Source organism: Peromyscus californicus, unplaced genomic scaffold, assembly GCF_007827085.1.
Source record: "Peromyscus californicus insignis strain IS unplaced genomic scaffold, ASM782708v3 Scaffold_8__1_contigs__length_139910024, whole genome shotgun sequence".
Taxonomy (NCBI): domain Eukaryota; kingdom Metazoa; phylum Chordata; class Mammalia; order Rodentia; family Cricetidae; genus Peromyscus; species Peromyscus californicus.
The window spans coordinates 70943670-71015758 of record NW_026294606.1 but is presented as its reverse complement, the minus strand read 5'-3'; the positions used below and the strand labels follow the sequence as shown (position 1 = coordinate 71015758).

Genomic DNA, 72089 nt, shown 5'->3' with positions numbered 1-72089 from the left:
TTCAGGACAGGCACCAAAACTACACAGAGAAACCCTGTCTCAAAAAACCAAAAAATAAAACAATGTCATGTCATTTCTGGGCAGTGGTGGTGCATGCCTTGATCCCAGCACTCAGGAGGCAGAGGCAAATAGATGCCTGTGAGTTCGAGGCCAGCTTTGTTTAAGAAGCAAGTTCCAGGACAGCCAGAACTATTACACAGAGAAACCTAGTGTTGAAAAGCAAAACAAAACAAAAAGTCATGTCATACTTTAATATTTGATTTGAATTTGTGTAGAGAGACATTTTGCCTAGTGTTGTAGACCTTCACTCCTAGCTCTTTGGAAAGTTGAGGTAGGAGAATATCAAGTTCAAGTTCAGCCTGGTCAACTTAGCCAGACCTAGTATCAAAATAAGTTAAAAATCTAGGGGTATTCATTGGTGACAGAGTGCTTTGCAAATATTCCCTGGTGCCCTTCTCCACACACAAAGGAGCAGAGAGGGTAGCAGCAGTGAAGCCGTGGAAAGCTCTTCTTGGTTCTGTTTGTTATGCCCAGATCACAAAAGACCACCACAGAGACTGAATCCCATACGTAAAAACAAAGAGCCTTTATTTCAAGCTCAGAGCTTAGACTGTCTGACACAGCTGTGAGAGCAGAGAGCCCTGAGCAGAGATTGAGGTGAGGGGATTTCCAGGGTTCAGGACGCTGATAGGCTGACATTTGTCTAGGGAGATAGGGGATGTTTGGAATGTCAGATATTTCCCCTTAGATGCTGGCCCTCCCTGGGTGGGATCAGCTCATGGCTTCTCCTGGATCCCGGTGTTACCTGCCAGTAAGCCTGTCACAGAAGCTGTGTCTGGGTCTCTAAGCCTATCATGGCAGTTGTGTGGTCAAGCTGTTTTGCCCCGCCCCCATTCCTCCCTTCACAAGTACCAATGACAGGACTCAATCATGAGTCTTATCTGCCCAGGGGTTTAAGGGTATTGGGACCTAAGAACCACTAGTTAACAAATTTTCTAGGTCAGCGACATCTGTATCTATTGCCATTCTTAAGGCCCTGTAATTCTAATTTTTGAGTACTACCAGATTATAATCTCAAATAATAATTTTTAAGGCCATGTAATACCTCTTTGGTTCTGCACAAAGAAGGTCAAGTGCCTCATCCTATTGTGGAACCATTTTAGTTAATAAATTTATCAATTTATTAAGATCTGAACCTATTTTCCTGGTATATCAATGGGCATTATAGTTAGCCATTTTCCCCCCATGCCAGGAAGTTTCCATTTCAGCCTATTCTGGGCAGGGAACATGGGACAATGTATTCTCTTCTGGAACTGCTTTGAGCTGACATTGGGGTGCTGTTGTCAGGGCCCCCAAAAGGCTGAAAGGCTAGCCAAAGGCTGAAAGGCTAGTCAAAGGCTGGGCAATGGAGCATCTGTCAGAATCATGTGGCTATCTGACCCAGCTGTAGAAACAGGGAACAATCACACTGGCTGGGCTGGTCCGTATCAGCATTTAGCAAGTCCAGAACTCATAGTCATCCACAGTAGTGTAGTCAGCAACTGAAGATTGGAGATGTCTGCCAGCCAAGTGGAAACCTGCTGAGACAAATTTAAACTAGGAACAGAAGTTAAAATTTAGGAACTTATTTGGAACTTTTAGGCCCATAGTCTTAGTAATTGAGAAGGGCAGGAGTCCCAAGACCAGGAGAGGGAAAAATACCATTCTTAGGAGTAGAAAAGTAGGGAAAATTTAAGCTGTACTTACCAGGAGTCCTTCCAACCTCTGTGAAGTGGATCCACGTATTATGACTCTCTTAATCCTCTGAGGCCTATATGAATTATCTTACAATATGACATAAAAGTTTTAGATACATTAGTATTACCAAATCTGTACTGAGATCTGTATTGTAGACAAAGCAGGTGATGGGCCTTTGTAAAACACCAGAAGTGGACTCATACCTTTGAGTCCTAGCAAGAACTACAGATTTGGGTTAAAAGCTTGTGCATTTTTCTTCTGTCCAGAAAGCCAGGTATAAATTGGACAGAGATTTTTTTTTGCCTGATAAGTATTTTTAAGTTTATATTTAGATGACAACCAAAATAAATCTAAAATGTTGAACTTGTGACTGAACAGTAAGTAGTCATTGCTCTACCAGTTTATCAGGACTCTATTAAATGTTAAGCTCTGAATTTTTATATCATAGAAGGGGAAAGCAATCTAAAACATTTTTCATAATTTAAATCATTTATTTATATCTTTATAACTTACATTTATATTTTAAATCTTTTTTTTGTTTTGTTTTGTTTTGTTTGAGACAGGGTTTCTCTGTGTAGTTTTGGTGCCTGTCCTGGGTCTCACTCTGTAGATCAGGCTGGCCTTGAACTCACAGAGATCCACCTGGCTCTGCCTCCCGAGTACTGGGATTGAAGGAATGTGCTACCACTGCCCAGCTAAACACTTTTTTTTTTTTTTTTTTTTCGAGACAGGGTTTCTCTGTGTAGCTTTGCGCCTTTCCTGGAACTCACTTGGTAACCCAGGCTGGCCTCGAACTCACAGAGATCCGCCTGGCTCTGCCTCCCGAGTGCTGGGATTAAAGGCGTGCGCCACCACCGCCCGGCCACTTTTTTTTTTTTTAAGATTTTTTTTTTTTATTATGTATAGTGTTCTGTCTGCCTGTATGCCTGCACACCAGAAGAAGGCACCAGATCTCATTACAGATGGTTGTGAGCTACCATGTGGTTGCTGAGAATTGAACTCAGGACCTCTGGAAGTGCTCTTAACCACTGAGCCATCTCTTGGACCCTATATTTTAAATCATTTTTTTTGAGATTCTCAAAGTTTCTAAGCTTTCATAACCTCAGACCTTTATATATCTTAAAAAATTCTTAGACCCTCAAAACTTGCATAGACTTTTGTATCCTCAGGTCTTTTTTCTTTTCAGGCCCATATTTAAACCTTTAGGATTTATTTAAACTTTCGTATCTTAGAACATTTTCTTAAAAATGGGCTGGCAAGCTGGCTATAGCCTTGTGGAAGGATCTGGTTGTCTGATGCTGCCAAGCTGACGAAGTCATAGCTAGCCTAGACATCAGTACTATCAGAGATCTGAGAAGGATAAATTACACCTGAGTGCAGACCAAGCAGCTTCTAATTCTATAGGGACCGGTCCATACCCAGGTCTCCACAGTGTTGGAGACATAAGTATCAGAACAGCATCAATCTTCTTCAACCATTGGGCCCATAAGGGGAGAATTTTTCCTGTGAAAAAAGGACATGGGAAAGACTGATCTTACTTTATCTAGGCAAAAGGAGTGCAATCAGTTCTCCAGTGTCCTGCTGCTTGTCCACAGTCTGGGCATGGTCATGATGGTGGGTGTTACATCGGGGCATCTCGCCCTGTGGTCAGCATTGTCATAATCCAGCTGGAGACATCATGGTGCCCTGCCTTTTTTGGAGACCTTGGGTCACTGCTAGGATCTGGGGGTCTGTCTGATATAATAAGCTTTTAGATCAACATTTTAAATGCCATATTCTGCAGATCTCTGAAGTATGAAGGCTGTCCAGGTATATCTGAACAGGCAAACTTTGTTTCTAGTTACTTGTTTTAAGCTCAACCCTGAAGACATATACAAGGGACTGAATAAAGCTTTTCCCTGTAATTAATTACATCAGTACTTAGCATGACTTCAATGAAAGAACTTGGTTATTTGTAAGATGACTGACTATTCACTTGTGTTTTCTTTTCCTTTTTTTTTTTTTTTTTTCAAGACAAGGTTTCTCTGTGTAGTTTTGTTGCCTGTCTGGGATCTCGCTCTGTAGACCAGGCTGGCCTTGAATTCACAGAGATTAGCCTGGCTCTGCCTCCCGAGTGCTGGGATTAAAGTCATGTGCAACTGCCACCTGGCTACTTGTGTTTTCTAACAGTCTACAGTAAGTAAATAAGCCTTAAAAACAATGATTTTGAATTGAAGCTTTTCTAGTATCAAATACGGGTTCAGTAAAGAAACCAAAACAAAATATCAATATGTTAATAAAAGGGCTATAAGTTCCTTTTTATCAGAAATAAGGAGGGTGACTTCCCTTTTGGCAAGCAGGAACTTTCTCCAAGCCCCCGAGGGGATGGGAGCTTTATCTAAATGCCTGACCTTGGGAAAGGAACTTTGTAGTTTTATCTCTGTTAAGTATGAGCCTTAAAAAAATTTCTCAATTGAAGCTCCTTTTGGTATCAATATAAAACATTTATATGACTTAGTTTATCCAATTAGCTTAAGCTTAACAAATTTAGCAAAGACAAAGAGGCTAAACATATATTCTTAAGCCTGAATAGACCTTGAGTAAGGAAAAATATTCTCCAAGCCATTGGTTCTCAACTTTTCCAATGCTTTAACCTTTCAATACAGTTCACCATGTTGTAGTAGCCCCCCATTTCAAAATTTTTACTGCTGTAATTTCATAATTGCAGTTTTACCATTGTTCTGAATCTCCATGCAAACAGCTGATATACAGGTGGTCCTAGGCTACCCCTATAAATTGGTTTTTCAACCCTCAAAGGTTTGAGACTCATGGAGTCAGAAGCTGTTCCAAGCCCTTTGCCAGCCTGCTTAGGTCTTGCTGCATCACAAAAAATGAACATCTCAGTTTCTGGTGACTATCATCTGGGTGACTCTTAAATTACAAAGTTTAGCTTCCAGAGCAAGGCACATTCTTGTGTATAAAAGCATTGAGATGCTGCTTTAATGTTTATCAAATACCTTATTTAGTAAATATATGTAGCCATCTATTTAAATTCTCTAGAAGCTTGCTGTTGAACACTTGGCAAAGACATAAGTACTTAGGTATAAATCCCTTTTGTTAATCTGAATAGATCTTTATAACCTTAGTAAAAGATGGCTGCTGAAAGCCACATGGTTGCTGTTTAAAACATGTTCTTCTAGCCGGGTGGTGGTGGCGCACGCCTTTAATCCCAGCACTCGGGAGGCAGAGCCAGGCGGATCTTTGAGAGTTCGAGGCCAGCCTGGTCTACAGAGCGAGATCCAGGAAAGGCGCAAAACTACACAGAGAAACCCTGTCTCGAAAAACTAAAAAAACAAAACAAAACAACAAAAAATCCAACATGTTCTTCTAAATAATAATTATATGCACACATAAGCATACCTGGATCCAAGTTACATATATACACATAAAATTAAAGCTAGTTACATTCATACATATAGAGTTAAATCCAAGTTATATACATGTCCATGTCCATACATATGTATATATCTCTATTTTCAATAAACATTTTGCAATGAAGACTCATCAGCTATTTTTTAAAATGAAAACCAACTAGAATTAACTTAATATAGTCAAATTTCAAATTCAGTATTTGCAGGTATGAGAAACTATAACATAGTTCACATCCCTTCTGGCCTTCTACAACCTTCTATGTACCTTCAGTCTGTTCCTTTGGTCCCTCAGACATTTACTTCAGACAAATTCCTCTTTTCCTTTAATTCTCTTTATTATTCCAGTCTCCTGCTTCCACTCTTATTTTTTAAACACAGAAACTTTTACCAAAGTCTTTCTTGTGGTTTCTCTCAGTAGTCTATAATATATTGTATGGCTACAATATTTTAAACAAGAACAGAAACACATGCATATACCATAACAAGAATAACTCTAAATTTGCATCAACACTGGACCAATGTGAAGCATCTGAAACTAGCAGTAGGTTTTTTTTCCCTCTTTTTTTAACCAATAATAATTTGTAACCAACCCCTCTAAATGATGACAAATATTTATAATCGATTGGATCTGAATGATCAAAGCAGCCCTGGCTACACATTATAACACAGCTGCCATAGCTTAGCAACCATAGGCAGCAACATTCCATTCCACCCTTGGAGCCAATCCTTGGTTAGGTTTGGCGGGCAGCCCCAGGGCAGGTCTTGGAAGCCCCACCCATCAGCATGGGACAGCAGAGGGGACAGCAGAGCAGCGTGGGGACAAAAGATTGTTGTTAACCCCAGATTCTCAAGTGCATGAGAGCAGCAGACTGGGGAGGGGCAGGTAGAGTCCCTGTAGGCCACTCCTCCAGAGTCTCTGCCCTGGCTGCCACTCACCAGCATGCAGTACTACAACAGTGTTCTCTCCTGCCTGCCTCTGAGTGTGCTCTGGGTCAGAGAACAAGGAACAATGTGGGGTAGGAGGACTCTTAGTCTGTCCCAGTTCAAGCAAAGGGACCCTTTGTCTCTTCTGCTGGCCATCTAGCCCCAAAGGCTGTCCACATACAGTTTCTTTTCTGGAGTCATAACACATATATAAGCAAAAAAGACGCATGCTTGTGGCCACATTTCTTATATATTCATATAGTCAGGACATTCCATCAAAAGGGCAAACAATTTTCCCAGGGAAACAGTGTCAGCTGACCAACTCAAAATCCAAAAGTAAGAGTCTACAGTTTTTTTTAAGTCAGGAAAAGAAAAAAATTACAACACACAAGACAAAAAACAGCTCTCCTGGTGCCTGGAGACAAAACCAAAAGGAAGACACCGGCCTCATGCTGTCTGCATCTATACAAATCCAATTCAAATATGAATCAACCAAAGGGATCCAAACCCATCCAAAGGACCTTCTGCAGGTACTTACAAGTTTTGGGCTCACTTACAAAAGGATATCCAACAGGCCAAAAGGCCCACTTACAAAAGCATATCCCAAAAGCGCACTTACAAAAGGGTATCCAAACAAAAGTAAACAGAGAAAACAAGAAAGTAAACACAGACACAGAAAATATACCGGCTGGTTTCAGGCTCTATGGGTGGTGGTCCCGGTGGGCTTGAGGGATCCTGGATGAGCCCAAGCCCCCAAATGTTATGCTTAGATTGCAAGGACCCCCCAAAAGACCACCACGGAGACTGAATCCCATGTGTAAAAACAAAGAGCCTTTATTTCAAGCTCAGAGCTTGGACTCTGTCCGATGCAGCTGTGAGAGCAGATAGCCCCTAGCCCAGGCAGGGTGGGGATTTTATTATAGCAGGGGTTAGGGTGAGGGGATTTCTAGGGTTCAGGACCCTGATTGGCTGACATTTGTCTAGGGATATAGGGAATGTTTAGAATGTCAGGTATTTCCTCTTAGATGTACGCCTTCCCTGGGTGGGGGTCAGCTCATGGCTTCTCCTGGATCCCGGTGTTGCCTGCCAGTAAGCCTGTCACATAAGCTGTGTCTGGGCTTCTAAGCCTATCATGGCAGTTGTGTGGTTAAGCTGTTTTGGCCCTTGACCCCCACTGTTAAGTTGGCGTCATGGATGAGGTGGAGAACTTTGAATGGGTGCTACGATAAGGAATTTGAGTAGTCACAAAAGCATATAACAAGAAGAGATGGACTGGAGGGTTAACTGAGTAGCACAGAACATGTGTCTGCGTTCTCTCCCCAGCAAACAAGCAAACAAAAAAAATTACAGTTGGAGTATCAGAACTTAGATGTCCTTCAGGTTACATCACTGCACTAATGCTTGATCGTCTCAAAGAACTTTGTTTCATCTATTAGGACTTTCTCTTGAACTCTTGGGTCTGATGGAGAGCAGAAAGTACCCTCCAATATGGCAGGCAAGTACTGACAATAGGAGACTGGATACATGTGGCTCAGTTTACAATCGTTGAAGATATTACTAGTCCTCAAGTCTCACCCAGAGACCCTGGGCTTCAGCTCTGTCACAGGCTGGTCTAAAATAGTGACCTGCTATACAGTAAGGGTGAACAGGAGTGAGGTCCAAGACAAGGTCAGTCTCATTGCAAAGACAAAGTCAACAGCTCCCACTGGATCTTCTTGCCATGTGTTTTTGGAAGAGTAGAGAATTGACCTCAGGAATCTGTGCTTTATCTTGTCATCTTTCTTGCACTGAAAAGCACCTTCGGGTCAGTAAAGCACATTTCTGGATGTATCTATGAAGATGTCTCCAAAGAAGATTGACTAAGGAGAGGAGACACTGGGATGTGGGGCACCATCATATAGGCTGAGGACTACACCTCATCGTAGACTCGGAGACATGGAGCTGGCCAAGGTGACGTGGGGACGTCTGACGCTCTGAGCCTAACTACACTGTTCTTCTCCTTAAGTGGCTTATGTCGGGCATCATTGTCACACACAGGAATCACAGAACTGGACTGGAACCAATTGAAGTTATTCTTTTAACTTGAATAGTCATGTATGGAGTTTGGGCTCAGTCGGGGCTCTGTCTTTGCTCGAAGGGTTTTTCCACTTTGATTCTGTGTATTTGAGCTAATTTCTTGACTTTGAACTTCAAAGTCTACCTCAGCCATGGCATCAATAAAATGGAAATTGTGTAGTAGTTTCTGTGAGAATTAAATAAGACCCCTGACACCTATAGGCTCTTGATAAATATGTCTATTAATAGGTTTTCTGCCCTCCCCTCCCCCATAACAGGTTTCTCTGATGACATAGTAAGTTAGATCAAGGCGAATCAAAAAAGTGTAACAACGGGTTTACTGGGAGCAACTGCTGGGTGGGTTCTCGGGTGCCAGAGAAGTTGCACCTCTGAACTAGGGTGAGGAGATTTTATAGGTTGTATGTGAGGTGTGATGACGTGTCCACCACAAGCTGGATTTGTGCCCAAGTACAATCAAAAACTAAGTGTTTAGATGGGGACTTGGACAGCTGGAAACTCAGGGAGGGAAGCTCCAGCAGCCACCAAGAATTCGGAACTGGGCTTTTTGGTGCTTTTCCTTTGTTCAGAGACTCTCTGAGCAGCAGGGTTTAGAGAGAGAGACAGGAATGGGACTTTCTGGATCATGCAGGGACAAACTGCAGGCGCCAACCAAACACTTACTATTTGGATAAATATCTTAGACAAGGTAAGTGGCAGTATTGCCTCAAGTTTTTTTTTTTTTTTTTTTTTTAAATGCTAGCCGGGCGGTGGTGTCTCATGCCTTTAATCCCAGCACTTGGGAGGCAGAGGCAGGTGGATCTCTGTGTTCGAGGCCAGCCTGGTCTACAGAGCGAGTTTCAGGACAGGCTCCAAAGCTGCGCAGAGAAACCCTGTCTCAAACAACAACAACAGCGACAAATGGCATGGCCTAGGCAGAATCAGGAGAATCACTCCAAGTCTGAGGCTGTTCCGGTGTATGCAGTGAGTGCTAAGTCTGACAACACTGCATATTGAGATGCTGTTTCAAATAACAATGACAGCAACAATGTCTGGTGTGTTCTCAAAAAGTCATTCTCGACTTTTAACCTAATTAGGTTACCCTCTTACAAAGAGAGTAATAAGGAGCTATTGGTGTATTTATTTTTAAGGCAGGGTCTCACTGTGTAGTTCTTCATGGTCTGGAACAAACTGTAAAGACTAGGTTTGCCTTGAACTCACAGAGATCTGCCTGCCTCTGTCTCCAAGTGCTGAGATTAAAGCCATACGCCATCACACCCAGCAGGAGCTTTCTCTTGTATGGCATCCATTGTGATTAATACTGCAGGTGTTATTTCTGTGACTAGCCAACACAGCTGTTACCAACTCAGTGTTAAGGGAGGGAGGCTTTGTGAGGGCCTGAAGGACATTATGCTGAGTGGAATAAATTCATTACAGAGATCAAAGACCCTATGATCTCCACATATATGTGGATGAAAAACCAAATCCACTTCATTTGGGTAGGAGAGATGGCTCATGGTTAAGAGCCCTTCTGCCCTTTGTAGAGGACTGGGGTTCAGTTCCCAGCACTCATATGGTGGCTCACAACATCCACAACACTACTCCCAGGGGATCTCATGCCTTCTGATCTGAGTGCACCAGGTATATACACATGGTACATAGAGGTAGGTAAAACCAACACATAAAATAAAAATAAATAAACCTAAAACCAAATCCAATTCATGGAAGCAGAGTAGACTGGGAGTTCCCAGAGGCCAGGAAAGCAGAAGGGACAAGGTGGCTGAAGGGTACGAAACATCAGTGGGGGAAAAACTAGGAGTGAAGTTTAAGAAAGTGTAATGGGCTGAAAAACCAAAACTAAAACCAAAACCAACAGAAAAAGCAAGTGTGATGGCTGATCTTGGTTGTCAGCTCGGCACACCTGGGGATGGACCCTTGACTGAGGAATGGTCTCCATCAGACTGGCCTGTCGGCATGTCTGTGGGGCACGTTTTTTGATTGCTCACCACCACAGGCCATACCATCCCTTAGGCAGGGGGCTGAACCATGTAAGAAGGGTAACTGACTATGAGCCTGGGAACAAGCCAGGAAGCAGCATTTCTCTGTGGTTCCTGATTCAAATTGCTGCTTCTAGTTCCTGCCCTGGCTTCCCTGGACGACGGGTTGTAACCTGTAAGGCAAAAAAGCTTTTTCCTCTTCAAGCTGCTTTTGGTCATAGATTTTTATCACCTCAGCAAACAACAGCAAGCAAACTAGACCAGTAATAAATTACAAACGGGACTGAGGACAGTAGATTGCTTGCTTAGCATGCAGGAAGCTGGCCAGTGCTGCCTAAACTGGGCATGATGAGTTGGGCTATCTAAGGATAGATGATACTATGTCTCAAATCATCATCGGCAACGACTTAACTCTATAGTTTACCTTGCAGCCATCTTTTCACTATGGTGCTTTCTTGTTTTACACTTTGTTTCTCAACTAGTATTGACAATGTTCCTTAACTTTTAGCTCCTGTGAACTAGTCTTTGTTTTCCTCTGAAATTCCAATTCTGCTGTTGTTGTTTGACACTAAAAATGTTTCTCTTAAAGGCCTTGGAGGAAGCTGGAGAGATAGCTCAGCAGTTAGGAGCACTGGCTGCTCTTCTAGAGGTCCTGAGTTCAATTCCCTGCAACCACATGGTGGCTCACAACCATCAATAATGGGGTCTCTTCTATCTGATACCCTCTTCTGTTATGCAGGAATACATGCAAATACAACACTTATATACATTACGTAAAGAAATAAATAAATAAATCTTCAGATGGACAGGGAGATATCTTAGTGGTAAGAGTACACCCTGCTGTGGCGCATGCCTTTAATCCCAGCACTTGGGAGCAGAGGCAGGCAGATCTCTGTGAGTTTGAGGCCAGCCTGGGCTATAGAGTGAGTTCCAGGAAACAAAAAGAGTACACCCTGCTCTATCCTGAGGGCAGTTGGGCAGCTCACAAAGTTCACAAAGTCCTGTAACTCCAACTCCAGGGATCCAAAGTCTCCTGGCTTCCTTAGGCACTAGAATGCACATGTGCGCATACACTCATGCAGATACACAGAGAGATACATGTGAAAATACCCTCGAGCCACAATCACGTGGCAACTTATAGGTTAATAGAAATGGGACAAATATATAAGGCCATCCAGTTTATAAATAATATAAGCCTCTGTGTGTTTACTTAGGGCCAAGAGGCTGCAAGACATGGGTAGGAGAGAGTCATCCAGACCACTGGTGGCCGGGCAGGATCAGAGAAACCTTCTGACTACAGACACATACACGAAGCCTAGGATATACCTGTACTTCCCTCCCCCAAGGCTCAGGAAACGTGGAGGAGGGACAGCAGAGAGTGTAACAGCCAGAGGGTGATGAAGAACGTTGTGAAATGCTGTTTTGAGATATGACAGGTCTCCTGCACTGGTGAATTCACAACAGCAGTATTTAACTGCACAAGAGCAAGGTAGTCAATAACTCCAGCATGTATGGGGGATCACCAGGCCCCACTCCTAGCTGAGGAGAGATTGCAGCTGCTGGTGGCTGGGGGAGGGAGAGTCATTTTCTTTGGGGATGTGGCCACTGCTAGGTTGCCCATGCGAAGGAGCAGCACTACAGAATTAATTGGATGCAATGGGATATATTAAAAAAGAGATAAAGGAAAGAAGAAGACAGGAAGTTGGCAGGGAGATGTGTTTGAGGGGAGCTGGGAGGTACAATTATAACACATTGATACATGTATGACATTCTCAAATAATAAAATATTTTAAAAGCCTAGGATAACTTGTTTTTTTTTTTTACTCGTAGGTTTCTTGAGGTATTTAAATGTGTCTATGTATCACAAGCATTAATTATTTACTGAAAGAAGGAATGAAAAGGGGAAAGAAAGAAAGAAATTAAAGATTAATTGTTTTCTTTTTTTGTAAAAATTATATTAGTGGGCCAGTGAGATGGCTGACAGAGTAAAGGCACTGGCTGAGCAAACTGAATTTTTGAATTCAATTCCTGGAACCCACCTAAAGGTAGCAGGAGAGAACTGGTTCCACAAAATTGTTCTCTGACCTCCACACACAGGCTATGAGTATGCGTGTGCATACACACACACAACTAATAAATTAAAAATAAAAAGCAATTACATAGGAAAAATGCCAATACTAAAAGTAAGTGATCAATTTCATGGTCATACGTTCTAAGTTCACGTCAGCTAAGAAAGAAAACACCACTCACCACTTCTGTATTACTTTAGGATTGTTATTTCTGTTAGTTTTATAGCCAAGTGTTAAAAATACGAAAATGTTTGCAACAGAGGCAAAACTTGCCATTTGAAAACATTGTATTAAACAGCCTGTTGGTTGCACATTGTCAGACCGGTTTTTGTTTGCTGTGAGACAGAACTGAGTCTCTGGCCTCAAGTTTTATTGTGTAATGAGCTCACCAAGTACACAGAACTGCAGATGTCCACGGTCCTCTGTATGATTTGTGTACTGGCTGTAACTCTGGGAGTCACTGTAACTGTCATTTGGTGAAAAATAGGAAAAAGGGGGCTTTGGGAGCTTAGGTTTCTAGCTGATGGAAGGGAAAAAAAACCCTCAAATGCTAGATTATTTAGAGACTGTCTAAATTGAAGTGGCTTTCTTTGACATATTTGTAAGTTTCAGTATTCCTAGAGATTTGTCTTTGGGGACCCAAAATATGCTTCAGTAACTGGAATGGTCTGCCAGAAAGATTACCGGATTGGGAGACTGGAGATCAACAAATGTTTCTAATAGATACTTACTGTGTGTCTCGAGCTATGTTGGATATCGGTGTCCCAAACAGTCAGGACTGGAGGGGATGGTGGCCGGACCAACTCTGTCCTCAAGGAATTGACAGCCTGGCTGGGGAGCCGAGGGCAATAATTGGGAAAGGATAAAAGACTCTATGATTAAGGGCTAAGCCATGTGTTAGGGACTGTAAGTATAACAGGAAATCAGAGGTAAGAAATCGCAGCAGGCTTTTATAGATTAGGTGAGCGCTCAGCTAGAGCTCAAAGACTTAGAGGGGAGAGAATATACATGCTATCTTGGTCCTCTGGGCTTCGCTTAAAAAGAAAAGAAAAAAGGTCTTTGTCTACCATCAATTTACATAAAATCCTTTTTCTTAACTCTCATATTTAACCAGTGAAGGGTCTGATTTTTTAAAAATCCAAGCTTGCTTTATTGGTAATACCCTAGTCGAGGCGTTCTAACTTCATGCATGGCTTTTGATTTAAGATCATACAGCATGTGCAAAGCCGATAATACAAAGTCCTGAGCTTTTTGTCTGACGCTGTATGGTGATAGCCACAGTCAGAACCCTAACATGGTCTCTACTGATTACTTACAGATCATTATACATTATGATGTAGGGCCAGAGAGATAGCTTAGCAGTTAAGAACACTAGCTGTTCTTTTTCCAGAGGACCCAGGTTCGGTTCCCAGCACCCATATGGTGGCTCATGACCACCTGAACCTCCAGTTCCAGGGTACCCAATGCCGCCTTCTGGCCTCTGATGACAGAGACATACATACAAACAAAACACCCGTAAACAAAAAATAAAATTAAAAAAAGTAGATTATCATTTATTCAGATGTTTATTGTGGAAGTTTTTGCTTGTTTGTTTGTTAAGACAGGGTTTCTCTGTGTAGTCCTAGTTGTCCTGCAATTCACTCTGTAAACGAGGCTGGCCTCAAACTCAGAGCTCCACCTGCCACCTGAGTTCTCTGATTAAAGGCATTCACCACCACACCCAGCTGTGGATGTTGTTTTTTAATATAATATTTTCACCACATCTTTGAGAATTCTATACAATGTATTTTCATCACATTGGCTTCCTGCTTCTCCCCCTAACTCCTTTCAGATCCACCTCTTGCCTCCCCACTCCCTCATAACTTTGGGTCTTCTTCTTTTTTTTTTAAAATAACCTGCCAAGTTTAATTTGGGGTGCGTACATTCTCAGGACTTAGGAGAGTGGGAGCCATCCATTGGAATGTGATTGCCCTATCAGGGGCCACATCCCTTAAAAAAAAACAAACCAACTCTCCCTCCCCACCAAGCTGTCAGCTATCCACAGTGCCCCTGTAAGGGGTGGATCCTGTGAGGGGTGGAGCCTGTGAGGAGTGGAGCCTGTGAGGGGTGGAGCCTGTTAGGGGTGGATCCTGTGAGGGGTGGAGCCTTATGAATCTATCTCTTCCATGCTAGGACTCTAACTGGCTCGATCTTCTGCAGGACTTGTGCAGCTCTTGAGTTCATGAGAGCAGTGGTCCTGTCACATACAGAAGATGCTGTTTTGATCCTGCCTTGGGGCGGGGTCTTGCCATGTTACCCAGGCTGGCACTGAATCCGGGGTCCTCCTGTTCTCATGAGTGGGATGTTAGAGCTTTTTCTTGCAATGTCTCATCTTTTGACATTGATAATTGATTGTTTGTGTAGTTAGCCATCCATTCACCAACTTCTTCGTCTTCAAAAACTAGCAGGGCTTATATACACTAATAATAAGAAAGACTAAAAAGTTGTTGACATCCTGACGGAACTGATGCAGGTTGGAGGACATGGGGATGTATCAAGGTCAACATTTAGGTGGAGACCAGAAATGACTGAACGGTTTTCACATGAAGTGTTTGTGTCTCTTTCACCTGAATACATTATTAATAATGAGTAATACTTTCCACCTAGTACTGTAAGACAGAAGCTGCATCAATCTGTCCTTAGTTAATATTGATTGATCATATGAATTAGGAACCAGTGAGGTTGCCGAAACTAATGTGGGCCACCAATTTGATGTTGTTGTTGTTTGTTTGTTGTTGTTGTTTTTTTTTTTCCTGAGATAGGGTTTCTCTGTGTAGCTTTGGAGCCTGTCCTGGAACTTGCTCTGCAGACCAGGCTGACCTTGAACTCACAGAGATCCCCTGCCTCTGTCTCCCAAGTGCTGGGATTAAAAGCGTGTGCCACCACTGCCTGGCTCACCAATTTGAAACAACACGTAATACCTGGTGTGCTGGACATGGTAGTATACACATGTAATCTGAACACTCTGGAGGCAGAGGCAGATGGAAGAGCAGCCAGTGCCCTAAACCACTGAGTCAGCTCTCTAGCCTCAGGAAGGTATTTCTTTAACTGTTAGAACCTAGAGTCTTGGTGCCGATATTCTGTGGATCATAGCTTCCATTGAAGTGCCGACTGGGGGCTTATGTTAAAAACCACTGTATAGTACTCAGAGGTAACCCAGGGAGTCTTTTAAAAAGTATTTATTTATTTTTGTGTGTGTTTGTGAATTCATGTATACATATATACCATATCTTGTATATGGAGGACAGAAGAGAACCCTAGGGACTCAGTTACTTCTTGTTACCTTGTGATATCCAGGACCCAGGATCCAACTTAAGTTCTCAGGCACTTGAACAAGTAGCCTCTACCAATGGCCTCTACTGAATGAGATACCTTCTTGGCCCAGAGTCGTACAATTTATAGACCAGAAAATTCTCACTTTTGAGAGATAACTAGCTTACTTTTTAAAGTTTTTTTTATTTTTTAAAATTTATTTTATGTGCATTGTTGTAAAGGTGTCAGATCCCCTGGAACTGGAGTAGTTAAAGACAGTTGTGAGCTGTCATGTGGGTGCTGGGGATTGAACCTGGGCCCTCTGGAAGAGACAAGTGCTGGAATTTGTGCTACCCTTCCCAAATTACTACTGGAGACCAGTTAAAATTGTCCCAATCACGGAAGTCTAGAAAATATCCTCGAAACCAGAAATAGGAAGACATTTGGAGCCACACTCTAATTAAAGCCAAGAGGTGACATGGTGTCGAACTGCCTTCTAAATTGTTGTTCTTGCGGCCCTAGATCAGTGCTGCCATCGTCTTCGCTCAGAGAAGCTTCTCTCTGCAGTAGGTGTTGGGTAACGCAGCTCTCGAAGGAGGTTAGAGTGCAGAGAACAAAGGACTGCTAAGTGCTGAGCTCTAACTAGGATGGCTCCATCATGCCCCCCAAGGCTCAGTGCACAAATAACAGAGACACAAAGAATGCAAGAGCCAGAGGGTAGGGAGGAGGGCCATGAACTACTGTCTTCTGGACGGGACATGGCGGTTACAGTAAGAACGCACAGCATCTGTGATTACTCGACATGATGGGGTTGGTCAACATTCTACCGTGGATATGGAGGGCTTCTCAGGTCCTAGCCGCCTCTGAGGAGCTGTGGGCAATTAATAATTGCTGGGGGAGGAGGAGTCATTTCCTTCTCTAGTAAGTCTCCCACACTCTAGTATAAACACCTCCCCCCTCCCATGTTTATGCAAACAATCCTCATTAGTGGGTCATAAAAAACATACAAACAAACCCAACAAAAAAAAAAAGACACGAAGAAAGGAGGGGGACTTGTTGGGAAGGGAAAAGAGGTTCAGTAGGAGAGGGAAGGGGAGGAGAGGGAGTAAAAATAACCAGAATGTATTCTATCCATGTATGAAACCGGCAAAGAAAAATAAATATAAAGACAAAACAAAAACAAACCCCCAAGAGGTGAGTTGTATAGCAAAGAACTGAATTTGTCCAAAAGAGTTCTGACTTTTTTTTTGTTCTTTTGGTTTTTTGAGACAGGGTTTCTCTGTGTAGCCCTAGCTGTCCTGGAACTCACCCTGTAGACCAGGCTGGTCTCAAACTCACAGAGATCCACCTGCCTCTGCCTCCCAAATGCTGGGATTAAAGGCGTGTGTCACCACCACCTGGCAAGATCTGACTTTTGACTTAGGACCTTGGAATATTCTGAAGGTAGGAACACTTGCTTGTCTGAAATCTTTGGACCACATTAAAATGGGATTTAACTTGAGGGCTTTGGATTATGTGGGATCAGTTTGAGCTCCTGAAGGATTGATGACCCAAGATGAGTCATTTGGGCAGCCAGTCACCCCAATAAAACCATGTACACTGAAGCCTGAGCCGTGTGGATGATGCCATGGGTGCCGATAACTGTAAACTCCGATTTGAGACTCTTCTGGCTTCTGCCCATGGGTGTCTTTCCTTGGTGGATGTAATCTGTGTGCTGAGCTATAGTAAACTCTAGCTGTGAGCAGCTTCCAGTTTTGTGAGCCCTTTTAACAAAAATTTAAAACCAAGGTAGTCTTAGGACCCTTGAATTTGCAGGGTCAGTACTGAGGGTGATTTTTGTAGTATCTGACTTTGTGTCCTGTCTATGTTCTGTATGCTGAGAGGACACAGAAGGGCAGCAATTTCGTATCCCCAGGTCTTCTCTTGCTTCTTGTGATTGGTTCCTTGGTGTTGAGGTCCTGAGACCCCCTCCATTTCCCCTGAAGGATGCACTTATTGGTGTGAAGCTTGTCTGTTGGTTGTTGTCCAGGGAGTTGAGGAGTTGATTCCAGACTTCCAAACAATTCCTTTCCTTTTATTCTCTTTCCCTGTGCTCTGTGACCCCACGTCGACTCCACTTCCTTAAGTATCTGATGTATCAATTCCTGGCTTTTGGCTGTCTGCTGCTCAGAACCCAGTCAGTTCTTGACTTTCCTCACTGTCAGATTAGGATTTAGTTTCTCAGGATGTTAAATCATTTATCACTCAACTGCCTGCTGTCCAAACCTTGGCACCTTGTTTCGTCTCGATTCTCCCCGTCCTTCTGGGTTTGTTTAGTCTTTTAAACCCTTGGAGTGGACTGGGTTGCTTCTGTTTGGCTCAGGAAAGTCTGGGTTTAGCATTTCACTTGATGTCGTCTGAGATTTTTAGCTCTGGAGCCAGAATCGCTCTCACGCTGGCAGACATGTGCAAAAGAGCTCTTTACACACAGGGTAGAGCCAGACCTGGAGGGAAGAGACTAGCTCAGTGTCATGCAGCCAGACGGGGACAGGGCTAGGGCTGAGGCTCAGATCTGGTGAGTCTAAGGCCACCAGCTCTTGCTTACCGTCCCCCAGCTTCCCAGAGATGAGAAGGAAAAATTCATCACAAAGTGTAGCCAAAGATTTTCAAAATAGCCTCCAGATGTTTGGGGATTCTGTTATATGCTGGTCTAGAGTGTCATTCTGAAACAGACTTGCAATACTAATGCCTATATATTTTGCCAATTTATACTAGTAAAATATTCTTTTTATTAGACTGACACTCCCTATCACGAGCTGGTGGGCGAGATGGCCCAGTCGGTAAAGGTGTCTGCGGTCAAGACTGATGATCTGAGCTCAATCCTTGGACCCACTTGAGAGAAGGAGAGAACTGACTCCTGCAGACTCTCCTCTGACCTTCTGGCCCCCACCCTCACAAGTAAAACACCCTATCACCCTGTGGTTGTTTTTCATGACTTTAGGTGGCACCAAACTCGCTCAGCCATATTTATTCAGAAGTCAGTTCTGTTCATTTATTTACTTTCATGGCTTAGGATCTCAGGTGGGAACAAGGGCAGAGAGCTGGATGGCAGGGCTGTTTGTGTATGTAGGCCAGAAGACAACCTCAGAGGTTGTTCCTCAGGCTATCCACCCTTTTCTTTGAGGCCGGGTCGCTCATTGGTTAAGTGTGGCTAGGCTGGCTAGCCAGCAAGGCCCATCTCTCCATGCTGGGCTTGCAAGTGTGGACCAATCTGCTCATTCTATGTGGGTTCTGAGGACTGAACTTTGGTCCTCCAGCTTACAAGGTGCCTGCTTTACCATCTGAGCCATTTCCCCAGCCCAACAGTTGTGGTCTTAACTGACTTAACTAACTCCTAGAAAGTAAAATAAACCCCGGGCTGTGGAATGGATTTCTCATGGTTTGGTTAACAGTGTGGTGGAAGTTTTGAAGTTCTCCCTTGCTGATCATGTGGGTTCCTGCCGCTCAGTCTCTTCTAATGAATGGGAAGAATGAGCAGAAACTGCTGAAGGACGGATGGGAAGGAGTGGGGGTGAAAACAGAGGTAAAAAGCATCCCTCCTCAGGCACTTTCTCCCCCCAACCTCCCCTCAGTCGCTGCTCTGTCTCTCTCCTTGAGAAACATTATGCAGAGCTGGGGCTCGGTGGCACATACATGTAATTACAGTATTCAAGAGGCCATCTTGGTCTCAAACACCAAACCCAACCCAAACCAAACCAACCCAAACCCAAACCCAAACCAAAACAAACATACAAACAAAATCCAAAACAAAGCCAGGGAAAGTGTTATTGTTAGATTTCTCAAGTGCATCTGCCTTTCCGCTTCCTCCCCAGCCCGTTGCGGAATATTTAATCAGGCAAAGATGTGTTTGTTACATTTGTTCATCCCGTATGTGTTAACCATGTAAAGATGTGTTGCATTTGGATTAAATAGAGTTAACCTGGCCTCAGAGAGGCAGGGTTAGCAACTGGTTGACAGGAAGTGGAGGGAGGAGCCTAGCATGGATTTTTTTTTTTTTAAGTTGACACTGTGTGGAAGCGGGTGATTTCTGGGACACCATAAAGGGAGAAAGTCAGCCAGTTGCTTCTCTAACTTGCAGGTTTTCACTCTAGCCTTTGAAAATCTTGAGTTTTATTAGAGCTATTGAGATTCAGTTAGAACTATCTTTAGCAGCAGCAACAGAGCCATTGCGGGGTGGGGGTGGGCGTGGGGGAACAGAATTCCCCTAGTTGTTTAAAGCTCAGCCGCTGTAAGGAGGTGAAACATCACTCTCTCTTCCCTCCCCCCATCCTTCCCAGGCTCCTTTTTCTCCCCTTCCTCCCCCTAATCCTCCCAGGCTCCTCCCCAATCTTTGTGCTAAGGATTGAACGCAGGGCCTCATGTACTTCTGAAGCACAGTCTCTAAACTGAGCTGTACCTCAAACTCATGGTGTGTCATTTACATTGCTTAGAAAGTAAGCAATTTTAGTTAGCTATTGAGCTGCAATGAGAACCGTGGGCACTGTGGTAGGAACAGAACTGTCTGCCTTGTCCTATTCTAAACATTCAATGACATTAAATTATGGACCTTGTTTGGCTGCTTTGAGCAGACCAACTATGAATGACTAATTTTGAGCAAAATTAATATGCAGTGTTACTGTGATTGCATAGATACTGTCCTCATTTTTATAGGTACATAAAGATGTGATATTCTTGGGAAAAAATGTTTAAACATTACTGAGCTGAAAAGAAAGAAAATGAGTGGATAAAACAAGTATGGCAAAATGGCCACATGAGTCTGGACAATAGTTTATTACATTTCTCTATTTTCAGTTTTTCATGATGAAAAGTTATTTGTTAGCCTCCCGAGTGTTGAGATTACAAATGTGAGCAACCAAGGCTGCCCCCCCCAATAAAGCTATTTTATTTATTTAAAAAAAATTGTGTGAGGGGTTGGGGATTCAGCTCAGTGGTAGAGCGCTTGCCTAGCAAGCGCAAGGCCCTTTGTTCGGTCCTCAGCTCTGGAAAAAAAAAAATTGTGTGAATGAGTGTTTTGCTTATCTGTATACATGTGCTGCAGGAATTCTGTTCCCTCAGGCACTGGCTCTGCTGCTGCCACTAAAGGTAGCTTTAACTAAATCTCATCATTCTATTTATAAATAAGACTCAAGATTCAAAGGCTGGGGTGGAAACCTGCTAGCTCAGAGAGGCTGAGTAGCAACTAGCTGACCTTCTCTGCTTACTGACATCTCCCAAAGAGAGCATCCTTTCACTCCGCCAAACAAAAAAAGTCATGCCACTCCAAATCCCTCCCTCCTCCTGGTGCACCCCTCTGTCTCTCCCAGATGCCCCCAGTTGCTCTATGGTTACTTTCTGTCAACTAGTTGCTAACTCAGCCTCCTGACCCAAGGTTAATTTTATTTAATTAAGAAAATGCAAACTCGGGTTCACAATATGGTCCAATATCCCCCAACAATTCTAAGCCCCCAGACGTTGGTTCCAGGAACTGATTCAGGTCCTCTGGAAGAACAGCAAGAGCTCTTAACTTCTGGGCCATCTCTCCAGCACCCAAATGACCACTATCATACTGTTTAGATATTTATGTTTATCTAATAGTTAATAAAATATAATTATACATATACTTATATATAAATATAAAATAAATATAATTATAAATTCCATAATCTATAATATAGAAATTATGTGTATGAGTATTTTGCCTGCATGTATGTATGTGTGTGCTCTACATACGTGCTTGGTGCCATTGGAGGTTCGAAGAGGGTGTCAGATCCCCTGGAATTATGGATGTTTGTGAGCCATCCTGTATGTATTGGGAGCTGAACCTGGGTCCTCTGCAGGAGTAACAAGTGCTCTTAACCACTGAACCATCTCTTCAGACCCCCAAATTATTTTCTGAATATACAAAACCATTCTTTTTTAACCAAAGAGTTCTTTCTTTTCTTTTCTTTTCTTTTCTTTTCTTTTCTTTTTTTTTTTTTAACATTTTTACAGACACAAACTCATGGAAGTCATAGTTATAAGACCTTTACAAGATCAACAGAGTCAGAAGTTCCAGCATGGAGTGAGGTAGCCCTTTCCTAGCGAAGGACCTGGTGGCTGCTGAGGGACAGAAAGATGTTTTGGGGGATGGTGGCCATTGGTAGGTGGCCCTGGCCTCAGTGGATGCCTCCACAAACACGGGCACATAGACAGCACTAGAGGGTTTAGTTGGCTATTAAAAAGGATGAGGAGGGAGGGAGATGGGAGACGTGTTGGGGGTGGGCAGGGAAAGCTGGAGGGAATGGGGTGGGATTACACCCTCTGTCATGCACCAGAAAACCAGGGAGGTTCAGCTTTGCCCTGGTAATTCTGTGTCTGTGTCCCACCATAGGCACTGGGCCCCAAAAAGCCCCACTTAAAGTATTCTTAGGAATACTTACATGAGATGGTATAGCTACAGTCCAGTAGCCTACTACAACACTATTTTAAGTTGATTTATTTTATTTTTATATTTACTTATTTATTTTGAGACAGGATCTCCCTTTGTAGCCCTGGCTGGCCTGGAACATATAGACCAGGCTGGCTTTGAACTCACAGAGATCTGTCTGCTTTCTGCTTTCAGCTGATTGTTTATTTTTGAGGTAGGATCTTAATGCAGTTAAAGAGGATAACCTTGAACTTCTGACCCTCCTTCCTTTACCTCTGAAGAGCTGGGATAACAAGCATGTGCCACCACACCTCATTTACAGGAAGCTGGGAAGTCAGCCTAGTACTTGCTTCATGCTAGGCAAGAACTCTACCAACCGAGCTACATCCCAGCCTGTTACTTTATCTTTTCTTTTTTAACCCAAGGCAACAGAATGGTCATGGAGATTAACTGCTTTGGAGTAATATAACAGTGGACAGAATCCTCTAATCAGAAAGCGAACCCTATCTGGGACAGTGAAAGCAACCTATGGGTGGGTTCCCCCGCCCCATTTCTGTCTCTGTACTTACAAGGTCTCAAAGTTAGCAAAACCAACAAATCCCACTCACATCTTCCAAGAAGAAACTTCAGGGATTTTTAAATATATCTGAACCATAGGTACAGTGGCCTACCAATCTCTCAGGTATGCACCCTGTGCTTGTGATGTGATTCTAGTTCTGAGACTGTGTGTGTGTGTGTGTGTGTGTGTGTGTGTGTGTGTGTGTGTGTGTGTGAGAGAGAGAGAGAGAGAGAGAGAGAGAGAGAGAGAGAGAGAGAGAGAGAGGACAATTGCAGGACAGGAATTGGTTCTCTTCCACCATGTAGGTCCCACCAGGGATCAAATTTAGGTCCTGGGGCTTTGAAGTGCTTTTATCCACTGAGTCACCTTGCCAGCTTCTTTTTTTTTTTTTTTCTTTTTTTTGGTACTTTTAAAAACGAGGTCTCACAAAGCTTGAGTTGACCTTGAACTTGCTATGCCCAGGATGGCCTTAAACTCCTAATCCTCCTGCCTCAACCTCCTAACTGGTAGGATTTCAGGCCTGCAGACCCTCCCCCTCTTTTTTAATTTTCAGGAGTAGGACAAGGAGGAAGCCAATCATGTTGATAGGAGATAAGTGATGTCCCCACAGATAGCTAATGTCATAGGTGTCACCAGCCAGCATTCGAGTTGTGATTATTGCAGACGGAAAGAGAAGAACGAGAATAAAAACAAGGAATGAAGAAGATGGAGGAAGATTATAGATCAGCCCGTGCTGCTTCTGGCAAAGGCAGTGGTGGAGCCCGGCTTTGGACAGAGCTCTGTGCAGCGCAGAACTGTGGGTAGTAATTGACAGGTATACAGACTTTGGCTAAACTATGCCCATCACCCACATTATCCTGTAATCTCTGGGGTCACCTCTGCCATTACGTGTGATATGATCAGTTTCACAACAGGGGCTACTATACTAGTTAGAGAGGGCTGCGGGATGGTTACAGAAATGCCTGATGAGAGAGAGGGAAGGGCAAAAAGAACATATTTGAGGCACAGAAAGTCTGAATTACTTTGCTGTTAGTCTTCTAAGTGTGCCTGGCCATGTAGAGGGAGCCTTGCCAGTGAATGATTAACCCATGTCCTCTCCGAGACCTATGTAATAGCAAATAGAGGGAACAGGTGGCAGTGACTGCATTTACCATGATACTGTAGATTTCTTTTGCAGAGACATAACTTATGTCCTGTATGGCTACTAATGTGATACCAATAAAAATCAGCATCTACTGAGCTGATACAGAATTTAAGGAGAGAGTGAATCCTCTAAGGAGCAGGTGATGCACAGATTGAAGCAGCAGAGACTCGTTAGATTTTTACTATTCCTTTTAGTTGAAAAAGGATCTGGGGGCCAGGAAGGTTAAGTAACTGGGTCAAGGTCACACACCTGGCATTCAAAGATGCTGTAGCCTGATCTCTGTGTCCAGGCTCCTGACCTATCACTCTATGAACCACGGATATTTCCAGGAACAATATTAACCCCATTTAAGTATAAACACCTGCTGCAAGCTGCAAAAATGTACAAAGTAGGATTTCAGCTGATTATGGCAAAGCTAATACCTGGAAGAAGCCAAGGACCTTCCAGAGGTCAAGCTGAGGCTCAAGGAGCCTTGGCTTTTTTTTATCAGCCGTTTCCTGCTATGAGTTTCTTGTGTCCTACTGTAGCTTTTCCACCATTTATTGGGTACCATTTCCCCTCTAATAAAAGAATATTTAGATAACCTGTGTGCTGACAGCTATGCATAGTGAGAACCCCAGTTCAAGCCTCCCTGTAATTATCGTTATTGGCAGCATCCGGCCAGGACCATCCCCAGACGGAGTAAAGTACCTTATCAGAGATACCTCTGTACTCTCTAAGAACAGACTTAAGCATCCAGACTACCTGTTTGAGAAGGCCTGGCGGATGTGCCAATTAAGCTTAACTTCCTCCTTTCCCAAATCTTACCTCTAGTTCCAGATCTCCCTTTAACTCTCACCAGAGGCATCTAGCTCTACACAGGTTGCCTAGCGACCAAGCACACCTTCCCCCACCCTGCAGCAAAACGGCAGATAGCTTGGACAGATAGGAGCCACAGGAAAAAAAGAAGGCAGTTTTATTTTCTCCCATTGACCTAGCAACTTATAGATTCTTAACATTTTCTATCAATCACGTTTAAGGTTGAGTACATAAGATCCTTCTTCTTAGATATTACCTGAATTTAGCCTCTAGTTAATTTCCCCATTGGTCACTTCCCTTTTGTGTTGGAAATGATAATTAACAATTACTGCCTCTCTATGTGATTCTTATCACCCCTCCGTTTGACCCTGGAAGCCTGGCTTTGCACTGCCAAGGGATTACTGCTTGTAAGTGTATATATACTGGGACTCCCAGGGCATGAGGGGATGGAGAAGAGAAAAGAGAATGGAAGAACTAGATGGGTAAGAACTTGAGAGGAACAAACTGAGATGGGGAAGAACTAGACTGAAGGGCTAGAAGAGAGGACTAGAGGAATGAGATGGAAGATGAGGAAGAGCCAGATGGGGAAGAATAAGATGAGAGAGAAGGAGATGGGAGAGGAGATGATATGGGAAAGAACTAGATGGATGAGAACCTAGTAGGGCCAGAACTAAGATGAAGGAATTAAGATAGAACCTAGAGGGGACAGCAGATAAATGTAGAGAGAAATCAGGCAAGAAAGGAGCTAAAAATGAGAGCAGAATAGAAGCTTGTAGAGAGAGAACTGACACAGAATAATAAAGTGTATGGACTAAGGAGTTTCGTGTACATAGATTCATTTCTTTTCTTCAAAGATTAATTATCAGCTGGTTGTAGATTCTTCCCGGATCCTAGGAGGGGAGTATTGAGGGGCTAGATTCCCCTAGTCCCCAATAAACACCAAAAGATACTCCGATGGCTGAGTAAGCATGAGACCTGAGTTCTGGTCCCCAGCACCCAGACAAAAACCACAGTGGCACATGTTCTTAATGCTGGGGAACCAGAGACGGGACGTTCATGGAGCTCATTGGTCAGCCAGTCTAGCAGAAGTGCTGAGCTCCAGGCTCCCAGAGAGACACAGTCTAAAAATATAAGGAGGAAAGCAACAGGAGGAAGACACCTGCTCTCAGTTTACACACACACACACACACACACACACACACACACACACACACACACACCCCTTCCCACATGCCAGCCTCTCCCATAAAGGTTGTCTTTGGAGCTGAGCTTGAGCGCTCCTCCCTTATAAACCTCCACTGTAGTAAATCCTCTTTAAATAAAATCTGATCTTCCCATGAAAAACAAACAAAACAAAACAGCACACTGAACCTGCACTTTGCTCCTGTCAGGATGCTCCTACCCTAGTTCCCCAGGCAGATCCTCCCTCCTCCCACAGCTGGAACAGATGGCCCCCTTCGTACTCCCATGCTGATACTCAAAAACTACCAGGTTTCAGAACAATTCTTCTTTTTCCTCCTCCTCCTTTTCCCTCCCCAACCTCTTTCTTTTGAGACAGGGTCTCTTTATGTAGTCCTAGCTGTCCTGGACCTCACTATGTAGACCAGTGCTGTGGGATGTCCTGTATGCTGTAAATATATGTTGCTATGATTGATTGATAAATAAAACGCTGATTGGCCAGTAGCCAGGAAGGAAGGATAGTGTAGGCGGGACAAGGAGGAGGAGAATGCTGGGTGGTGGAAGGTTGAGGCAGGGAGAGGCTGCCAGCCTTCACGAGGAGAAGCAGATGTAAGATAGTGGTAAGCCATGAGGCAAGGTATAGATTTATAGAAATGGGTTAATTTAAGATATAAGAACAGATAGCAAGCAGCCTGCCACGGCCATACAGTTTATAAGTAATGTAAGTCTCTGTGTGTTTACTTGGGGGATGCGAGTGGGAGAGATTTGTCCTGACTGTGGGCCAGGCAGGATCAGGAAATCTTCAGCTACAGATGAGGCTGGCTTTGAACTCATAGAGATCCTCTTACCTCTGTCTCCTGAGCACAGGCATTAAAGGCATGTGCCACTATGGTTAGGTTGATTTATTCTTCATTGTGCTGTTGAGGTGCTAATCCTGAAAAGGTATCCCCCCTCTTTAAAGACAGACTCTTTCTTTTGAGACACACACACACACACACACACACACACACACACACACACACACGCACACGCACACGCACACGCACACGCACACACACACAAACACACACACACACACACACACACACACACACACACACACACACGCACACACACACGCACACACTCACACACTCACATATCCCAGGCTGCCCTTGAACTTGAGGTCTCCTTGCTTCAGCCTCCCAAGTGCTGGGATTACTCGGTTTCGGAACATTTTGGATTTCTGAACTTCTGGATTAGGGATATTCAACTAGTAAAACCTGCATGAATAATTGCAAACGTTGAAAACTTCTGAAATCTGAAGTGCTTGCGGTCCCAAGCGTTTGGAAGATGTGATCAGCCATTGACAGCATCTACAGCTGACGGTGTGAAGATGGAGTGTTCCAAACGCTCCTGCTCGGTGGAGCCAGTCATCACTCTCATTATATTCCACTTTGAAAGCGTTGGTTCTTGTGAGGTTTTCTTGTGTGTGGTCTCCTGTGTTCTTTCCTTGAATGTGTCGAAAGCAAAGTGTTCGGGGACTTGGTTATCACAACGCAGACCAGTGAGATACAACACAAGCCACTCGGCTGCTGCAATAATACATGGCTCCAGGCTAAGTTTTCAAGAAATTAAAAAAGAATTTTTTTTTAAATGTTTGACCTACATGTAAATCTGTACACTGGTTCAGAGGCTGGAAGAGGGTATGGTGTTCTCTGGAACTAGAGTCACAGACAGTTTCCACCATGTGGGTGGTGGAAATCTAGGTTACTGGCTTATAGAGCCACAGCAGATTAAAAAGATCAAGTAGAAGAGAGCATAAGAAGGGGCTGGAGAGACGGCTCAGTGGATAAGAGCACATATTGTCTTTCCAGAGGACCTGAGTTCAATTCCCAGCCTCCACATCAGGTGCCCCATAACTGCCTGTGACTGCTCTGGGGGATCCAAAACTCCGGCCTCTGTGGACACCTACACTTACATGCACATGCACCATACACTTAAAAAGACAAAATATTGGCCCGTGGGCAGTGGTGGCACACTTCTTTAATCCCAGCCCTCTGGAGGCAGAGGCAGGTGAATCTCTGTGAGTTCCAGGACAGCCAGGGGTGTTACACAGAGAAACCCTGTCTCAGAAACAAAGAATAAAAACAAAAAAGCTGGGGAATGAACCTGGACTTGCACATGGTAAACAATTGCTCTATCTCAGAACCATACCTTTGTCCCTCAGATAATATTTCTATTCAAACCCACATTGTCACAAGAACCCTAACTTCAGCCGGGCACGCTCTCACATTCTTTTAATCCTAACAATGTAGGAAACAAAGGCCAAAGGCGGGCAGATCTCTGAGAGTTCCACACCAGCCTAGTCTGTCTGTCTAGTAAGACCCTGTCTCTCAAAAAAAATAAAACAACAAAGACAAACAAATAAGTAAATGTAACTAAAACCCCAGCTTTATTTACAGTTTTGGGGAACAAAATAGAGTGGCTCTGTTTTTGTTTTGTTTTTGAGCATCACACACGGGGGAGTGGTGGTGGCCCACGTCTTTAATCCCAGCACTCAGGAGGCAGAGGCAGGTGGATCTCTGTGAGTTTGAGGGCAGCCTGGTCTACAGAGTGAGACCCAGGACAGTCAGGACTGTTACAGAACCTCTGTCTTGAAAAAACTGAAACCAAAAACACACTAAAAACAAAAAAATAAAACTCCAGGGCTTTGCCCATGCTTAGCAGGCATTCTACCACAGAATCACACCAACTCCAAGAACTGTCCTTTCAATCCCGACTTTCTTGTTCCTTCATCAGGCTGTGAGCTGAGGGGACCCCAGCCTATCAATTCCTAAGGCACTATGGGGCTGATACATTGCTACTGCATCTGGGAGCTTGCTAAGGTACTATTCTTCATGTTCCTGCCTATTGGTTGTAGAGATGAGTGAGTTCTCACACTAGCATAACTGTAGGAAGTAGGGCTACCTTAACCTTTTATGGCCTTATTCCAAGCATAAAAAAAAAATATAAATCACCAAACAAAATGATGTTAACATCAATCTCATTTACTAACGTATGTGTAAAATTTCCATCAAAATATGTACCAGGAAATAACTGTCATATCGAGTAGGTAGGTAAACCCAAAGAGATTTTTCATTATTGAAAAGGTTATAAGAGGTTTCGAAGAACATTTTGAAAATACAGAGGCCTGTTCAATAGAAAACAAAAACCCCCTCTCATCTTCAAAGATAGACACGCTCATTTTTAAAAATCATTTTAGACTTTTTAAGTACATACATTCAGTTTGAGGAGGGTCCTAAAAAGATGGAGTGTGGGCCGATCTGTAGCTCAGCAATACAGTGCTTGCCTAGTAATCTTGAGGCCTGGATTCTGTTTTCCAGGACTGGGGAGGGGGTGGGGGAGGAACTCATACTTTTCCGTTTCCTCAACATGCATTTTATTCCAATTATTGTGTTAAAAGTCAACAAGGGAGAAACTGTCCATTTCCTTTTAGACAATTACATAATTTTTATGGTGTTTGCCTCATCATGCTTTGAGGAAGAGGATAAAATATGATCCTAGGACCAGCAAATTTAGCTGTCTGAATTCCATCCTTCTATGATGTAGAATGACTAAGAAAACACACCACCATGCATTTGAGCAGGAGAATCCACAGTTCAGACCTGTTGATGACCATGAGGTCAGTTAAACAGCCTGCCAGCTGACCAGGATTTCCTTCTCCCAACTCCCAACTAAAGACCATGCGGATATTTGTTAGTGTTCTGAAAGAGGTGAGCAGGATGCCCGGAGAATGATAATGGCTCAGTCTGACTCACACATGCTTTAAGGCATTCACAATTTATTGGACTCTGAAATGAAGACTGTGAGCATGCTGCTTTCACAAACAGATGACTTTCATTAGACATCACCATGAATCTTGTCCTGATTATTTACTGGGATGTGCTAGATTGCAGTGTTTCCTTAATCTATTGATGAACTATCACCTCAGAATGTGTCACTGAAGTAAAATAATTGCCCTGTGTTAATAAAAACCACCAGCTAGACCAGCGCAGCCCCTCCCTCCTGAAATCAGGATGATGAAGAATTTGGGAAGAAGGAAATAGCTATTGAGAAATAAGGTAACAGGCTCGGAGATAGTATAGTGGCGTAGTGCCTCCCTAGCACCTAGGAGGCCCTGGGCTCAAATTCCTGGCTGGCCTGAAACTCACTATGTAGACCAGGTTGGCCTTGAACTCACAAACACTAGCCTACCCTTTCTTCCCCAGTGCTGGGATTAAAGGCATGCACCACCATCTTCAGCTCTGGGTTACAACATTTTTAAGAAATTTATCATCCGGTAAAATTTAATGTGAGATTTAGATTTTTTTGTTTGTTTGCTTTTTTGTTTTTTCTATACAGGGTTTCTCCGGGTAGCTCTGACTGTCCTGGAACTAGCTCTGTAGACTTGGCTGACCTCCAACTCACAGAGATCTGCCTACCTCTGTCTCCTGAGTGCTAGGATTAAAAGGGCGTGCACCACCACACCTGGCTGTGAGATTTAGATTTTAAAACTTTATCTGCAACATATAGAGGACACATCTTAAGTGTAAAGTGAAAGAAACTAAGACGATTCACAATAGTTTTTTTTTGTGGGGGGAGGGGTTTGAGACAGGGTTTCTCTATGTAGCTTTGCGCCTTTCCTGGGACTCGCTTTGGAGATCAGGCTGGCCTTGAACTCACAAAGATCCGCCTGCCTCTGCCTCCCAAGTGCTGGGATTAAAGGCGTGCACCACCACCGCCTGGCTGTTTTTTTGTTTTTTGTTTTTTGATTTTTTGAGACAGGGTTTCTCTGTGTGGTTTTGGTGCCTGTCCTGGATCTTGCTCTGTAGACCATGCTGGCCTCGAACTCACAGAGATCCCCCTGCCTCTGCCTCCTGAGTACTGGGATTAAAGGCGTGTGCCACCACCGCCTGGACACAATAGTTTTACATGAAGGAAAGAGGTTGCAATCCGGTCTGGATTCAGGACCCTAGGTTCCTTTTTTGGGTTCGGAGTCCCTTTTACATGCACATCAACAAGTGAGAGATGGGCCATGTGAACACCACCTGTAATCCAGGCACTCTGGAACAGAGAATGGGTATGGAAGCAAGTTCAATGTCAGTTTGATCTACATAGGGATGGCTAGGCTAGACAGAACTCAATTACAAGACTGTGTCTCAACACACGCACACACACACACACACACACACACACACACACACACACACACACACACACTCCAGTTGGATTTTGGCTGTAATGATCTTCTCTGATTCCTGCATTCTCTCTATATGGAGTGGAAAAGGCTTAGTAAAACTCCCTTTAATGAATAATCAAGAAATCTGAATAGAGAGAAGCTCAGATATTGTCTAAACCAGCGAGTCAGTGGAACAGCAGGGTTTCACACGGCTCAGAAGCCCAAGCCCCAGAGCTTGACTATCAAGTTCAAGTCCTTGCTAGTTACTGGGGGCCTTGTCCATGCTAGGCAAACACTCCATCACCTGAGCCACGTCTTTACCCTTGTAACTTCACTATAACACAATGCAACAGGTGTCTCCACTCTCAGGATGGGGGGTGTGGACACCTCCTGTCTTATTTTTGGGGAAATGTTAATGACTAGAGGAAGGCAGCCAGTACTGACTCATCATGGGGTAGTGTAGTTGGATTTTTCTTTGGGCCGCCAGCTCACAAATAATGACATGGAGACTTATTACTAATTAGGAAAGCTTGGCCTTAGCTTTGGCTTGTCTCACTAGCTCTTATAACTTAAATTAACCTATTCCCTATTAATCTACATTTTACCGTGTGGCTTTTTACCTTCTGTTCATTCTGTTTGTCCGACTCCCTCCGTGTCTCTTTGGCATCTTGCTGGCGTAATCCATGAGCCTGGGTTGTGCCTCCTCTTCCTCTCTCTCCTTGGAAATCCTGCCTATCTCTCCTGCCTAGCTATTGGCCATTCAGCTCTTTATTAGACCAGTCACAGTGACACATCTTCACACAGTGTAAACAAAAACAGCAGGGTGGCTGTCACTGTGACACAAACAGGCCATGAGACTTCTCTGCAGCTCCTGTTTCCTCACACTTAACGCTCAAACACGGCACAAAGTCGTCACAAGGATCAACAGGATGAAAAGTGTAAACGTCTCAGAAGAATGGCTTTGCAAAATACTGAAACCTTCAAGAAAACAGATTCTAGGGGCGAATAGCTGAGATTTACACATATCTTCCCCTTTCTTGGGACATCTCATTCCAAGACTCTCTGGTGGCAGTGGTGCACATCCTTTTTTTTTTCCGCCCCCCCGGAGCTGAGGACCGAACCCAGGATCTTGCGCTTGCCTCTACCACTGAGCTAAATCCCCAACCTAGTGGTGCACATCTTTAATCCAGAACTCTGGAGGCAGAGGCAGGTGGATCTCTGAATTTGAGGCCAGCCTAGTCTACAGAGGGAGTTCCAGGACAGCCAAGACTATATAGAGAAACCCTGTCTTGGGAAAAAAAAAAAGGCTGTCTATAATAGTGGTTCTCAACCTGTGGGTTGCAACCCCTTTGGGGGTTGCATATCAGATATCCTGCATTTACATTATGATTCACAACAGTAGCAAAATTACAGTTATAAAGTAGCAATGAAATAATTTTATGGTTGGGGGTCATCACAACATGAGGAACTGAATTAAAGGGTTGCAGCATTAAGAAGGTTGAGAAACACTTGTGTATAAGTTTTAAAGCAGCACCTTGCATTTTTTCATTTTTCCACTGGGAAAGTCAATCAAAATAAAAAGTTTTCAGTAATTTTCTTTAGAAAAGTAGAATTAACTTTCTATTAACAAGAAATGACACATGATATTCTTTCCCCAGGATTTGGCTGCTTCTTCTTCTTCTTCTTCTTCTTCTTCTTCTTCTTCTTCTTCTTCTTCTTCTTCTTCTTCTTCTTCCTCTTCTTTTGTTTGTTTTTCCAGACAGGGTTTCTCTGTGTAGCCCTGCCTGTCCTGGAACTCACTCTGTAGACCAGGTTGGCCTCGAACTCACAGAGATCCACTTGCTTCTGCCTTCCAACTGCTGATATTAAAGACGTGAGCCACCACTGCCCAGCTCAAGGGTTTGGCTTCTTTCTGGGATGCGAGGTATTGTTTTTTAAAGTAGTTTAGGATAATTAAAACGTAAGAGACCATTGCCAATCATTAGAAACTCGTATGTTTTCTGAGAAGTTATTTTCTTCCTGGCTCAGACATGACAAAGGCTACTATCAGCCTTAACCAGAGACTCCTCTTTGCAATGAACCAAGGTGAATGCAGAGACCCATGGCCACAAAAGATTCTGAGACTAAGTGACAGTTGAGGGCTTGGTCCTAAATGAAACATTTATATCACTTTGTCTAAGACTCAGGGGACACTGCAGAAGAGGAGGAGGAAGGGATGTAAGGGCTGGAAGATGGGGGGAAGGACTGTGGAGTGTCATCTTCTAATATATGACACAGCCGTGGCAGTCATGATCTCATAGCAACTGTGATCGCTGTCACTGCCCCCCCCCCAAGACTGGTTTGGCCAGTAGTTAGCCATGGGTGGAGGAGGGCCTCATGGGGCCCTGATCTTTACTGTTGATCTATTGACAAGGAACAGATTCTGGGGGGAAGGAGGCATAGTCTCCAAATACATAACCACTGTGAACTCACCAGGCTCCAATGGAGAGTTCTGAACCCAAGATGACGCCACCAGGTTAAACTCACTGGGACACAAAACAGAACAAAAAGTGACAAATCCGGGGGAGAACTCTGCCAGGATGAAGGGGATGCTGGCAGGGGCAGGAGAGCATCAAGAGCGGGTGGGCAGTGAGGAACTAGAATCTATTCTAGACATCTATGAGCTTGTCAAAGAACAAACTTTATTAACGATGAATAAAAAAAATTACGAATTATGTCAATAAACTTCAAACTATGCTCTTTAGGAAGTTATTTTCTGAAAATAACTTTTTCACACGTGAAGAGTGACTATCTAAACCCATTCCAGGTTGGTAAACACAATTTTGAAGCATATTACAGAATTGGTCCTTATTAAACATCACAGCAGCGTGGCAAGCGTTAGAACTGATGGTGCACATCTGTTTGCAGTTTATGATGCTTCTGGCTCTTCAATAAGATGCTGGCCTTTTCCTTCTCCTGACTCTATTTTCTTTCTGTTTCTTATTCTTGTAATAGATTGTTTCAGTCTGTCTCACTTCTGAGCCCAAAGTTTTGAGACTGGGTTCCCACTTGGGATCCTTCACTTACCCATGCTTTACATACGCATGTTTCTGTTAGCATGTACATGGACACACGTGCACAGAGAGCTAATTATACAAGGCCTCAGCTCAAACCTTCAATCACATGTGTGCATGTAAATAACCAAAGTGTCGCCAGGAAATCGTGAGAGCGCTTTCCTATGCTGCTGCTGAAGCTGGTTTCTCTCCTTTATGCTCCTCTGCAATAGATTTTGTCTACCTTTCTTGAAGCACGCAGACTGTGTTTCCTAATATATGTAGTCACGGAGCAGGTTAAGATTTTGGAGGCTCGGGATTGGGGATTTAGCTCAGTGGTAGAGCGCTTGCCTAGCAAGCACAAGGCCCTGGGTTCGATCCTCAGCTCAAAAAAAAAAAAAAAAAAAAAAGATTTTGGAGACTCAATTAGCCAGGTTTCCATTGCTGTGACAAAATCCCCAAGAAGCTTCAACTCACAGGGGGAAAAGCTTATTTGGCTTACAGTTGCAAGGCTTTTAGTCAGTGGCTATCTGTCTGTCTTCAGCTGTCTCTGGCCTATTGAGGCAAGACGTCAAGGTGGAAGGGCATAGCAGAAGAAACTTTCCTCGTGTTGGGCAGAAAGCAAAAAGAGAAGAGCTAGAGAGGACGAGACTAGGAACAAAACAGGTCTCCACTGACCTACTTTCTCTAACTAGGTCTCATGGTAAAGCCTCCTAAACCTGCAAAAGACCCCGTTAGGCTGTGCATCTATCAGTGAGGTCTTCAAGACCCAATCACCTGTGAGAAGCCCCACCTCTGAACACTGTTGCATCAGGGGTCAACCTTCAACACGTGTGGGTTTTTTTTGGGGGGGGGGGCATTTTCTATCCAAGCCATAACGATGTCCTTACAGGCAATGATACCCACATATATAAAAACAGGGCATATCACCCTAAAGTGTGGCACTTCAACAAACTGAGTATTTCTTTTGGTTTGTATATAATTTTTTGTACATGTACCTGTGTGCCTGTGTACTGTGGAGGTCAAAATAGGATATCAGCTCTCCCATTGCTGGCGTCAGAGGCTTTTGTGAGCCATCGGATATGGATGCTAGGAATCCGAGTTGGCTCCTCTGGAAGAGCAGTATGCACTCCTGACCGCTGAGTCACCTTTCCAGCTCCAGACTAGATATTTTAAGCTGAGGGAATTTGAGAGAATGGAAAGTCTTTCTGACCACACCCCTGCTCTTCTCACTTGAACTAGCTCACAGGACGCATGTGTGAGAGGTGCCTTCCCTGTGTCTGCAGGGAGAGCAGTCCCACCTCTCAAGACACAGCGACATGGAGAAGACCCTGTAGGCACAGGCTTTTCTGAGTTCCCGATTTATTACTGTTGAAGTATACACTTCGGCTCTATCATGTTTCTCCACTTTTCATCAAACCTGCTATAAAAATTCTTCAGGATCAGAGATGTAGTTCAGGAGTGGGGCACTTGGCTGGATGTGCAAGACCCAGGGTCAACCCCCTAACAGAAAGAAACAAAACCACTTGGTTTATAGTTTCTTTGGATCTTTTTCTCCTAAGCCACACATGTAAAATTATGTAATAAATAAATCTGTGTGGTTTTCTCTTGTAATCTGTCTTTTGTTATGGAGGTGTCAGCCGTGGGCCTAGGATGGGAGAGAAAAAGATAATTTTCCGCTCTGGTACAATAAAATCAAGATTCTCTAATGTTTGCAATGAACCTCCTTTGAAATTCTCTCTCTCTCTCTCTCTCTCTCTCTCTCTCTCTCTCTCTCTCTCTCTCTCTCTCACTTCTCTTCCCCCTTTCCTCCTTTCTTTGACATAGCAACCTATTCCCTGATGTGAGGTTGTTTTGAGGTGGATCCTTTGGAAGGTAATTAGGTCAAGAGAGTGGGACCCCCACAGATGGGACTGGTGTTTTAGTAAAGAGGGTCTAGTGAGAGTCCTTGCTTCTCCATCATGTGAAGAGATAATTATTTGTAACCCAAAAGTAGGCCCTTGATCTGCCTGTGTCTCCTAGCCTCTAGAACTATGGGAAATGTATTTTTGTTTTTAATTATGTTTTTGTTCTGATAATCTGAATGAACTACGACAGTGACCGTATCTCCCAGGCTAAAGATTTCTTTCTCTTTCTTTCCTTCTTTCCTTTCTTCCTTCTTTCCTTCCTTCCTTCCTTCCTTCCTTCCTTCTTTCCTTCCTTCCTTCATTTCTCTTTCTTTCTTTCTTTCTTTCTCTCTCTCTCTCTCTCTCTCTCTCTTCCTTCCTTCCTTCCTTTCCCCCTCCCTCCCTCGCTCTCTCTCCCTTCCTTCCTTCCTTCCTTCCTTTCCCCCTCCCTCCCTCGCTCTCTCTCCCTTCCTTCCTTCCTTCCTTCCTTCCTTCCTTCCTTCTCTCTCTCTCCCTCCCTCCCTCCTTCGCTCTCTCTCTCTCTCTCCCTCCCTCCCTCCTTCCCCCTCTCTCTTTCTTTCTTCCTCCTCCTCCTCCTTTCTAACTTAAGCAGTCTTCAATGAAAGTCATGCATAAGATGCCTCCACTCCTGCATCTTCTCAACCGTTTCTCCCTAGTGTTTGCCCTTCTCTTTTCCTACTTGTCGAGACTTGGCTTCCCTTCCAGGATTTTTTGTGGTCTTTGTCCAGCTTTAGCCTGGTGATAACCATCTTGCTGGGATGAATGCTCACATGGACAGTTGTGCCATTAGCCTTTTCTTGCTGCAGTCATTCGATGTAGATGACATATTTCTTCTTGTTCATCTGGACCACTTTATCAATCTGCTGGTTTTGTAGTATCCTTGTCAATCTGAACATCATCGTCCTTTAGAATGAGCATAGACTGAATATTACACTTCTGTCTCAGCTCTTTGGAAAGAAGGGAAGACATGATGTGCCTCCAAATGTGAGGTACACTGAAATGCCCTTCGCATCAGTCAGAAGTCACAAGGGGATTGAACTTCATTTTGGTAGCTGCTAATCCAGCAATGGCCACAAAAGGAGAGGTCTAGATGCAACTTCGACTGTACAGGTTTTTTTTTTCTTTCTTTCTTAAAAGTCTATCTGTTCCTATTAAGATGGCCCATGTGGTAGTTTGAGTGTATTTGGCCTCCATAATCTCACAGGGATTGGCACTATTAGGAGGTGTGGCTTTGTCGGAGTGGGTATGACCTTGTTGGAGGAAGTGTGTCACTGTGGGGTGGCCTTTGAGGTTTCCTATGCTCAGGATACCGCCCAGCATCTCAGTCCATTTCCTGTTGCCTGCAAGATGTAGGACTCTTAGCTACTCCTCCAGCACCACATCTGCTTGCATGCTACCATGCTCCCTGCCATGATGATAAAGGGCTAAACCTCTGAAACTGTGGGTGGCCATCTCAATTAAATGTTTTCCTTTGTAAGAGTTGCTGTGGTCATGGTGTCTCTTCACAGTAATAGAAACCTTAACTAAGACAGCATATATCCCACTAATTCTGCCCCTTAGCCATATTTATTTATGAACTTCCATGTATAACATGTACATAACTGATCTATTTTTCCCTTTGTTAATCTTTTGTTACTTTAGTTTATAGGCCCCCTAAAACAGAGGTATGAGGGTAGAAGAAAAGGTTTTACTTCCTGACATGTTCATTCATGTACTCGATTGTTTTATCTGTCACTCAGAGAACAGTCCCCAAAGGTGGGAGGTGCCCCGAAAGTGAGGAGGAAACATCCACTAAGACATTGCCCTTTTCTTTAAGGAATTCAAAGGTGCAGGAAATATTCCCCACGGTCTGGAGGTTCAATTCTGCTGAAATAAATTGACAATAGACTACCAGGAGAAAAAGGCATCTGAGTTTATTTAATGTGCACATGGGCATGGGAGTCATGCAAAATATAGTTTAAAGAAAGGCCATATGGTTGAGGTTTAAACATTCTCTTCAGAGAGGAGAGGGAAATGGGGAGCTAAAGACAATTTTGGAGGCATAGAAAATGATCTTTTGGGCTGGTGAATGGCTGAAAGAACAGACAAGGGCATGGGACAAACCCTCCCTGGAGTGTAGGGGTGGTGTTTAGCATCAGTCTTCTCCGGGGGGTTCATGCTTACTGATTAATGAGATTTCAAAATAATTGCATTTCTTTTGGGTAGGGAACTCCCCTTAGTTAAACAGAAAAGCAAAACAAGCTTTCCTGTCGCTCTAGGAAAGAAAGAGCAAGAATGCTGGAGAAACAGGCATGTTATAGTTTGAATTTGGATGTTCCCACAGGCTCACATTTTGAGTGCTTGGTACCTGGCTTGTGATTTTATTTTAAAGGCCATGGAGCCTTCAGGAAGTGGGCTTGGCTGCAGGAAGTGGGCCATTAGGGGCAGACCTTTGAAGATTGTACCACGTGACTCCTGTGCCTGCTCTCCTTGCTTCCTGGGCTGCCATCATGTGACCAGCTAGCATCTCATGCTCGCCATGCTCACCACCACAGACAGGAGCATTCTGCCCTGCCTTCTCCACTGTGATCTGCTGGAACCCTGAGCAAAGTAAATGTTTCTTACTTTAATTGTTTCTGTCACAGTGACATGAAAGTAGCCAGCACAAGGGGGAGAGAAGGTCAGAGAGAGAGAGCTGGCTGCTACCTCAGAGAGTCCAGTACTGAGGGTGTACAGTCAATGCCAAGGTGTGGTCAGAGTGAGAAAGGATACACAGTGAGAGGAAGCAAATGACCTGGCCTCGGGGGAAATGTCCCATCTTTCCTTTTATCTCTGAAGAACACTCTGAAAAGCTGGTTCCAGGAAACCCTGGATGTTCTGATAGGCACTGTAGGAGTATGGACATCCTTTAGCAAACAGTGCTGGCATGAGCTGGGCTGCTGTGAAGAGAGAATCAATTCAGATCTTTCCGGCCACTTGATTCTCCACCTGTTTCAAGTTTTTAGAACAGGAAGCTGTTTAGATGTGAAGAATGGTTTTCTTGTGTTTATCTCCTCTTTAACTAACAGGCATTTCCCCTTTAAATGTTATACAGGTGACTGAAGCATCCCCAGGCTGAGAGTATGTAGGAGCATGTTCACTGCACGTTGATGTAGAGTTTTGCTTTTGGATTCTCCAGCTCTTGAGCTTATATATCCAGGATCTTCCAAATCAGAAATGGACTTGTAATGGGGTAACCGCCTAGCCCCCCAGACTCAGAGCAGGAGGCATAGGGATTCCACTGGGTTTTCTTTAGTGCTCTATGATTGGCGTGAATGTAGAATGGGATAATACTGTTTCTTTTATCTCTGGTCAGGAAATGATTTTTTTCTTCTAAATCTTTTTCGATGTTGATGAGACTTGTCACACCTGGGAGGGTCCTAATAAATCCTTCATGATGACTAGGTGGAAGAAGTCTCTTGTGACTGTCCTGATTTGCTTCTCTGCTACTGTGATAAAGCAGTGACCAAAAGCAACTTCGGGCGGAAAGGGTTTATTACATCTTACAGGTTACAGTTGATCATCAGTCATCGAGGAAGCCAAGGCAGGAAGTCAAGCGGGAACTGGGAGGTAGGGACTGAAGCAGAAACCATGGGGGAAGCATTGCTTACTGGCTTGCTTCCTGCTTCTACTTAGATAGCTTCCTTATATAACCCAGGACTTCCTGTCTAGGGATGGTACCACCCACGGTGGCCTAGGCCCTTCTTCATTAGTCAACAATCAAGAAAATGCCCTAGGACATGCCCATAGGCCAATCTGATGGAGACAGTTCTTTAATTGAGATTCCTTCTTTCCAGGTGGGCCAAATTCACAGCTAAGATTAGTCACCAAAATGACATTTACTTGGTTTGTATTTCTGAAGGGGAGGGTTTAGAAACTGAAGTTGAGTAAAAAAAAGGAAGGCTTTAGGACATGGAGAAGTCAGATGAAGTGTTTGTAGACTGCAGATCCCTCAGCAGGAGATGAAATGCTCAGGCCTGTGTCAGGGTATTTGGAAATACTAATGGTGCTTGACTACTCAGTCAGCATAGGTCCTTTGGCCCAGTTGGAATTACACTCTTCCTTCTAGGTGCTGGGGATCTTGTAGAGCTCTGTTGTGATTAGGCTATGATTTGTTCCCCAAAGATTTGTGTGTTGGAAGTTTGGTTAACCTGTTTTTCCATCCAGAAGTCTGAGGATAGAAGTGGTTAATAACCTAGTGATTTACACTGTCTGTAGGGCCAGGCCATATCAAGTTCCCACAAGCAGGAATGGAGGAGCGAATAGTCTAGGTAACCTTTGCTTTATCCGTACAGTCAGGGGCTCCCCCAAGCTCTCACAACCAGGGCAGGGGGCGGCTAAGAGTTTGAATGTCTTCTCCTTCTCCTTCCTCCTCCTCCTCCTCCTCCTCCTCCTCCTCCTCCTCCTCCTCCTCCTTCTCCTCCTCCTCCTCCTCCTCCTCCTTCTCCTCCTCCTCCTCCTCCCCCTCCTCGTCCTTTTTTTTCAAGACAGGGTTTCTTTGTGTAGCTTTGGCTGGACTAGAATTCACTCTGTAGACCAGTCTGGCCTCAGACTCACAGAGATCCACCTACCTACCTCTGTATCCCAAGAGCTGGGATTAAAGGCCTATGCCACCACCACCACCCAGCATTTAAATGACTTCTATGCTGTCTATATAACCAAGACCACACCAGATCCTCCCCTAGGTCCTTAAGATAATTCATGTAGCCTATCTTTAGAACCCATCTTCATGGAAGAAGTGACTTGTACTTTGAGTTTCAATGTAATTATACCACCTTGTGCACATGGGATAGTATTACACTAGGAAACTTTATTCCAAATTGTACTATGCTTAAATATGCTTACAATAAACTGCTTGGGGTCAGACTCTAAAAGTTTGAACCAGCACTGGCCAACTAAGTTGTGCTGAACTGAATTTTCTTCTTGACTCTCACAGATCATCTCTCTGCCAGTCATAGCATTTGTAGGGATCCTCACAGGTTTCTAATGCAGTACTGAAAGTGGTAGAATCTTTAAGAAATGGGAAAGGCTGATAACATGGGGGCACTTACTCTGGGAAGAAATTAAAGATTGTATTGTGGGTCTGGGCTAGCTCGCTCATGAATGGATGGGATATATCAAGAGCGAATTGTGAAGTCAGTATATGGGGATGTGTACCACAGTCCCAACGACTAGGGAGGCTGAGGCAGGAGAGTCACTTGAGCCCAGGAATTGGAGGTCAGCCTGTGCAGTATTGGGGAGCTTGACTGTTTAGCACTAAATCAAACCAAACCAAACCAAGACCAGAAAAAGGGAGCTTTGATGAAGACAGGCTACCCCACATGTCTGACCTCTTCTTTGTTTGCCTCTGAATATGGTCTTCTTGGTTGTCTTATTCACGTGACATGAAGTAGCATGAGGTCCTTGCTACATGTGGCTTCCAAGTTTGGGAGTGGGGGTGTTTAGCCTTCACAGCCTCCTTTACTTATAAGGTACCAGTCTTGGGCACTGTTTTGTTTTGTTTTTTTTTTGTTTTTTTTTAGCTTTTTGGGATTAAAACCTGGGAAGGCCAGGCATGATTGCACTAATATGCAGTCCTAACTGTTTAGGAGACTGATGCAGAAGGCTCCTTTGAGTCTGGGGAACAAGATGAGACCCTGTCTCAAACATCGACTGAGGGAGATACTTTCTGATTAGAGCTAAATAAACATATTCTCCCCCTGCAGGAAATAAAATCTCATAACAGCCAAACAAAAAGAGTCAAGGAAAGATGGCCTTGCTTAGGACATTTCTTTTAGGTATCCCTCCCCCACCCCCTTCCCTCTGTTGGGTTTGGGTAAATGATAGATCTTTCTCACATCTAGCCATCAAGTGCTTATTTGCTTGGTTGCAATTTCATCATCAGAAATAGTCTTGGCCATGTACACATTGCTCTTCCTTAATAGAAAGCTGATGAACTTCAGAATTTATTTGAAATGTGTTCAATAAACCACTCTTCATTTTTTTTTCTTTTTCTTCTTTCTTGCCAAAATAGAGTAAGTCAACAGCCTTTATTTGTTTCCCATCCCCCCCCACCCCATCTTTCATCTCATTCTTCAGAGCAGGCTGAATGGAAATATTGATAAACATGAAAACACATTTGACTTCCTTAATAATCAAAGACCCGCACATTAGAATGAGATACTACTGCTTCCTTCAACCCTGTGATAGAAATGAAGGATATTAATCATGCCCATTATTGGTGAGGAAGTGTGACAGAGCTCAGAGGAAGCATGGCCTTCCTTCTGTACAGCTACTCTCGGCTCTGTTCTGAGACCTGGCTCTGTTCTGCCCCTGTGGTCTATAAATCACCCTGTAAGCTTCAGCCAATCCCTGCTCTTGTTTTACTTCCATTGAAAAGAAATTTATGTATTACTGCAAGCGAAGAGTATTGGATCTTCTAAGGAATACCTCCGCCTTCTTTGCAACCTGTTTTCTCCTCATGGCATTTATTATTTTACCAATTGATTCCATGCACTCTCTTCCCTTCACTATAGTAATAATAAAAAAATGTTTCCCTAATCCCCTCCCACGCCCAGATCCTGCATAGAGCCATTTTTAGTTGAAGCTTTTTCTGTGAACTTTTTGGGGCATTTTTCCCCCTCCTCTTTTCCGCTAAGTGTGATTTCACAGACCTCAAACTTTCCCCCTCCTCTCTCTTTGAACTTCAAACAAAATGAGATTTATTAATTTTTGGTGATTGCTATCAGACCAAAGTATTAATTGCTTTTGGCTGTACTCACTGTGTGCTTCTCCTTATGTTCACAGCTAGGCGCGGAGCTGTGGGTTCAGCTCCATACCCATGTTCTAAATCAGTTCACTAAAGGGGCCTCTTGTGGTACCCAGGCATGAAACCTTCCTACCCTCTGTCCCCAAATCTTTGAACCAACAACTGTAATTCCCAACTGAACTGCAAATCCTAGGGAGGGCCATAGTCTCCATCACGTATTGCAATGCCTTGATGGACAGCTACCTCGATTATCCCGAGCCTCTGGCTCTCGCTTGTAGGGGAAGAAAAGCAATTTTCTTTTTACCTTTCATGAAGGGGGAAAAACAAACTAATATCTGTTTCTAACCCATTGCAAGGTTCACAGCTGAGACCTGTATAACAAAAGTATTGAAATTTAGCGTAAGTATTACATGACATGGGGGCACTTATGACACCAAGAAAGAACACCGTGTCTCTTTATACTTAGGTTTGATGGAGAGTAAATAGTAGTGTGGAAGAATAGGAGGAGCATCCTCCTTGCCAGAGGCTAGAGATGCTGAAAATGTTTAAACCAAAATGTCTCTGGTTCTGCCATGACCAGAAACTGGAGATAGCAGAAAAGTGGGAGGCAGGGGGCAGGATGTGTGTGTCTTGCTTTTTCTTATCTCTTTTGCCCTGAAGGAATGCCCCTTTCCTGGAGACCATATTGAAGACTGAAACTATAAGGCATCTCATCTCCTAAAGTGGAAACTGGACTGACCAACTCAACCCTGGACTCCCCCATCCAGTAAAGCCTAAGTAACTCCAAGGTATAGAAGCTCAATGGTGTATTCTATTTTCAAAGACCCCTCCTACTGTACAGGTGTATCCCCCACCCCCCCACCCCTTTAAGTTTCCACCTGGGCTGCAGAGATGGCTCAGCAGCGAAGAGCACTGGCTGTTCTTCCAGAGGAACTGGATTCAACTCCTAACATCTACATGGCAGCTCACAACTGTCTGTAACCCCAGTTCCAGGGGATCCAACACTCTCACACAGACATACACACAAGTGTTGCATGAATCCTAAATGTTCTTTTAGTAAAAACCCGGAGCCAGATATTGGAGTAAATGCTGAAAAATCAGAGATGCAAAGGAACAAGGCACAGCCGCTTCTCACCTCACCGACTTAGCCGATCTCCATGAATCCTCAGACTGAATGCCTCTGAATCTTTAGCCAAAAAGGCCTAATTCCTCTCTCCTCCCGCCTTCTATCCCTTCTCTGCCCAGCTGTATCACTTCCTGTCTCAACCTTCCTAGTGCTGGGATTAAAGGCGTGTGACTCCCAAGTACTAGGATTAAAGGTGTGTGGCCTCATGTGCTAGAATTAAACATGTGTGCCACCACTGCCCGGCTGTTTCTCTTTTAAACTGGATTAATCTTGTATAGTTCAGGGTGGCTTTGAACTCAGAGATCCAGACAGATCTCTGCCTCCCGAGTGCTAGTGTTAGGATTCTGTACACGTACAGCTCGGGGCCTGTTGTCTTGCGTCATCAGCGGGCAAGGTGTGGTCATGCAATCCTTGCCGTAAAAAGTCAGACACGGACTCCCCCGCCCCTGCCCGGTGTTTTCTCTCTGCTCCTTCCCCTGCCAGGCCTGGCTCCTTTCCTATTCCCCCGCCTCTCCCCACCCTTTTTCCCTCCTAATAAAGCTCTAAAAAGGTATCACTGGTTTCTGCCATGGCCTGTGACTTTTCTGCCAGTAACCAGTGCCACCAACCAGCGCCATATTACCATCAGCTAGGATTAAAGGTGTGTGCCACCACTGCCTGACCTTTGTGGCTAACTCTATGGCTGGCTCTGTCCTCTGATCTTCAGGCAAATTTTATTAGAGTACAACAAAATATCACCACATACAGGCAAAATGGCAATGCCCATAAAATAAAAATAATAAATAAATAAAAAAAGAATTATTACTAAAAAGTTTCCATCTGTGAATCTATAATAAATTTCTCTCTAAAACTCACCTGCTGTGGCCCATGAATTTCATTCTTCAAACTCACAAGAAAAGAGGTCAAAAGCCATTGTCTGGTCCAATTCCCAGGACCCTAGCTCCCTGTGAAGGTCTCTGTCATCCTCAAGACACCCAGTATCAGCAGTATGCTTGAATGCTGAGAAACCAGGGCATTACTTGTTGAGGTTTGACTTTGTGTTGTGTCTCTGCATATTCCTTTCTGTCTTGGGGGTACAAGGAGAGTCTTCCTTGAATGGGGGTCTTGTTGCTGGAGCTGAGGGCTGGAGAGTCCCCAGAGATGGAGCCGACTGTGAGCTCTACTTAATGTTTCCAGGTTCTTGTCACTGTCGGAGAAAGAATTCAGGGGTAACAAAGTAAGGAAGTGGGGGGATGTTTCCTTACAGAGAGAAAGGCAAAGGCGCACACTTGTGGGGTGGAGCAGGCTTCTCCCGGTGAGTTCCATTGTCTGCAGCCGTGGGTAGCTCCTCTGAATGGATTATTTATGAGTTTGGGGAGGTGGGGAATTCCAGGAATGGGTTGGATTTTCTGGAATAGGGCTCACTCCCTTTTCTGTCTGCGTGTAAGGCTTTTGGATGTGTCATGGCATGAGATGCATGATGGGAACTACCAATACTTTCAGATTAATGGTGCCATTATAATGAAGCAAAGGACAGAATTTACTTGTGGAATTTACATCTGTGGAGATGTAGCACACCTTGGCTCTCAAACCTCCTTTTTTGCCCAGAGTCTTCTGCCAGAGAGCGTATCTATGCAGGGATTTGGTTCTGGAGGCCTTGAAGCCGTTATTTAGTATTTTGGTAGCCACACACTATGAGACAGGAAATAGATGTGGAGGAGGTAAAATATGGTTTTGGTGTTTTTTTTTTCCCTCCAGTTTGGCTGTAGTTAGGTTGCTCTCAATCCAGTTCCAATAGCAACAGTATAGGTGGAAACTTGTAGCAGGTAGCTGGCATGTGGTGATTTCTGTCAGAGAGAGAGGAAGTTGATGAGAAATCCAGTCATCCTTTGCACAATGTTCTAATAATGTCTTCTTGGTGCGAAATCTACCTTAATCCCCATGCTTTTCCATAAATGACCCAACGATATCTTCCTGGTATGAAGTTTACCTCTGTCTCCATGCTTTTTCATAGCAGGGACATCTGGACTAACCTGTAATCCACATCCTCTGCTCTCAGCTAGCTGACCTCTTTGCCTGGTTCTCTCACACCGCTTTTCTTCCTGGCAGGTTCTCGTTCTGCTCAGTTAGATTCTTCCACTCAGTGCTCTCTCTCCTTCACGAAGCTGTTTTGGTTTTGTTTTGCAACATAAACTTGCTGTGTAGCACAGGCTGGCTTTGAACCTGTGATCCTACCTCTGCCTCCCGAGTGCTTAGATTAGAGGTGTGCATCTTTTGATAACCTTGCCTTCAAGAAGTCTTTTGATAACCTCCACTAACCCTGAAATACTGCCCCCCCTCTTTCATTCTTGCCTCTGAGACAGGGGTTTTGTGTAGTCCAGGCTGGCCTTGAGCTTGATACGTAGCTAAGGATGATCTATAATGTCTGGTCCTCTTGCCTACGCCTTTGAAGTGCTACTTTGTTTGGTTTTTGCAGTGCTGGAGACTAAACACAGGGCTTTGTACATGCTAGGCAAGCATTCTACCAGCTGAACTCATATCCAACTCTCAATTTCTCTCTTTCCCTGCAGTATCATGTAACTCAGATGGACTTCAAACTCACTGTGTAGCTGAGGATGACTTTGAACTTCTGATCCTCCTATCTCTGCTCCAAAGTGCTGGGGTCACACGTGGTACTACCATGCCCTCCCTGCTCAAGCTCTCTGTTTTTTTTTTTTTGAGCTGAGGATCGAACCCAGGGCTTTGTGCTCGCTAGGCAAGCGCTCTACTACTGAGCTAAATTCCCAACCCAGCTCTCTGTTTTTGTTTGTTCATTTGTTCATGAATATTTGTCATAGATTCACATGGTATAGTTTGAATATGAAGTGTACCCCCAAAAGATATAGTTGTGGGCTTAGTTCCAAGCCAGTAGTGCTGTTTCAGGGAAATTTTAGAAGATGGGGACTAGGTGGAAGAAGTAGATTGCTGAGGAGCATCTTTGGACTTAGAACTTGCCTCGGCTCTTCCCTGTATTCCCCTCTTAAACTTCCTGTTTCCCGGAGGTGAAAAATCTCCTCTGGCACCTTACTGCCTCCTGACGTTCTGCCCAAGTGTGTGCAGCCAAACGTCCTGGATAGGAAGAACCTCTGAGACCATGAGAAAAAGAAATCATTCCTTCCTTAAGTTGCTTGTGTTAGTTATTACGCAGCGCTGTGTTATTTTCTCAAGCGCTGTTTAGCGTTTGAGAAAAGCCACTAGGCACAACAAAACCCCACTATAAGAGTTCATTAGGGGAAGGGAGCAGAAGGGAGTGCTTAGGCTTATGAGAAATGGTTGTGCAGTGAGAGAGAGGAAGGGGACCGTGACCTGCTTTTTATGGATTCCCGCCCCCCCACCCCCCACCCCTCCACTCCCCCCACATGCACGTATGGGCTTATGTAGCTGTGCCACGCGTGGGCATAGATTACGTGATCATGCTCAACACAAATTATGTGACCACTTAGTGCATGCAGCGAGGGCATGGTAGTACCACGTGTGACCCCAGCACTTTGGAGCAGAGATAGGAGGATCAGAAGTTCAAAGTCATCCTCAGCTACACAGTGAGTTTGAAGTCCATCTGAGTTACATGAGACTGCTGGGAAAGAGAGAAACTGAGAGTTGGAGTTCAGCTGGTAGAATGCTTGCCTAGCATGTACAAAGCCCTGTGTTTAGTCTCCAGCACTGCATAAAACCATAAGCCCCGCCCCCATGACTAAGCGTGTGCAGTTATGGGGGAGTGCCCCACCTGCAGGGCTTCAACGGGTTCTCGACCACCCTAAGGATGGAATGATAGAGACAGGAGATACAAGGAAACACACCAAGTCTAGATTCTGATCAAGGTGCAACTTTATTTTTCTCCAAGAGGGTTTATATAGTTTCTGCAGGGTGGGGGGAGCAAGAAGCTGTCATCTGCATAAGGTGGGGCAAGCTATCAGGATGTTTGTATAGGATGTTTACAGGGTGAAAGGGTCAAGGGCTCTGCCTCAATGTCCTGTTGCTAGGCAACCTGACTGTAAGATGATCTAGTTCCCTGTCTTATGGGGGGGGAGGGTCTGTATTTTTCCACTAACTAGAGATTCTATCCTTGTCCCTGACAGGGGAGTGGCTAGAAATTCCAACAGCTTGTGTCAGGAATTTGCCATGGCACTGAAGAAGTCTGACTAACATGCCATGCTTTGGGGGAAATGTGGGATTATCCAGAAAGACAGACAGACAAGGGAAAGTGACTCAATGGAAGTACAGTTGTTTTTTTTTTTTTTGATAGGGGGTCGGCGGGGGTGGGGAGAGGGTTGAGACAATGTTGCAGGATATTTGATCACACTGTGAAGCCCAAGATTATGTTATTTAAGTAAAATCCACCATAGATCAAGAGGTTGAGCAAGTAACCAGCTGACTTGAAGTAACCATAGAGAGTGAGGGGGAATCGGGAGGTCAGAGAAAGAGAGGCACAGGAAATAGAAGGGAGGGACATCCTGTTGGAAGAACTTTGTTTCAGAGGACAGAGGAGAAAGCCCTCTTTCTGATGAGGAAGGTAGTTCTGCAGCTTTCTCTGCCTCTCTGAGCTAGCAGGTTTTCACCTCAGCATCTGGCTCCCGAGTCTTTATTGGTAAAATAAAACAACAGAGACTTAGTAAAAACAAACAAACAAAGACTGACATTTGGCTCCCAGTATGGAGGTGGTTGAGGCAACTGCAGAGGTGGCAGCAGAGGACACGAAGGCTCCCAGGGCCGAGGCCTCAGCAGTGAGGTGGCAGATGCAGAGTCACAGTCAGTAGCTGAGACAGCGATAGGATCAGGTGCAGGTGCTGTGCTGCAGATAAAAAACAAGACAGGGTTTCTCACTGTAACAGCCCTGGCTGTCCTGGAACTCACACTGTAGACCAGGCTGGCCTTGAACTCAGAGACCCACCTGCCTCTGCCTCCCTAGTGCTGGACTAAAAGTGTGCACCCTCCCCCATCCCTTCTGCCTTCCCTACCCCTGGCAAAGTACAGGTTTTAATTCAGGAGAAAAACCTGTGGAAGGAATCTTCTAGAATAAAAATCAGAGCCTGCTGTCTGCTTACTGGCCAGGGTGCTTACAGGGCAGAAAGAAAGATGTGAGAAGGAGAGTCAAAAGTTCACTTTTTTAAGTCTGTGATTGACTGTTGACAAGGTAGCCACTAGGTAGTCAGTTAAGGAATGCTAGGTTGATCCATAAGCATCTTTCCTGGTGTCCATCATTGGGTGTCATGGGGTGAGGAGGACAGGGATCTAGAAGGTAAGTTATTGTAGTTCTGAAAACGAACCTACCTGTAGTTGGAATTTGTCCCAGATCAATCAAACCGGGGAGCTTTACAGAACATAGTGTCCTGGTCAATGGGAATCCCCACAGCAAATAAGACGGGTCTAACCCTGTGCTCACGGGACTGAGCATCTTGGAGGTTTCAGTAAATGATATCCATTCAATTCTCCTCCCTCCTCCCCTCTCTTTCTTTTTAAAACAGGGTCTCCTGCTGTAGCCCAGGCTGTCTTGGAACATTCAACAATCCCCCTGTCTCAGTTTCCTGGGTGCTGGGATTGCAGATGTGAGCTACCATATCCAGCTTTGACAGTTAAGAGAAGCCAGAGAGTTTAGTTGTTTCTTTGTTTAGTTTATGTATTTATTTTGATTTTGTTTTTAATACAAGGTTTTTCTGTGTAACCCTGGCTATCCTGGAATTTGTTCTGTAGACCAGGCTGGCCTCAAACCCAGAGATCTGTCTGCCTCTGCCTCCTGAGTGCTGAGATTAAAAGCAGAAACCACCATACCCACCTGTGTTTTTGTTTTGTTTGTTTTTGAGATTGGGTCTCACTATATAGCCCTGCCTGTCCTGGAACTCACTCTGTAGACCAGGCTGGCCTCAAACTCACAGAGATCCATCTGCTTCTGCCTCCTGAGTGCTGGGATCGATGGTGTGTACTGACACACCCAGCCTTGTTTTATTTTTCTTAGTGCTGGATATTGAACCTACGGCTTCCTACATGCTAGGCAGGCTGATGCTTACTTAAAAAAACATTTTCTTTTCTTTTTTTCTTTTCTTTCTTTTTTTCTTTCTTTCTTTCTTAAGTTAAGTGTGTGTGTAGGGGTGTATAAGCATGTGAGTGTGGAGGTCTGGGGGACAGAGATGTCTGTAGAGGACAGAGGTGTCTGGCCCCCTGGAGCTGTAAGCCTCCTGACATATGTGCTCTGAATGAAATTTGAGTCTTCTGCAGGAGCAGCACACTTTTAACCACTGAACCACTTCTCCAGGCCCTGATCCTTTTTAATGAGTGTAATCTTTTTTCCCCCCTCCTCTTCATTTAAAATTTTTTTCCTCCATTTTTGACTTCATCATTTCCCAAAGTCCTCACGTTCTAATACTGTTGGGGGGTGTTGAGATTTAAGCATGTGAATCTGAGAGGAACACAAATTTTCAGGTCACAGCAGAACTCACATAAAGGATATGAACAAATTATGACAGGTCATATGTAATATAGAGTGAAACTGTGATTGTTTCTATTATAGGGCATGTGGCAGACACTTATGGTTTGCATCTTAAATGTCTTAAAACTGCATATACTAAAGGCTTAACAGCCCATTCTTCCCTTGGGGTGGTGGAAGGAAATATGTCACTGGGGGCCTGGTCCTGAAGGTTCTGTTTCCATTTGCTTGCACGAGGTGAGTGACTCTGCTTCCATGAACACTGGGTGCCTTGATATTCTGCCCTGACAAAGACCTAGGAACCATGAACCTGAGAGACCATGGGCTGAAACCTCTCAGTATGCATTGGATTTCCTCAGCTCTTTTGTTGGAGTGTTCAAAAAGTTTACTGGCACACAAACTGAACCGTGCAGTCCCCAGAAAGGTCCTGATGTAGCTCACGGAACTGAAGGAAGAGCTGGTGTTGGCCTCCTGGTGGGGGAGAGAACCCAGCAAACATTCTCTTTGAGGTTCTGCCTGAGCTTCAGTAGCAGCCATTGTATGTATGTCATGTTTCAAGTCCCAGGAAAGAACTAAAATATTTTAAGCCTGTGATGGTTTGAATAAGAATAACTCCATAGGCTCATAGATTTGAATGTTTAGACACCAGAGAGTGGAACTATTGGAAAGGATTACAAAGATTTGGAGGTGTGGCCTTATTGGAGTATGTACGGCCTTGTTTTGAGGAAGTGTGTCACTGGGGGTGGGTTTTAAGGCTTCAAAAACCCCTATCAGATTCTCCCTCTCTGACTCTCTGCCTCTCTCTCTCTCTCTCTCTCTCTCTCTCTCTCTCTCTCTCTCTCTCTCTCTCTCTCTCTCTGCCTAGCTCTGAGCTACTGCTCCAGAGCCATGCTCCCTGGCATGATGATAATGGACCAAGCCTCTGAAACAGTAAGCCAGCCCCTGGCTAAATTCTTTATTTTATAAGAGTTGCCTTGGTCCTGGTGTCTCTCCACAGCAATAGAACAGTGACGAGAACTAAGTCCAAGTCAGCCTACTCCCCCTAGATCATTCAGGCAGGTAGAAGTAGTGATGCCAGAGAGGAGAGCTGGGGACACCGAGGGCATCCATCTGTTAGCTTGTGTCACTGTGACGAGGTGTCTGGTGAAAAGACTGATTGGGGAAGATTTATGTGGCTCACAGTCCCTGAGGGTCCTGGTCCATTGTCATGGGGAAGGCATGGTAGAAGTCACGGTGGCAGAAGGGTATGTGGATGAGCCTCATCACGGCAGACCAGGAAGTCCAGAGGGTACCCAGAGCAGTGTCGAGATCATAACCTTCAAAACCCATCCCTAGTGATCCATTTCTGCCAGCTGGAGCTCACATTCTGAAGGTTCCAGTCTCCCAAACACCACCACCTGGGTTATAGGCATTTAAAACACAAGCCTGGGGGATACATTTCAGATTCACCTGTAACAGGACCTTACCTATGATAGGGAGCTTTTCAGAACAAGGAAAATCAGGATCTGGAATCTTCCTCCTGGGGATGCATGCTACACTGCCCAGATTTCCCCTTCAAGGTTGAATTTAATCCTTTAGCTGCCAGTAGCCCTTCGGTCTCATGAGAGCTGCCACCAGGTAAACCCTGAGAATGACTCCTGTTTGAAGACTGAACCTTTGCCCTAGGGCATGTGCATACATGCATGTGACTCTGTGTGTGTGTGTGTGTGTGTGTGTGTGTGTGTGTGTGTGTGTGTGTGTGTGTGTGTGTGTGAAGCTGTCCAAAGGCCCAGTGTAGGATTATTTTAAACCAGACTTTAGAGATCCTACACCACAGCCTAACTTCTCCAAGTACCAAGTCTGTAAGTACTGGCCCTGAGCACAGTCCCTAATAAGCACCTTACTGAATCAGTGTCAGTGTCCTGAGGAGGGCAACTTGCCACCCACTCCGATGGAAACCCACTCTTCACTACATATTATCTAGCATCTTTATGAATTATTCTGCACTCTCTTTATGCTTTTTTTCTTGGGCAGTGTGTGTTCCTCTCAAACTCACAAGTTGAGATCCTAAACCCCAAAGTGATAGTATTAGAGAGCAAGCCTTTGGGAAATGCTTAGGTCATAGGGTGGAACCCTTATAAGTGGTATCTGTGCCCTTATGAATGATGCCCCAGAGAGCTAGATCATTTTTTCCATGGCAAGAAGGCACATTCTGTGAATCAGGAAGTAGGTCCTCAACTAGACACCAGAGCTCAGAATTCCCAGTCTCCAGAGTAATCAATTTCTATTGGATGTAGGATACCCAGTCTATGGTATTCAGTTATATATGCCTGAATGGACTGACACCTTCTAAACTAGACTGCACACTTCTCTGTGTCTAGAAACCTCTCTGGTGTCTAGCCCTCATGCCAGCTGCAGCATGAGGCATATAAGTATCACTCAAAATTATGTCTTCACTGATGTATTATCCCCAGCTGAGAGACAAAAGCCATGTTAAGGGCAGCGTATCAAAACATGGCTGTTTCAGATGAGTCAGAGATTTAATACTTCAAAAGACCTATTTGTCTTATATTTTTGATTGTCAGCCTAGCCTTTAATGGCTGAGCCATCTCTCCAGCCCAAGACCTGTTTTATTTTTTTAAAGGAAAGTTTCAAGCTATAGTCAATATTCCCCCCTCCCAACATCTATTGCTTTTAGAGATCTAGAAATTTAAAGGAGACTAAAGGTCTATGCTGTTACATCTTCTTGTCTGCCATCAAAGGGCCTCCTTCACTTCTGTCTCAGAAGGTGCCACCTTACAGCCCTCTGAAGCATGTGTAACTCCGTGACATTAAGACATGTTTGCATTCTTCATAAGTATATGCACGTGTCGGGTGGAGGAATGTGCCCGCTAGACTATGACATCATATGTCTCAATGCCTGTATTTGGTAACTGACTGGGTTTGAAAATCTCCGTGTGCGAAGAAGAATAGGCTCCCAGGCTTTCATCTTTTATGTAAATATTTTCTCTTTTAAGATGAGGGGATTTAAGAGGAAACCGCCGTTACCTTTTCGTTGATCTCAGTTCTAAAACTAACATTTGTTTTAACCAGAAAACATGTAGTTAAAAAAAGAAAAAAGGAGAAGAAACTTGATTTTCCAGTCTTTTTCTAGTGCCCTTAGCACCCCGCCCCACTCCGAGCTGGCTCTGGAAAGGGAAGTTATTACTTGCTTCCCTTCAGTTTCTGTCGGGGACTGATAAGGTAATAATATTTCATTGAGCTACCCCAGGATGCAAACACATTTTCCCCTCTCAGGACACACGTGCGGTTTCTTTTCATTCTGGGAAAATCACGCTAGGAGCCCAGCAAAGAGAATAACTCTATGCCTGTCCCCTTATAGGCAATGCGCTTTTATGCTATGTTTCTTAATTGATTAAGAGGAGGGTAATAAATGAACATCTGATCCAAGTTTCAGCAAAGGACTCTTTATTGGAGCGCAGGCTCTAAAAAGTTATTTTAGGCAAGTGCCCAGAGGCCATTTTCGAAAGCGTGAGGCTGGAGGAGACTATGATTCTAATGAATGCTGGCACTTCTCAGAAATAAATTAAGGGTTTCCTTCCAAGTAGGGTGGCTAGCGGGCTGGGAAGACATATTTTTAAATGGTGGAATCCAAACATAGGCTGCGCTTGCTTCTTCCAAGCCGGTGGCTGACTTTTTCACGTTTCATTTCTCTCTCCCAGTGACTCTGGCATTGTACAGTCAAGCTGTTCTTGCAAAGCTACCTTGGGCTCTTTTGATGAGGTGTGGAATAGAGAGTCAGCCTCGGTGCTCGGCGGCTGGCTGAGCTCTCCATCCTGGTTTAAACCACCTGGGAAAAGTCAGTGTGATTTACGACAGCAGTTATGGCTGCCCATTTACTTAGCCAGGGATAGTCTTGTGCTATTCAAACACAAAAACAAAAACAAAGAGAAGAGCTGGGCATGGAGGTCGGCGGCGGTAAAGCACTTGCCTAGCACGTGTGAGACCTTGAGTTCCATCTCAAGCATCTCCTCTCCCCAAAGACACGTTTGTGGGCCATTGTCATTCCTATGTCTTGACTTCTTATCTGAGTGATTCATTAATTCAGTAAGTTTATGCAATTAGAATGAAGATCTCAGTTACTTTTCTGTTGCTGTGATTTAAAAAACAAAAACAAAAACAAAAAAAACCGGCTAAGGGGCTGGATCGATGGCTCAGAGGTTAAGAGCACAGGCTGCTCTTCCGGAGGACTAGGATTGGATCCCCAGCAACCCCCATGATAGCAGCTCATAATCACCTGTAACCACACCTGGGTCCAGGGCATCCAGTATTCTCTTCTAGCCTCCCAGGACACTGCATGCACTTGGTCATATATATATATATATATATGACTTAGTCAGTCATATATTCAGGTAGAACACCCATACAAGTTCTCGCATAAAGGGATTGTTTTGGCTTATGTTTCCAGAGGGGTAGAGTCTATCATGGCCGAGAAGGCACGGAAACAGGCAGGGAAATATGGTGACAGGACAGCAAACTGGTTGATCACATTTTCATCCGCACACAAGAAGCAGAGAGGTGGAACAGGATGTATCAAGTCTATACACCCTGAAAACCCTCTCCCAGTGACATACTTCCTCCCACAAGTTTCCACCTCCTGAAGAACCCATAACGTTTACCAAATAGTACTACCAACTGGGGGCCAAATGTGCAAACACATGAGTCATATGTGTGTGTGTGTGTGTGTGTGTGTGTGTGTGTGTGTGTGTGTGTGTGTATGTGCATTTCTCATTCAAACCACCACAATAGGTGACAGATCACTTTTGTTCTAGCTAAATCCAGTGAGATCTTAGACAGAGGCATCTATAGGATCTATGCTTTGAGGCTTCCAGGCTACTCTCATGGATCATAAGGTAGCTGCTGGCCTTTTGAGTGGGTGTTTTGTGTTTACAGGTCCTTGAGTAGAAATGAAAATAGACACACACCAGTCAGGTATAGTGGCGCATGCCTTTAATCTCAGCACTTGGAAGATAGAGGCAGGAAGATTTCTGTGAGTTTGAGTTCAGCCTGGTCTACATAGTGAGTTCCAGACAGTCAGGACTAAGTAAGAGACCCTGTCTCAAAAAAAGAAAGGAAGAAAGAAAGAAAGAAAGAAAGAAAGAAAGAAAGAAAGAAAGAAAGAAAGAAAGAAAGAAAGAAAATTACACACACACACACACACACACACACACACACACACACACACACACATGCACCACATCTCTCTAATATCCAAAGAGACAACCCCTAAATGTTTCTGAAAGCATTGGATGCCAGGCATATGTTTTTAAAAGCTCACCTGAGATGACTATCAACGTTAATCAATATCTTTGAACCCTAGGGTGCCTTTTGCTTACTGAGCTTTCTTCATATCAGGTATGTGTGTGGGAACAAAATTGCTGCTACTGTGAATAGAGGGAAAGCCAGGTGCATCTAGATTTTTGGGACTGTGGTACAGTACACATGAGGACAGTACACAGCCTCCCAGGACACCCTTCCTGCTGTCAAGACAGCCTGCCTCCGGTGTGCCCTTCTTTGCTGGAGCTGCAGGTCTTTCCCCAGACACCAAAGCCAGCGGGTTAGAAAGCAGAGTGTGCAGACAAGATTAAGGTCAGTAAATTCAACACTGCTACACTCTTCTTTTCTAGTTTATTTTTAAAACAGGAAGTATTTGGAAGAACCAAGAACAGTTCCTTGTGACAGCCTCAAAACAATGTCAATACCCGCGGTGCTGGGCTTCTTGTAGGGGATGTTGCTCCAGTTAGACCAGTGAAACTGGAGCAATCCATCTTTGTAGGACAGAATTTTATCATTTAACAGAGAAGTCTTTGTTGTTCTCCTCTCCCTCTCTTTCCTCCCCTCCCTCCCCTCCCTCTCCTCCCTCCCCTCTCGTGTTCCCTTTCCCTTTCCCTCCTCTCCTTCTGCTCCTCATGACATGGTCTCAATTATCCTAGGCGAGCCTTAAACTCACTGAGCAGCTAAGGTTGGTCTTGAACTTCTGATCCTCCTGTTTGTACCTTCTGAGACAGGTGTGCACCATCATACCTGGTTCTGGGTGGTACTGGGGGTCGAACTCAGGGCTTTGTGCATTCCAGGCAAGCTTTCTGCCAATTGAGCTACATTCTTAGTCTAGTTGTGTTTTATTGAGACACGGTCTAGCTATGTAGCTCAGGCTGGACTTAAACTCACCATGTAGTCCAGACTGACCTTGGAATCACAATTTTCCTGCTGCTGCTTCCAGAGTGCTGGTATTACAGTGTGTGCCACCATGCCTGCTGAAGAACTATGAACAATAATAGGCCTCCACTAGGCTTTCATCTAGAACAAGCAGGGGGCTGAGAATTTTTTTCAAAGACCACATGAACAATTTTATAGTATTTAAAAAATATCTATCTTTCTTTTTTCCCTCCCTTCCTTCCTTCCTTCCTTCCTTCCTTCCTTCCTTCCTTCCTTCCTCCCTCCCTCCCTCCCTCCCTCCCTCCCTCCCTCCCTCCCTCCCTCCCCTCTCTCTCTCTCTCTCTCTCTCTCTCTCTCTCTCTCTCTCTGCCAGATTGGACTGTATGGCCTGTGCTTCAGTTCTTCCAGCTTTGGCTACTGAAACCTTGAGAAATCTTTCTCTCCTGTGCTCAGCTTCCTGCTTTCCTTTTCTCACCATAGTTAACTCTAAAACCTCGGAACATCTTTATAACTTAACATGTCTTCATTTATGTCACTGTCGCATGTTTGAGTTCTTAAACATCGATGAAAATCAGGATACACCACCCCAAACATGTCACTTTGGCATTTAAAAAAAAAGAAAAAAGAAATCTGGCTGGAGAGATGGCTCCGAGGTTAAGAGCACTGGCTGCTCTTCCAGAGGTCCTGAGTTCAATTCCCAGCACCCACATGGTGGCTCACAACCATCTGTAATGAGATCTGGTGCCCTTTTCTGGCCTGCAGGGATACATGCAAACAGAACACTGTATACATAATAAATAAATCGTTTAAAAAAAAAGAAATCAAAGTTGAAGCTGTTGGGTTGCTGGAACCCTTCACCTGTCTACACTCAAGCGTAGCACTCAGTTGACATGGATCCCATTCCTGGGGCTCCCCCTAGTTTTGTGTTCTCACAGGACACGGTCAGCGAGCGAGCTATCCCATCTCCCATGCATTCTCCCCGGAGCCCATTTCTCTTTCAAAGGCGTCCTCTGGGTTTTCAGAGTGTCTTCACTCCACACCTTCTAAGAGATCATCTGCTTTCTCAGAACTGCTCCTCAACCCTTTCATCTCCCATTAAGATGATGAATAACGAGCTGGAGAGATGGCCCAGTGGTTAAGAACATTTTCTCCTCTTACGGAAGAGTCTGTTCCTTTCTCAGCACCCATGTGGTATGTCGCAACACCCTATGACTCCAGTATCAGAGGATCTGATGCCCTCTTCTGGCCTCACCTACATCAGTCACACACATGATACACACATTCATACATACAGGCAAAGTGCTCATATACATGAAATAAGATAAATAAATCTAAAAGAAAAATGTGGTAAATATCCCTCAAATTCCAGCTTCCTCTCTGAGTCACACTTTTTTCCTGAACTCTCATGTGTATTGTGTAAATATAAAAAATTTTAAACATCTTTTATCATTTTAACTTGTGACCTCTTGAATAATGAAAATAAGAGCAGAGGAAATTTTTTTTTCTATTGATATAGCTTGATGGAAAAAATAGGAGGTAGTGTAAGATGAATTGCTAAACAGTCTTATTATTAAAAAACCCAGAGCCAGATATTGGAGTGAAAGCTGAAAGATCAGAGAAGCAGAAAGAAGCCAGCCACATTCTTACTGTTAGGAAATCCTCAGCCCAAGAGAGAGCTACTTCCTGTATACTCACGCCTATATACCTTTTTGTGTCCTGCCAACTTACTTCCTCTCTCTGCCCAGCTACATCACTTCCTTTCTACCTATCACTTCCTGTCTGTCTCTACAGACCTCCAGACCTCTATGGTTAACTAGTGCTGGGATTAAAGGCATGTGCTACCACGCCTGGCTCTGTTCTCAGTGTGGCCTTAAACTCACAGAGATCCGAATGGATCTCTGCCTCCCAAATGCTAGGATTAAAGGCGTGTGCTACCACTGCCTGACCTCTATGTTTAATATAGTGGCTGGCTTTTCCCTCTGATCCCCAGATAAGCTCTATTGGGGTACACAAATAAAATATCACCACAAGGTAGTACATTTGGTAATAAACATTTGGACAGGAAGAACTGGATATTTTAAAATTCTTGTGTTGCCCCTTTTTTTTTTTTTTTTTTTTTTTTTTGGTTTTTCGAGACAGGGTTTCTCTGTGTAGCTTTGCGCCTCTCCTGGAACTCACTTGGTAGCCCAGGCTGGCCTCGAACTCACAGAGATCCGCCTGGCTCTGCCTCCCGAGTGCTGGGATTATAGGCGTGCGCCACCACCACCCGGCGGTGTTGCCCCCTTTTTTGGGTAAGTTACTCAGCCTGTCTGAACGCTTTTTACCTGTGAAACAGGGATTCATCTGAGCTCTGCTCGCTGAAGCCCTGCTGTGTGACTCTCTTGCCTGTGCCTTGACTCTGGATTTTGTTCATTTCACGCTTCCATTGTCAGATTGGGTCATAGAACGTGCATACAGTGTTTAGCATAGTTCTGGACACATGGCCGAGGTACATTAATTCCGTGGCTGTTTTGTTCATTATGAAGCTGTAGATTCCACAACAAATTGTTTTTATATATTTTGACTTTGATGACTATTGAACCAATTTGGATTAAATTTGGTACATTTGAGCCTCCATACAACTGATCAAAAGGCATTTTTAGAAAAATGTAACTAATGGAACATTTAAACTATTTTTTTTTTTTTTTTTTGGTTTTTTTGAGACAGGGTTTCTCTGCGTAGCTTTGCGCCTTTTCCTGGAACTCACTTGGTAGCCCAGGCTGGCCTCGAACTCACAGAGATCCGCCTGGCTCTGCCTCCCGAGTGCTGGGATTAAAGGCGTGCGCCACCACCCGCCCGGCACATTTAAACTATTTAATTATCATTTATTTACTTATTTATTTAGTTTGAGACAGGGTCTATGTAGTTCAAGTTGGTCTCTTAATTCTTTGATCCCCCTTCACGGGTGATGGGATTACAGGCATATGCTACCACATTGGGCAGAAAGTTTAAATTCTTTCCTCCTCTGAAGCCTTTTAAGCATGCTCTCATACTTTAAAATAAAACAAACAAAACAAAACAAAATGCCTCTTTTGTTTTATCCTCTTTACGTGGTCCCATGTTTCATGAGCACAGGGCCTAGATAGATGTGTGTATTTCCCACAGAGTACAAAGCAGATCATTAATAACTATATGTATAATGATAAATGTTTCTCTTGTCAGGTTTTTTTTTAGATCTGGGGGAGGAGGCAGGGCCGAGGTTGAAAACATCTCTGCGTCCCCCATTCCCCTTGCATTCCCCGCCCCCACCACCCCTGGCTTCATGCATGGTAGGCAAGTTCTCTATTCCCCAGCCCTCTCTCACTGTCTTTTGCCTTGAGTTTACTAAATTCACCAAATAATCCCTTAGGTTTCAGAGAGATCTGGGGGTAATTTCTCTACTGTACTCCCAGCTGGGAGATCTTTACTAAGATAAAAATCTGCCCTTGAAAAGGAATCATTAGTAGGGACAGAAGTGGAATTGGGGAGTTCAGGCCAACAGTCACACACTTTTAATCTCACTTTTTATGAATGTGAATTGTTGTGGGCATCCGAAAGGACGGTGACAAAGCCCAAGCCACACCAGTGGGAACACGTTGAGCTCAGATCAGGAGTTCGTGACGGAAAAGTGACAAAGGTTATCTAGCCTGCACCCCTTCTGGGGCAACCGTGGGGCTTCTGGGGGGGGTTTCTTCTTTTTATGTTTCAAAATGGGAATGGAATGAGAAAGCAGAGGACTTATAGGGCGAATTTGCATGAGAATAGGCGACTGGAGAGAAGGGTCCTGTCAGAGAAGTTTGTACGTCCTCTAAAGGCCACTGGGGTGTGTGAGAAGTGTTATGTTAAGCAGAAAAAGAGGGAATACAAAGAGAGACCAAAATAATTGTACCCAGACTACATTTTTTTTCCTGATCTAGAAAATGACAGATTGCTCCTGAGCAGTCGGCAGCCTGAAAACCTTGGATTTAACCCACCTTCTTTTTCTTCTAGAGCATGCACTGAAAAGTATTTCTAAGTCAGTGTGACACAGGGCGTATTAAGGAGAGCATTCTGTCGGGTGAAGGACATTGTTTATCCTGTCTGCCTCAGAAGGGCACGGGGATCTATCTGGACTCTCATGGTCAGACGTGGCTTTTCTCTGAATACAGCTGTAAGAACACCTAGAGGGCTTCACTAGCTTGGAACTTCAGAGCGATAGGAATGGTGTTAATTAAGAATGGCGAAACGCAGGCAAGGGAAGAGACCTAGATCCAGTTTTTGCTGAGCTGAGTGTGAGCGGCTACCTTATACAGAAAGGGTCCAAATCCCTCCAGTGTGGTTCTGCTCTGAACGTATTGTTCCTCCCTGTTGGGGACTGAGTGAAACCTTTAGCCGTGTGTGCCTAAGGGGAGGGTCTCTGCAGTGTGCCTACCCTCCTCTTTTGTCAGGCACTGGTGTGTTTTGTCTGCTGACCTTTCGAATGTCCCACGCCACTCTTATCCTGCACCCGTCTGCCCTGCCTTGTCGCTTCTGCTTATCAGGAGCCCTTTCTTTCTTCTGCTGCTAATTGAACATCCCATGCTGCAAGCAGGCTCTGCGGAGAGCTCGAATATCAGAGTCCTCGTTCAGTGACTCTAGGATGTTAGGCATGCCTCAATGCATGCAGCTAAGGGCCTGGTTAACGCTGGGCCTCAGAAAACCATATTCTCGGGTATGCCACTCTAGACTTTTTTTTTTTAAGGCAGAGTCTCACCATGTAGCCTTCTGGCCTGGAACTCATTATGTAAACCAGGCTAGCCTGAGCACACAGAGGTCCATCCGCCTATACCTCCCAAATATTGAGCTGGAAGGCATGCACTACCATGCCTGGTACCACTCTGGACTTTAAGCTGAGAGCCCCAAGGGAGAAGAAAATGCAAGATGGGGCTTTCCTTATCTATCTTCAAGGCTGAATCTTTCAGAAGATTTTAAATTGTAGGTTTGTTTCCCATTATTCGTATATCTCAATGACCAGGGAAATTGATGCATATGGCAAGAAGGAGGATGTCAGTGAACCCAGAGCAAACCTGTCGCAGCCTATTTCCTGACTCTGAGTCCATTCATTTCCCCTAAAATTGCCTCCACCCAGTCATGCTTCCTTCCCATGAAAGGGTCACATCAGCTTCTGACCCTTACTGGGTTGTTGGGTGCTCACACTCCTGCGCACATCGTGAACTTGTGGCCTTTTCTTCTGTTTCAATAGCATCACTGTTGGAAGCTTCCGAGGGCAGAGGGATGCTCCCTTGGGCTCTTCTCTGCTCCAGGGCAGGAAGGACTTCTCTTTGGATGTTTTTACTTTCAAACAGGAGACCTCTGAGTGTCCTGCAGCTCCCTCAGCCACTAACTTTGGGACAAACCCCTGCATTAACTCACATCTGGAGCTATTCTTTCTCCTTGTTTCAACTAAAAGTTTTGGAGAATCAACCAAGATCTCCTGAGTCATTCATTCTAGGCACCTAAAATTAAGGTGGCTCATTATCATATAGAAATGAGCATGGCCAGAATGCTTGCAGTTGCTCTTTCAGCCTTTTGAAGCTGTGCTGCATGACCCTGGGCTGATCCTGCCTCAAACTGTGTCTGCCGTTTTTTCCTTCTTGAACTATGACCTTAAACAAAGCATGCTCAGAAAGTGTCCTCTCCATAAAGTATTTTTCTAGATTACTGTGTAGGGGCTCACACTCAGGGAACAGGAGAGCACAGGTCAGAGCACTCCTTCACTATGGTATGTATAGCATCTAGACAGGAATTTGTCCTGGGTTCAGAGAAGCAGGCTGTTGTAGAATATTATTTTAACTAGGCAAAGATGTGTTACCAGAAACGTGCCTAAGCTAGGCCGAGCATTTAAAACTAATAAGTCTCTGTGTCGTGATATGGGAGCTGGTTGGTAGCTCCCCCCAAAAAGAAAAGCCCTCCATAGCCTGACCACTTTACACACTGCTTAAAGTGATTTTCGAAAGGGCCAAGTGTTGTGGAATATTCCTTTATACCGTGTGAAGATGTGTCACTGTGATCGGCTTAATAAAGAGCTGGATGGCCATTAGCTAGGCAGGAAGAGGTTAGGCGGGATTTCTGGGGACAGAGAGCTCTGGGAAGAAGAAAAAGGAAGTCTCCAGCTGAACACAGAGGGAGGGCCACGCGTCACGTGGCAACATGTAGATGAATAGAAGTGGGCTAATTTAAGTTATAAGAGCTAGTGAGACAAGCCTGAGCTATAGGGTGAGCTTTAACAATTTTTTTGAGCTTTAATAATTAATAATAAATTTCCATGTCTTTTTTTTTTTTTTTTTTTTTTTTTGGTTAGTTGGCAGCCCAGAGAAAAATCCATCTACGGTCAAGTGCAATGACTTCTAAAATGTAACACTCCCATATTCCTGGGAAGTGAAGTATAACAATGTGCCTTTTAAAAAGTCAGATTCGTGAGGTTACATCTGTAAGAGTCCAAGCCATATTAACTGGTTAGATTGATGTGTCATCCTTAGGGTTGGGGTTGAAGCTCACTTGATAGAGGGCGTTCCTAGCACGCACTGAGCGTTGGATCCGGTCTCTAGTCTCTTTCTTTCTTTTTTTTTTTTTTTTCCAGAGCTGAGGACTGAACCCAGGGCCTTGCGTTTGCTAGGCAAGCGCTCTACCACTGAGCTAAATCCCCAACCCCTGTCTCTAGTCTCTAGCACTGCATAAAGCAGACATGGTGGTTCATTGCCTACTGGGCATTCAGGGGCATCTTTGTGATGGACTAGTTTCTCCAATGAGGGATTCATTAGAGTGTTCTTCAGTTCTTAGCCTCAACAGTTGGTAAATTGAAAATAACTAACACGTAGTATTGATGGGTGATTTATCTTCCTCCTCTTCTCTTTCTCTTTTTGTCCTAGGCCAGCGTGGGCTACATAGCGAGACAGTCCCCAAAAGAAAAACCAAACATAGCAGCACACACCTTTAATCCCAGAACTGGGAAGGCAGAAGCAGGTAGAGCTCCATGAGTTCAAGCGTAGCCTGGTCTACATAGTGAGTTCCAGGCCGGTGCTACATCGTGAGACCCTGTCACAAATAAACACACACTAGTTAAACAACAGCAGCAACAACAAAATTCTGAGTGATTCTAAGTGGTGAGAGAGTGTTGTATCAGAGTTTAACCGGTATCATATATATATATGCATATATATGTATGTATATATATTATATATATTGGTAAATAATGGTGTATTTAAGATCAGTGGTATCTTAGATTCAACAAATGTGCTGGTATTTTCTGTGAGTTAGAAAGCTAAATCTCCTGTCCTTGGTAAACTTCTTGCTCTGGTGAGCTTTGTATATTACCAGCATTGGAGATCACATTTAAAGGAAATTATCTGTAATCCATTTACTGCAAACTTTGTCAGAGCTCAAACTGCAGTTATTCAATCATACTTTACTTCAAAGCATCACAGGGGAGAGAGATGGAAAATCTGGTGAACATGTTGCACTAAGAACGAGTATGAGAACCCATAAAGGAACGAGAAGATTTGAGGCTATAGGAACACTCTAGTTAAAGAAAGTCTGCATTGAAATGTTTTCCCTAAAAGAGAACACTTTATAGCTTCATAAGGAATTGTTTAAAGACTAATGCATAAGATTTGGGTGACTCAGTTAATCATCTGACATATTTCTTGAATTCTATATTCATTCAGATCTAATATTCAGTAAGCCTACTATGTGCTAGGCCATTGTCCTGGTCTCTGAAAACAAACAGCAAAAAGTTTCTTTTTTTTTGGTGCACGCGCGTGCGTGCGTGCGTGCGTGCGTGCGTGTGTGTGTGTGTGTGTGTGTGTGTGTGTGTGTGTGTGTGTGTTTGAGACAGGGTTTCTCTGTGTAATCACCCTACTTGTCCTGGAACTCTCTATGTTGACCAGGCTGGCCTCAAACTCACAGAGATCCACTTGCCTCTGCCTCCTGAGTGCTGGGATTAAAGGTGTGCGCCACCACGTCTGTTTCAACTAGCATAAGGAAGGTATAGAAGATGATGGGTACGTGTGAGCAGGAGGTGGTTCTAAGTGTTGCAGGTTGTCTTAGTCCATCTGTAGCTATAACAAAATGCCACAGACTGGATAATGTATAAATAAAATAAATCTATTTCTCATGGTTCTAGAGACTGGGAAGTCCAAGATGGAGTTGCTGTTAGGAGCAGTGTGTGGAGAGGACTTCTCATTTGTTTCCAATATTGTGCCTTGTGGCCTGGGAGTATAGCTCAGTGGTAGGTAGTTTGTCTAATATGTTCAAGGCCCTGGCTTTCAAATCCAGTGCCATCAAAAAAGACCTAGACCAAACCAAGTCATCTAAAAACAGAAAGGAAGGAAGACAAGTGGTATGTTGTTTCTGCTCCCCCCCCCCCCCCAGGGGATGTACGCCAAATCTTCACCCAGTAGAAGACATGGAAGTAGACTGCAGAGGACTGTTAGCTGCTGGAATGAACAGACAAGGTCTTCCTTAAAACTATGCTGGAGATATAATAGAGAAGGTAGATGAGGGTTGGGGAGATGATGGCTCAGTGCATAAAGTACCGAGTTCAAATTCCAAAAACTGGACATGGTAGCATATGTCTGTAATTTTAATGCTCCTATAGTGAGAAAGGAGGTGAAGACAGGAGATTCACTGGAGGTTCATGGGTCAGCTGTGACAAACACAGTGGTCAACAACAAAGAAACCTCATCTCAAATGAAGCAGATGAGGATCAATACCCAGATGTTTTCATTGGTTCTTCACAAGCATGCGTGCATTTGTACTCACACACAGATGTACACATACTACATACCACACATGTACAAGCACACACACCACACGGACAAATCACACACACACACACACACACACACACGCATGCACGCACATACATCCAAAAATGTAGGCAGAACACATGATTAGGTGGGAAGGGACAAAAACAATAGAGTCCTCATGATTTAACCACCTTCCACCTATTTTTTAAAATATAATTCTTTATTGATTCTTTGGGAGTTTCCCATCATGCACCCCAATCCCAATCACCTCCCAGTCCTTCCATATCCTCCCCTCACCCCTGCAGCATCCCCCCAAAAGAACTCCCCCAAATCAAAACACACACACACAAAACTACCTCACTCCTTGTCTTTCCAACACCTTTTCATTCATCCTACTGGTATTGGGTGCTGTGGTGTGTCACGCAGTACACCCTTTTGTCCAATCAGCCCCACCCTCAAAATGTTCATTGCAACGAGTCGGTCTGGTTCAAGTCCTCTGGCACACCATCATCACTGGATCCTCACCAAAACTCTTGGATATCCTACTGTTGCCCCAAGTCATGGAGCTCCTGCGGTTACCATTCTGCAGGACCAGTCTGCTGAGGGATGCCTTTCTGTATGCTGTGAATATGTGTTGCTCTGATTGGTTGATAAATAAAGTAGCATTGGGCTATGGCAAGACAGCTTAGAGGCAGGTGGGAAATCCAAGCAGATATACAGAGAGAAGAAAGGAGAGGAGGGGGAGATGCCAGCTGCTGCCAGAGGAGCAGCAAGATGCCAGCAGACCGGTAATGACACAGCCATGTGGCAACTTCTAGATTAATAGAAATGGGTTAAGTTATAAGGGCCAGCTAGCAAGAAGCTTGAGCCATTGGCCATGGTCATACAGTTTGTAATTAATATAAGCCTCTGTGTGATTATTTTATAAGTGGCTGAGGGACCGCGGGACCGGGTGGGACTGGAGGAACCTTCTGGCTACACCAGTCCCTCCACCTACCTCTGCCTCCGTGTACTGGGATTAAAGGCATGCACCACTATGCCTGGCCCTCTCCTCTTATTACTTTTCTTACTTTTTCTTCCATTTTTGGTATGGGACAGGGTTTTACTAAGTACCTCTGGGTTGGCTGCCTAGTCTCCTAAGTGCTGGGATTTCAGGTGAATCTTTGTTTGTTTGTTTGAGACAGTCTTTCTTTGTAGCCCTGGATGTCCTAGGACTTGCTATGTAGACCAGGCTGGCCTCACACTTACAGAGGTCCACCTGTCTCTGCCTCCCAAGTGCTGGAGTTAAAGGCATGTGGTACCACACCTAGCTAGGTAGATCTTAATTTCTTTGTCATTAGAAGAATTCCCTCTTCAAATGGTGTAGTGGTTTAAATGAGAATATTCCCTACTGTTATGTTTGAATACTTGGCCCCAAGTTGGTAGTGCTGTTTAGGAGGTTTAGGGGTTATGGCCTGGATGGAGGAAGTAGGTCATTGGTGGTGGGCTCTCAGTGGCCTGTGGCCACTTCCAATTCACTCTCCCTGCTTTGTGAACTTTCACCTTTCTGCTCTAGACATCATGCCTATTGCTTGCCAGCAAGCTTCCCTGCCATGATGAACACTTCCCTCTGGAACCACAGACCAACTAAATTTTTTTCTTCCATAGGTTGCTTTTGCTTGGGGTGTTTTATCATACACAGGAAAGTAGCTAATACAAAGAGTTTCAATGAGGACTAAGGAAGATAACACATATAAAATGGAGTTTGGCACACAGTCAGTGAACTAGGGCATGGCTGAAGGCTGAGTACTGAGCTTTGAATGGTTGTTATTCTTGTCATGATTCATGTTGGTGACAGTATTAGGAGTTGGAGCTTTAGGTGTCTATGAAGTCATGGTGTGTAGCATGAATCTTAGAAGATCTTATTAATAAAATCAAACCTGAGGCCAGTTATTGGGGTGAATGCTGGAAGATCAGAGAAGCAGAACAAGCCATAGCTACCTCACCTTGCCAGCTCCTCATCTGATCCTGTTTCCTCAGACTGGATGCCTCTCAGCCAAACTGTGCTGCTCAAAGCCTAAAAGCTTAACCATCTAAAAGCTTCTAATTCCTGGTCTTCACGCCATATATACCTTTCTGCTTTCTGCCATCACTCCCTGGGATTAAAGGCTCACTTTCTGGGATCAAAGACATGAGTCACCATGCTTGGCTGTATCCTTGAACACACAGAGATCCAGGTAGATCTCTGCCTCTGGAATGCTAGGATTAAAGGTGTGAGTGCCACCATTTTCTAGCCTCTGTATCTGGCGGCTGTTCTGTTCTCTGACCCCAGATAAGTTTATTAGGGTGCACAATATTTTGGGGAACACAATACCACTACAATGGTGGCTTCAACTTTGTGAGCAACATTAGTGCCTGTTATGTTTGACTGTGAGCTGTCCTCCACGGGCTCATGGGTTGAATACTGGGCTCTCAGCTGTGGTGCTGTTTGGGGAAGTTTGGGAAACTTTAAGCGGCAGGGTCTAGTTGAAAGAAGTAGGTCACTGGGTCATGCTCTGAAAGCTACATCTGGTCTCAGCCCATTGTTTTTTTGTTTTTTTTTTTCATTTTTATCTTATTTGATGTGTATATGTGTTTTACCTATGCGTATGTCTGTATACTGTGTGTGTCTGGTACCTACAGAAGCTGGAGGAGAGTGTCAGATTGCTTCCAAACTGGAGCTGCAATGGTTATGAACCACTATGTGGGTGTTGGGAATCCAGTCCGGGTCCTTTGGAAGAGTGGCCGGTGCTCTTAACAGCTAAGCTCTCTTTCCAGCCACTCTCAACCCCATTTCTAACTCACTGCCTTGTAGCTGCCGTGATGTGAGCGGCTTCTGCCACACTCCCCTGAAGCCGTGATATTCTGTCTCACCAGAAGCAACAGAGCCAAGGATGGTGGACTGACATTTTTAAATCTGTGAGTTAAACAGTTCTTTCTCCCTTTGAAGTTGTTTTTGTCAGGTATTTGGTCCCAGTGGCAGAGTTTAGCTAATAAGAAACCTTCCTGAAAGGAATTGAGAGTCTGCTTGTCCGTTCTGCCCTGTTGTCCATTTCCCCATGTAAGGAGACAGTGAGAGGCGCCATCTGTGAAGAAGAAAGCGTGGTCTCATCCCACACCCTGTCTGTTGGAGCCTTGATCTTGGCTTTCAAAACTGTAAGCAAATATTGACTGGTTATCAATTTTTCAGCCTTAGGCATTTTGTTAGAACACCCCAAGTTGGTCTAGGCACTAAACATCACACGAAATGGTTGGGGCCATGGTTGATGGAAGAACAGGACGAATAAAATGTAAATTGTTTTCTTCTTTAGTGCTGGGTGTTATACCTGGGGCCTTTCGCATGCTGACATGTGTTTCACTGCTGAGCTACACCCACAGCCCCCAGCTAAGGAATTTCTACGACCCATAAATATTTAGTAAAATTTGCTTCTTCTACCAGTAGTGGCTTTGTGGGGGGCATCAGTGAAAGGAGTGTGGTCTATGGTACAATGTTGCCAAGGAGGAAGGAGCAGAGGTTGGATACTGAAGCCAACAGAATATTAGACATGCGGATAACTTGAAGAAATCTTAAGGACGGTGGACCAGGGCAGCTTTTGGTCCATTGTGGGACTTCGATTTATCTCACTTCAATTCCAGGAACCGGGAGATTCTAGCTTTGTAGATATAAACACTGACTATTTTGACTTATTCTTGCGAATGTGTGCTAAAGTAACTGCTAAGTTTCTGAAACATGGTCTAAAGATATTAATTTTTTTTTTTGGTTTTTCGAGACAGGATTTCTCTGCGTAGCTTTGCGCCTTTTCCTGGAACTCACTTGGAAGTCCAGGCTGGCCTCAAACTCACAGAGATCCGCCTGGCTCTGCCTCCCAAGTGCTGGGATTAAAGGCGTGTGCCACCACCGCCCGGCGATATTAATTTTTAATGGTTTGGATGGCTATCAGGCTGTCTGATTTTCTTTCATTCTTTTCATTCTTAAATCTATTGGATTTGTAATTATACCTCTTTAAAAAAACCTTGTATTTATTTTTAACTAGCACATCACAACATAAAAATTGTCCATATCAATGGGGAGATGCAATGTTTGGAAGATGCATGCATTATAGAATGCTTAAATCAGGTATAATATATCTCTTCAAAAATTTGTTGTTCTTATGTGCACATATATGCATACATAAATTAATGAAAAAGGTAATCAATTTTTTTGAGACCAAGTCTCATGTATTCCATGTATCCCAGGCTCCTGAGCTTCTGTGTAGCCAAGAATGACCGTGAACTTTGGATCCTCCTGGGGCTGACAGGTAGACACCCCCATACCTAGTGTATTTACTTTTGTGGATAAAACTTAGGACTTTGTAAATGCTAGGTGTCTTAGTTAGGGTTTCTATTGCTGTAAAGAGACATCATGACCATGGCAACTCTTATAAAGACATTAAATGGGGCTGGCTTACAGGTTCAGAGGTTTAGTTCATTATCATTAGGGTGGGAAGCATGGTGACATGCAGGCAGACATGGTGCTGGAGAAGGAACAGAGAGTTCGACATCTGGATAAGCAGGGAGAAGGAAGAGAGAGAGAGACACTCAACCTGGCTTGAGCATTTGAAGCTCCAAAGCTCACTCCCAGTGACACATTTCCTCCAACAAGGCCACATCTACCCCAACAAGGCCAGACTTCCTAATGCTGCTCCCTAACTCCCTAAGCACTCAGATGTGAGTCTATGGGGGCCATTCTCACTGAAACCACCACACTAGGCCAACACTCTGTCAAGTGAGCTATAACCCCAGCCCCCTCCTCCCAACGACTTTGAGAACAACTCCTAGCTTTCACATATGAGTGAAGTCATGTGGGGCTTGCTTTTCTGTGTCCGTCTTATTTAAGATAGTGTTCTCCAGTTTCATCCATGTTGTTGAAAATAATGGAATTTCATTTTTTTATGGCTAAGGTTGTGAAGGGCCATAACAGTCCAATGCAGATAAGCAGATTTTAGTTATGCTGGTTCTGTCATTAGACCAACCTACGCATGTTCAGGGACACCTGGTTGAGGACATGTGTCTGAGATAACACGGCTGGAGATGTAGAGGTGAGCTGACAGGGCTCTGAGGACAGCTGTGGATATGGTCCTGGTATTGCCCCACCTCCATGCTGTCACAGGGGGTGTGAAAATGAAGATACTCCAACAGACAACGGTAGCAATTTCAGGCATTACCAGAGGTTCTGACTAGCTAGCACTTGCATTAAATGGAAAAAGACATTATTTCCTGTTGAATCCTCAAAGGCAGCCAGAGTCTTTATGAACTGTTTTGAGATATAATCCTAACATTTCTCAATTTTCCTCCATCCAGGACAAAATTGATCCTGCAGCCTCTGACCTTGTGGCTGTAATCTACACCCCTGAGACCACTAGTCCGAGTTCTAGCTAGCTGTGTAAAATCCACTCTCCTTTTAGGATGAGTTCGTTCCCACCTGTCTTCCCCACTGGACTTTACCTTCCTCCATTTACTGGGGCTCACTCCCCGATCCCTGAATCTGTGCCCTCGCACATCCATCCCTTACCCTTCAGAGTTACTTTATTTTCCTGGTCTTTGGAAAGCTCCTGGCAGTCTCTGAACTGCGCTCCCAATCCAACCAATTGGCCCTGTCTGTGTCTTACCAACCTGGGCTCAGTGAACCTGTTTTTCCATGGGCCCTCTCTGAAGTCAGATTCAGTCACAGTGGGAGGTTCTCTCTCTCTCTCTCTCTCTCTCTCTCTCTCTCTCTCTCTCTCTCTCTCTCTCTCTCTCTCTCTCTCAAGGTAGCCCTCTCTAATCTTCATTCAGCTGAGTAACTGTTTACCATGGAGGGTCACAGCGGTGCCTACGCATTCTACCATGGCCAAGAATGTGTACATAGCTCCCCGTCAAGAATGTGTACCGTAGCTCCCCTCCCCTTACCTGTAGTTTCACTTTCTCAAAACACCTTTTCGTGCAGTCATCTGTGAGCTGAAAGCATCAAATGAGAAACCCTGTGTTTTGAACAAGAAAGACAACATTCACACAATCCTTATTCTATTAAATTGTTAAAATGATTCTCTTTTTATTATTAGTTATTATTGCTATTACCTTTGCCTAATTCATCAATGATCATAGGTATGTGTGTAGAGGAAAGGGTATAGTTTATACAACATTCAGTACTTCACGGGTATTTACTGAATGTCTTGGAACAGTCCCTTGAGAAGGGAAATGACCATAAACACCTTTTTTGGGGGGAACTAAATTCTAAATTGATAGTTGGCATTTCCTACTTCTCAACTATGGCCTCCATAAGCTGTGTATTATATCCTGACACAGTGGTGTATTAGTTATCTATTATGGTATGACAAATGCTCCCAAATTTAAAGTTTTAAAGCAATGACCTTAAAAAAATAATCACCTCAGTCACTGTGAGTGGGTCAGGATTCAAGAGCAGCTCTATTGAGTGGGTCTGGCATGGGGTCTCTCCTGTGGCTGTGGTCAGGATGTTGGAAAGGGCAGCAGGCACCTGAGGTCTTGTTGGAGGCTTGGGATCTGCTTCCAAGATGGCTCACTCCTGTGGTTATTGTCTGGAGGCCTCTTCCAGGCAGCCCAGCAGCTAACACACCGAGGAGAAGGGAGATGCTGGCCTGAGTAAGTTCCACCTTCCCAGAGCATGCCCATCACTTCTGCCCTCTAAAAGTGATCGGATCATCTGGTCATGTTCCACACACAAAGTGATGGCAAGAGGCTCTGACCCTTAAAGGGGGACTCTCAAAAACTTGTGTTCATGTTTTGAAATCAACCAACACAACCTTTAATGCCCCAACTAAGCTACACAAGATGCCATCACAAAAGAGCAGCATATAACGTTGAGTGCTTGTTGAGTGCTTACCATCCTCATGCTGCTGCTGATCTCAAAACAGCTTTATGTAACCAGCAACAGCTAGTTAGGTTGTGTAGGGAACTTTGTATGTTTATTTAACTTTGGTTTGAGGCTTATACTACTAGTCTATAATTACTATTTTAAACTATATTACTGAAAACACATGATCAA

General features: G+C 44.2%; 1 pseudogene; it reads right to left on the bottom strand.

The window, feature by feature from the left end:
* Positions 1 to 36318: 36318 nt before the first annotated feature.
* LOC128104539 (60S ribosomal protein L26-like) lies at positions 36319 to 36767 on the bottom strand (annotated as a pseudogene).
* Between the last annotated feature and the right edge of the window lie 35322 nt (positions 36768 to 72089).